Source organism: Lycium barbarum, chromosome 6 (assembly GCF_019175385.1).
Source record: "Lycium barbarum isolate Lr01 chromosome 6, ASM1917538v2, whole genome shotgun sequence".
Classification (NCBI taxonomy): domain Eukaryota; kingdom Viridiplantae; phylum Streptophyta; class Magnoliopsida; order Solanales; family Solanaceae; genus Lycium; species Lycium barbarum.
The window spans coordinates 122,644,687-122,716,775 of record NC_083342.1 but is presented as its reverse complement, the minus strand read 5'-3'; the positions used below and the strand labels follow the sequence as shown (position 1 = coordinate 122,716,775).

At 36.8% G+C, this 72,089-nt stretch overlaps 2 protein-coding genes and 1 non-coding gene across 3 annotated transcripts; 2 read left to right on the top strand and 1 right to left on the bottom strand.

Annotated features, from left to right (window-relative positions):
- The first annotated feature begins 20,949 nt into the window (after nt 1-20,949).
- LOC132644566 (uncharacterized protein At1g43920, Chloroplastic-like) lies at nt 20,950-21,427 on the top strand. Its single transcript, XM_060361157.1, has 2 exons — nt 20,950-21,075; nt 21,173-21,427. The coding sequence occupies exons 1-2, from the start codon at nt 20,950-20,952 to the stop codon at nt 21,425-21,427; spliced, it is 381 nt and encodes a 126-aa protein (XP_060217140.1).
- Nucleotides 21,428-31,075: 9,648 nt separating this feature from the next.
- On the bottom strand, nt 31,076-31,182 carry LOC132600942 (small nucleolar RNA R71). The gene has a single exon (XR_009567397.1). It is a non-coding gene; the product is annotated as a small nucleolar RNA R71 (small nucleolar RNA).
- A 29,701-nt stretch (nt 31,183-60,883) lies between these two features.
- Nucleotides 60,884-71,072, top strand: LOC132598501 (pleiotropic drug resistance protein 3). The gene is made up of 24 exons (XM_060311418.1): nt 60,884-62,512; nt 62,711-62,834; nt 63,298-63,383; nt 63,541-63,625; nt 64,117-64,276; nt 64,363-64,439; nt 64,627-64,680; nt 64,769-64,859; nt 64,953-65,254; nt 65,335-65,616; nt 65,764-66,077; nt 66,231-66,391; nt 66,482-66,585; nt 67,217-67,370; nt 67,456-67,596; nt 67,724-67,797; nt 67,906-68,238; nt 68,339-68,629; nt 68,784-68,867; nt 68,967-69,100; nt 69,230-69,457; nt 69,946-70,117; nt 70,223-70,477; nt 70,599-71,072. Exons 1-24 carry the CDS (start codon nt 62,127-62,129, stop codon nt 70,863-70,865), a joined length of 4,359 nt encoding a protein of 1,452 aa, XP_060167401.1. The 5' UTR covers nt 60,884-62,126; the 3' UTR covers nt 70,866-71,072.
- Nucleotides 71,073-72,089: the final 1,017 nt, after the last annotated feature.

Sequence of the window (72,089 nt, the reverse complement as noted above, 5' to 3'; positions counted from 1 at the left end):
CTAGGTGTTGAAATTCCATTGGAAAATTTTCTTTATAAGCTTCCCATAAAGCTTTGGCTGATTCTCCTAAAAATGTTTCTAAATATTTATACATTGTTTCTGCGTCTGTTTCACTATATGTTTTTATATAGTCTGCTACTACTATTCCTTTCCAAAGATCTATCACTGAATTCCATCTTTGCGGGTCATGTGCTGCTATATTTAATATTTTACCTTTATTACCTCCTTCTTGAAGAATAATGGGTTCTTCTATAGGCATTCTTTTTCCTGATGGTTTGACATTATTTAAAGGTTCTCCTCCTGTTCTAAAAACTCTTCTTCTAGGTACATTTCCTGTGCTAGTATCTATAGTATATTGTTCTCCTGTTGTTCTTTGAAATGGACTAGAACTAGATGCACTAGATTCCATTAATTCTTTTTGGCTTATTATAGAGTCTATTTCTAGTTCGTCACCACTGTTTTGCATGTCTTCTAATATTTTATCAAAATCGTCTGATTTTCTTTGGTTTATCTGTTCTACTCTATATCCCCAATTATCAGTTCGGGCTTCACATAATTTAAAGTGACTTATGGTTTCTTCTATTGTTAATTCTCCTAACTTACATCCTTTACATTTAAAAAGCATATTTTTGTTTTCTTTTTGAAGTCTTTTTGCTTTTTCTATAGCTTCGTCTACCGCAAACTCGTCTTGTATTAATTCTATATTCATAAAAGTTGTGTCTGTAATTTCATTTTCGTCTAGAGTACTTTCTTCTTCTATGTCGTTTTGTGGCATATAATTATAATTAGTAAAACGTACAGATGTCTCTCCCTTAGAATTAGTGTACATTAGGTGAGATTCTGGCTGTAAAATCTTTTTTGTATTAAAATCCTCTAGATTCCATTCCATCCCTGCATATTCTTCAGGGTTTATTTTTATAGGCTTTATTAGTCTTATTCCTTTATTTCCCATTATTTCTACTACATCTTCTACCTTAATTTTAAATTTTGTATTACTATTATTAGTCATTTTTCCTAGAAATCCTATGCATATTAATAAATTATTACCGTCACACATCTCTTCATATCCCTTGGTCTGTATTCCTATTTTTATGTGCTTTCCAAATTCTGCTAAATTCATTATAAAATCTGGGCTAATATAAAATATTCCTCCATTATTTGTCATGTCTACTTCCGTTAGTCCTATTATTGATTTTTTCATGTCTGACCATCTATCGTCATAAATTACTATTAAAGCTTTGGTTCCTAAGTTTTTTCTAGTTAGTCCTTTTAATCCTACTACTATTAATCCTATATGCATTAAACTTCTTCCAGTATTTTTTTATTTGTCTTACGGCTACTGGGTCTATTAAATTTATGGTAGTAATTTTAGTTCCTATGGCTGATATTTGTTCTTCTCTATAATGTCTATATAATTGAGCTGTACTTGAAAACTGTCTTATATTATATAGAGTTTTTGGATTTAACAGTTTCAATTGGTTTTGTTGGAAAATTTGTATATCTCTATCTACGTCTATTACCTCACTTAACTGTTGATTATTTTCTTCTGGAGTTCTTCTATTTAAAATTCTTGATAAGAAATTATTACTTATTCTATTATCTGAAAAATTTACTCTTTGTCTTTCTTGCCTTTCTGATCCTCCTTCGTTTCTTTGTCTAGTTGAAAGAAGGTCCATTTTTGTGGTTTTCTAAGTACTTTAACTTTATCTTTTTGAGGTGTTATTTCTACCTTTTTTAATTGGTCTATTAATTCGTCAACTTCTTTATTTTTAAACGTCTCTTTATTTTTTTCTCTTTGTTGTTCAGTTAACCACGAAATGCGTTCGTCTAATAATTCTAACCTTGGTACTATTTTTTCTATTTTCTTTATTATTTCTAATATTAATGAAATTGTAGTAGTATTTTGTTGTATTATTATTTGGTCCGATTTAGCGCTAGGTATATAATCTTTATAGTCTGCTGGTAAAGGTATAGATTTTTCTATTAATTTCGCGGCTTCTTCTTGATAACACCTCAAAAAGATAAAGGTAGAAATAACACCTCAAATTGGTGGAGCTGTCTTTAATCCAAATGGCATTACTAACCAAAAATCTTCTCGCTCTGATACCAAAAGGGGATAGGGGGTTATATTTTTTGTTTCAATAGATATATAAGTCCTAAATATATAAGTTTTAATTTTTGTAGAAAGAAAGATAGAAATATGGTATTGTGGTTTTTAGCTTATATGTTAAACAATCCTACTCGGTACTTCCTCACTCCTTGAATCTTCTTATCATGTAGGTGTTTTTCTTATTTTCTGCCTATTCTCCCAATTTTTATATTTTTATATTTTTCGTTTTTTCATTTTTTCGTTTTTTTTTTTTTTTTTTTTTTTTTTTTTTTTTTTTTTTTTTTTTTTTAAATAAGTCTGTTTAGTTATGAATCTTTATTACACTGTTCATCTCTTTCTCTTAATCTTGGTTCTTAATATCCGTCTTCTTTAACCACACCCCGGTTACCATGGCCAACATCGTCCTTTTATCATTTGGACATTAAAACGGCCTTTCAAACACCTAGGAATTTACAGGTTAATCCATCGAGTTCATTAAGAAATTAAGAGAATAACCATATACTAAGAGTAATAGATTCATAACAACAGGTAAGTAATTACTCAAACATAATATTTTAATTCAACATAATATTGAACATAAAATAATTTACATAGTAGGGAGATTAGTACAGAAAACATAGATAAAAACTTACATGTCTGAAGATGGAGAGAGGTTTCCCTTTCGGGGAACCCGAAAAACTACTTCACACTAAAAGAAAATTACTGGAAAGATTAAAACTATTTTACAGGGAAGTTATATTACAAAGGATTTTATTGGGAAAAGGAGTTGGGGCATTTTTGGAAGGGAAGAGGAATATGGAGTGGTTGGTGAGAGAATTTTTTGTTGAAGGCTTTTTTGGTGATTGTGTCTTGCTTCTTGATCGATGTTAATTTTCTGATGCCCTCCTTCTCTGCAAAACACTGCTATTTATAGGAGTCTGACGGACTTCAAATGCGGACTTCAAATTTGTGAAGAATCTTTTGAGTTCAGCCGGGTACTCTTAGGGCCCCATCGTCACATGAAACTTTTCAAAAGATACTTTATAATTTTGTCCGTTTGCTGAGCTGTCCCATTTCTAGATAAAACTACTACTTTATTACAGCTACTTTAATAAAATCTGGTCTTCTTTTTTCTGAACTGTCAACATTATTGCTCCAACGTGTCTTGAAAAATTACAAAGTCCAAAGTCAAAAGTCTTCTACCTCTATTATTGAGCTTGTCTCATCTCATTTTTCTAAAAGATGACTAATGTCCTTGTCTCTCTCTTTTCCATACCTTTGTCTTTAATTATTGATGCTTTTGTCATTTTTTTAATGTCCTTGTTTCTCTTTTCTATGTCTTTGTCCTCATGATCCACCGAACTAAATCTTCCAAGTCATGACTTTCTTTCTACTTCACTTTGTCTTTTCCTTTCATGACTTTTTCTCTACTTCACCTTTGTCTTTTTCTTTCATCTTTTCCTGAACCATGTCTTTTCAAATCTCTTTTTTTTTTTTTTTTTTTTTTTAACTGATCTAAGTGTCTAAATTGTGTAGGGCAATTGAGTCAAAACTCATGCCTGAATCTACATCATTTGGATCTTGCGAGTCTTGAAAATTAATATCTTCTCCTTCAAAATCTGAATGGACTGGTGACATCGCTTGTCTTGGAGATAATTCTGGACTAGGATCTTTGACTATATATTTATCTTTTTCTTTTGTCTGAAAAAATCTTTCTAGTGTCTCTTTTACTATATTTTCTATTTTTTCATTTTTCTTCTTTTTTGCAAGTGTGCTTTTCCTTGTAGAAGCCGCTCCCTGCGTAAGTGTCTTTGGTAGTCTCCGTCTGGTTTGGAGAGATGAACATCCCTCGTCTTCACTTTTTGGCAAAGTGACAGCCATTAACGGATTTGATAAGTCTTTACCGGCTACCGTTTGAACCGGACTAGCTGTATCTTTACCCGATACAGTGGGTCTAATTGCATTCATTGGGGAATGCACACCCGTCTCATCCATTTTTTTCTGAGATGGAGAACTCTGAGACTGCATCAATTCGAATTTTAATGCTTGTAGTCTTTGTTCTAATGTCTTCACCTGATCCAAGAGTTGCATTTTTTCTTGAACCAATGTCTCTTTTTGCTGGTTTAGTCTTTTGACTACATCAGTCATGGTAGAACAATGGTCGCAAAAGATTATTTTGTCTGTGTCTTTTTGTACATTGTACTGGGGAATTTTGTCTGGGTTTTGTCTGAGAGCTGGAGAAATATAATAATTTGGACCCAATGTGCCTCTAGCATAATCTAATGCTTCAGTAAAATTATTAAATCCCTTAAAAAGAGGTTTTCTTATGTCTTTAATAGAGTCTACAACTTCTATCCAAGTCTGAAAAATACCATTAGTTTTACCGTGAACTACAACATAAAATTTAAATTTTTTGTCTAAATTTCGGTCTGTAAAATATTGACAAAGTGCATTTATAGTGGCTACAAAATGTTTAGCTCCGTCTTTTTTATTACGCGAAATCCATAAATTATCCACTAAGCATCTTTGTTGTCTATCTATTACATATTCTGGTAATACTTTAAAAGTCCAATTTGATGGCTGATAGACTACTAAATTATTGGCTCCGAATTGTATTCTTTCTTCCATAGCATTTCTTTCTAATAAAGATGTAGGTCTAAAATGAAGGTTACCTAATACTGTCTGTCTGTATGTGTCTTGGGTTGAGGCTATGCCTTTCCCCTTGTCTGCTGTCTGAGAACTGGAAGGTCTCATGCTGTCCAAATAAAAAATTTAGTTAGCAGTAATATTTAATCTACTTAATTGATCTGCTAAATTATTATCTTTTCCTTTTATATGTTCAAATTTTAAATTATAAATTGAAATGGTATCTAAAAAATTTAGCCATCGTCTTCTACTACTATTTTTATCATTTATCTTTTGATAGAATTTAACTATAGCTTCACAGTCTGTTCTAACTAGTATTTCTGGTTTATAATAATTTGGACCCAGAAATACTAGTTAGAACAGACTGTGAAGCTATAGTTAAATTCTATCAAAAGATAAATGATAAAAATAGTAGTAGAAGACGATGGCTAAATTTTTTAGATACCATTTCAATTTATAATTTAAAATTTGAACATATAAAAGGAAAAGATAATAATTTAGCAGATCAATTAAGTAGATTAAATATTACTGCTAACTAAATTTTTTATTTGGACAGCATGAGACCTTCCAGTTCTCAGACAGCAGACAAGGGGAAAGGCATAGCCTCAACCCAAGACACATACAGACAGACAGTATTAGGTAACCTTCATTTTAGACCTACATCTTTATTAGAAAGAAATGCTATGGAAGAAAGAATACAATTCGGAGCCAATAATTTAGTAGTCTATCAGCCATCAAATTGGACTTTTAAAGTATTACCAGAATATGTAATAGATAGACAACAAAGATGCTTAGTGGATAATTTATGGATTTCGCGTAATAAAAAAGACGGAGCTAAACATTTTGTAGCCACTATAAATGCACTTTGTCAATATTTTACAGACCGAAATTTAGACAAAAAATTTAAATTTTATGTTGTAGTTCACGGTAAAACTAATGGTATTTTTCAGACTTGGATAGAAGTTGTAGACTCTATTAAAGACATAAGAAAACCTCTTTTTAAGGGATTTAATAATTTTACTGAAGCATTAGATTATGCTAGAGGGACATTGGGTCCAAATTATTATATTTCTCCAGCTCTCAGACAAAACCCAGACAAAATTCCCCAGTACAATGTACAAAAAGACACAGACAAAATAATCTTTTGCGACCATTGTTCTACCATGACTGATGTAGTCAAAAGACTAAACCAGCAAAAAGAGACATTGGTTCAAGAAAAAATGCAACTCTTGGATCAGGTGAAGACATTAGAACAAAGACTACAAGCATTAAAATTCGAATTGATGCAGTCTCAGAGTTCTCCATCTCAGAAAAAAATGGATGAGACGGGTGTGCATTCCCCAATGAATGCAATTAGACCCACTGTATCGGGTAAAGATACAGCTAGTCCGGTTCAAACGGTAGCCGGTAAAGACTTATCAAATCCGTTAATGGCTGTCACTTTGCCAAAAAGTGAAGACGAGGGATGTTCATCTCTCCAAACCAGACGGAGACTACCAAAGACACTTACGCAGGGAGCGGCTTCTACAAGGAAAAGCACACTTGCAAAAAAGAAGAAAAATGAAAAAATAGAAAATATAGTAAAAGAGACACTAGAAAGATTTTTTCAGACAAAAGAAAAAGATAAATATATAGTCAAAGATCCTAGTCCAGAATTATCTCCAAGACAAGCGATGTCACCAGTCCATTCAGATTTTGAAGGAGAAGATATTAATTTTCAAGACTCGCAAGATCCAAATGATGTAGATTCAGGCATGAGTTTTGACTCAATTGCCCTACACAATTTAGACACTTAGATCAGTTAAAAAAAAAAAAAAAAAAAGAGAGATTTGAAAAGACATGGTTAGACATGGTTCAGAAAAAGATGAAAGAAAAAGACAAAGGTGAAGTAGAGAAAAAGTCATGAAAGGAAAAGACAAAGTGAAGTAGAAAGAAAGTCATGACTTGGAAGATTTAGTTCGGTGGATCATGAGGACAAAGACATAGAAAAGAGAAACAAGGACATTAAAAAAATGACAAAAGCATCAATAATTAAAGACAAAGGTATGGAAAAGAGAGAGACAAGGACATTAGTCATCTTTTAGAAAAATGAGATGAGACAAGCTCAATAATAGAGGTAGAAGACTTTTGATTTTGGACTTTGTAATTTTTCAAGACACGTTGGAGCAATAATGTTGACAGTTCAGAAAAAAGAAGACCAGATTTTATTAAAGTAGCTGTAATAAAGTAGTAGTTTTATCTAGAAATGGGACAGCTCAGCAAACGGACAAAATTATAAAGTATCTTTTGAAAAGTTTCATGTGACGATGGGGCCCTAAGAGTACCCGGCTGAACTCAAAAGATTCTTCACAAATTTGAAGTCCGCATTTGAAGTCCGTCAGACTCCTATAAATAGCAGTGTTTTGCAGAGAAGGAGGGCATCAGAAAATTAACATCGATCAAGAAGCAAGACACAATCACCAAAAAAGCCTTCAACAAAAAATTCTCTCACCAACCACTCCATATTCCTCTTCCCTTCCAAAAATGCCCCAACTCCTTTTCCCAATAAAATCCTTTGTAATATAACTTCCCTGTAAAATAGTTTTAATCTTTCCAGTAATTTTCTTTTAGTGTGAAGTAGTTTTTCGGGTTCCCCGAAAGGGAAACCTCTCTCCATCTTCAGACATGTAAGTTTTTATCTATGTTTTCTGTACTAATCTCCCTACTATGTAAATTATTTTATGTTCAATATTATGTTGAATTAAAATATTATGTTTGAGTAATTACTTACCTGTTGTTATGAATCTATTACTCTTAGTATATGGTTATTCTCTTAATTTCTTAATGAACTCGATGGATTAACCTGTAAATTCCTAGGTGTTTGAAAGGCCGTTTTAATGTCCAAATGATAAAAGGACGATGTTGGCCATGGTAACCGGGGTGTGGTTAAAGAAGACGGATATTAAGAACCAAGATTAAGAGAAAGAGATGAACAGTGTAATAAAGATTCATAACTAAACAGACTTATTTAAAAAAAAAAAAAAAAAAAAAAAAAAAAAAAAAAAAAAAAAAAAAAAAAAAACGAAAAAATGAAAAAACGAAAAATATAAAAATATAAAAATTGGGAGAATAGGCAGAAAATAAGAAAAACACCTACATGATAAGAAGATTCAAGGAGTGAGGAAGTACCGAGTAGGATTGTTTAACATATAAGCTAAAAACCACAATACCATATTTCTATCTTTCTTTCTACAAAAATTAAAACTTATATATTTAGGACTTATATATCTATTGAAACAAAAAATATAACCCCCTATCCCCTTTTGGTATCAGAGCGAGAAGATTTTTGGTTAGTAATGCCATTTGGATTAAAGACAGCTCCACCAATTTGAGGTGTTATTTCTACCTTTATCTTTTTGAGGTGTTATCAAGAAGAAGCCGCGAAATTAATAGAAAAATCTATACCTTTACCAGCAGACTATAAAGATTATATACCTAGCGCTAAATCGGACCAAATAATAATACAACAAAATACTACTACAATTTCATTAATATTAGAAATAATAAAGAAAATAGAAAAAATAGTACCAAGGTTAGAATTATTAGACGAACGCATTTCGTGGTTAACTGAACAACAAAGAGAAAAAAATAAAGAGACGTTTAAAAATAAAGAAGTTGACGAATTAATAGACCAATTAAAAAAGGTAGAAATAACACCTCAAAAAGATAAAGTTAAAGTACTTAGAAAACCACAAAAATGGACCTTCTTTCAACTAGACAAAGAAACGAAGGAGGATCAGAAAGGCAAGAAAGACAAAGAGTAAATTTTTCAGATAATAGAATAAGTAATAATTTCTTATCAAGAATTTTAAATAGAAGAACTCCAGAAGAAAATAATCAACAGTTAAGTGAGGTAATAGACGTAGATAGAGATATACAAATTTTCCAACAAAACCAATTGAAACTGTTAAATCCAAAAACTCTATATAATATAAGACAATTTTCAAGTACAGCTCAATTATATAGACATTATAGAGAAGAACAAATATCAGCCATAGGAACTAAAATTACTACCATAAATTTAATAGACCCAGTAGCCGTAAGACAAATAAAAAAATACTGGAAGAAGTTTAATGCATATAGGATTAATAGTAGTAGGATTAAAAGGACTAACTAGAAAAAACTTAGGAACCAAAGCTTTAATAGTAATTTATGACGATAGATGGTCAGACATGAAAAAATCAATAATAGGACTAACGGAAGTAGACATGACAAATAATGGAGGAATATTTTATATTAGCCCAGATTTTATAATGAATTTAGCAGAATTTGGAAAGCACATAAAAATAGGAATACAGACCAAGGGATATGAAGAGATGTGTGACGGTAATAATTTATTAATATGCATAGGATTTCTAGGAAAAATGACTAATAATAGTAATACAAAATTTAAAATTAAGGTAGAAGATGTAGTAGAAATAATGGGAAATAATGGAATAAGACTAATAAAGCCTATAAAAATAAACCCTGAAGAATATGCAGGGATGGAATGGAATCTAGAGGATTTTAATACAAAAAAGATTTTACAGCCAGAATCTCACCTAATGTACACTAATTCTAAGGGAGAGACATCTGTACGTTTTACTAATTATAATTATATGCCACAAAACGACATAGAAGAAGAAAGTACTCTAGACGAAAATGAAATTACAGACACAACTTTTATGAATATAGAATTAATACAAGACGAGTTTGCGGTAGACGAAGCTATAGAAAAAGCAAAAAGACTTCAAAAAGAAAACAAAAATATGCTTTTTAAATGTAAAGGATGTAAGTTAGGAGAATTAACAATAGAAGAAACCATAAGTCACTTTAAATTATGTGAAGCCCGAACTGATAATTGGGGATATAGAGTAGAACAGATAAACCAAAGAAAATCAGACGATTTTGATAAAATATTAGAAGACATGCAAAACAGTGGTGACGAACTAGAAATAGACTCTATAATAAGCCAAAAAGAATTAATGGAATCTAGTGCATCTAGTTCTAGTCCATTTCAAAGAACAACAGGAGAACAATATACTATAGATACTAGCACAGGAAATGTACCTAGAAGAAGAGTTTTTAGAACAGGAGGAGAACCTTTAAATAATGTCAAACCATCAGGAAAAAGAATGCCTATAGAAGAACCCATTATTCTTCAAGAAGGAGGTAATAAAGGTAAAATATTAAATATAGCAGCACATGACCCGCAAAGATGGAATTCAGTGATAGATCTTTGGAAAGGAATAGTAGTAGCAGACTATATAAAAACATATAGTGAAACAGACGCAGAAACAATGTATAAATATTTAGAAACATTTTTAGGAGAATCAGCCAAAGCTTTATGGGAAGCTTATAAAGAAAATTTTCCAATGGAATTTCAACACCTAGTATCCATGGGAGCAAACCCATATAATTTTACTAATAAAATACATACTTTAATTACAGGGGAAGATCCAAATAGTGGATTATTAGTACTACAAAGAAATGCAGTAATAAAATTAGAACAACTAAGCATAAGTAGTTGGTTTCATATTAAGAAATTTTTAAATGATTATTTTTACTACTGTACTATTAGTGGAAATGCATTTGATCAAGAATTAGGTAAAAAATTATTTAATAAACTACCAGGAGCCTTAGGAAGAGAAATAGAAGATAGATGGAATAAAAGAGACGGAGTAATGCAGAATCCTAATTTAACGTGGTCCATAGGACATAGAATACAACATATAATGGATATACTACAAGAAAAATGTACTCATATACAAATACAAAAACAGTTAAAAGAAAATGAAATGAACTTTTGTAAAAGCGTAGTTTACACTACACAAAGTTATGATAAAGACAATTATAAAAAGAAAAAGCATAAAAAATACCGAACGCAGTATAATAGAAATTATCCTCAATATAATAGAAAGAAATATTATCTTAGAAAATCATCAGCTAGAAAACCTTATTTAGATAGAAATAGGCATGTAAGAAAATATCGAACAGAAAGAAATTATAGAAATAAATTAGAATGCTTCACTTGTGGAAGTGTAGAACACTTAGCAAATACATGTCCAAAAAGAATAAATAATAAGACAAGAAATTCCCAGCTAATTGAAGATTTTCAAGAAACATTAATAAATGTAGACGAATATATGTCAGATACAGAAAGCATATATTCTATAGTAAGTGTAGACACTGAAGAAAAAATCAAAACAGACTCATCAGATTCAGAAGCAGACGAATTAATTAATGAAATAGGATTAGAAAATCTAGACTTAGAAGCAATGGATAATTTAGCAAATATAGCCGAAGAGTGTAACCATGAGTTTGAACGAAATAAAGGATTGGATAGTAATGCATGTTTCTTTTGTAAATGGTATCCTAGTAGAGACAAAAGAGTTAAATGTAAAAATTGTTACATAGAAGGATGTACAATGTGTATAGAAAAAGAATTTAAAACAAAAATAAATAAAGAAACAACTCATAAGAAAATTGAAGACCCTACTATTAGTCTAAGAATAATAACATTAGAAACAAGAATAAATGAACTAGAAACCAGATTATGTAACCTAGAAAGAGGAAAACAAAGAGAAGTAGATAGTGAAGACGAAGAAATAAGATTATCAAATATACAACCAATAATGAAACCATTAACAATAATACCAGAAGAATCTCAAGCAGAATTAATGAGCATAGAAGACCATGAAGCATTAGTATGTAATGAAGATAAAAAATTAGGAACAATAAAAATACTTGCAAGAATTAAAATAGATGATTATGAGATAGAAACGTTAGCATTAGTAGATTCAGGGTGCACAAAGTGCATAATAAATAAAAGAATAGTTCCACCTAATTTAATAAAAATTCTAGAAAAACCAGTTGCGGCCATGCAAATGGATGGAACCCATAATATATATAGACATTATGTTCATAAAGCCTACATTAGCTTTATAAATACATGTTCAGAGTTTTACAAACCAAGTTATAAAATGGATAAGATATGGGTAAGAGACCTTAATATAAATGTAGACTTTGTCATAGGATTAGACTTCATGTTACATAATAATGGTAGCTGTATGATTACAAGAGATGGAGTAATTTTCTTAAAAAATATTACTCATACACCAGTACAAGTTCTTAAGACTGAAACAAGGATTCGTCATAAAAAGATCCCTACCACAGACCTGCAAAAGAAAAAAGATAGTTGTTGTAAAGAATGTGAAGAAAAGAATACATGTTGTAAAGAAAAACAAGAAATAAAAAATTTAACTTTAGAAGAAAAAGAAATTCTAGAAGAAGAGGAGTTGCTAGAAAAAGATTATACTTTAATAGATATAGAGACAGAGTTATATAATTTTAAAACAGGAATAGAAAAAATAGGAATAATAAAAAATCAAAAGGACCTAGATAATATAATAAAAATTCTAGATGAAATAGAAATTATTGGAGAAAAACCATTAAAACACTGGAAAAATAACAGGATTGTATGTAAATTAGATATAATAAATCCAGACTATATAATTAAAACAGCATCTATTGAAGCAACAAATCAAGATGTAGAAGATTTTAAAGTACAAATAAAAGAACTATTGGACTTAGGAGTAATACGGAGATCTACTTCTAAACATAGATCAGCAGCATTTATGGTAAGAAATCATAGTGAAATAGTAAGAGGAAAAGCAAGAATGGTAATAAATTATAAAAGACTTAATGATAACACTAGAACAGATGGATATAAGTTACCAGACAAAACAGAACTAATAAATAGAATACAAGGAAAGAAAATATTTAGCAAATTTGATTGTAAATCAGGATATTGGCAGGTACGAATGCATGAAGATAGTATAGAATGGACTGCATTCACCTGTCCTGAAGGACATTTCGAATGGTTAGTAATGCCATTTGGATTAAAGACAGCTCCACCAATTTTTCAAAGAAAAATGGATAGTATATTTGGAGAATATAAAAGGTTTGTATTAGTATATGTAGATGATATATTAGTATTTAGTAAAGATATTAAAGAACATTTAGGACACCTACAAACGGTATTTAGATTATTTGTAGAAAATGGGATAATAATTAGTAAAAAGAAAATGGAATTATGTAAAAATTATATAAACTTTTTTGGAGTAGTACTAGGAGAAGGTAAGATAAAATTACAACCTCATATAGCCAAAAAAGCTTTAGAAATGCCAGACAAGTTAGACAATGTTAAAGAATTACAAAAAATTTTTAGGAATAGTCAATTATGCTAGAAATTTTATAAAAGATTTAGGAAAAATAGCAGGACCATTATATTCAAAGACTGGATCAAATGGTCAAAAACACTTTAATACTGAAGACATTAAATTAGTACAAAAAATAAAAGAAAAAATAAAAAACATTCCAGATTTAAATATGCCACTAGAAACAGACTATTTAATTATAGAAACAGACGGTAGTTTTGAAGGATGGGGAGCAGTATTAAAAGCAAAACCTAGTAAGTATAGTAATAAAAATGAAGAAAAGATATGTGCTTATCAAAGTGGTAAGTATAAAGAAAAAGGAAATATGAGTAGTATAGATGCAGAAATCTTAGCCGTAATATATGGATTAAATAGTTTCAGACTATATATTTTAAATAAACCAGAAATACTAGTTAGAACAGACTGTGAAGCTATAGTTAAATTCTATCAAAAGATAAATGATAAAAATAGTAGTAGAAGACGATGACTAAATTTTTTAGATACCATTTCAATTTATAATTTAAAATTTGAACATATAAAAGGAAAAGATAATAATTTAGCAGATCAATTAAGTAGATTAAATATTACTGCTAACTAAATTTTTTATTTGGACAGCATGAGACCTTCCAGTTCTCAGACAGCAGACAAGGGGAAAGGCATAGCCTCAACCCAAGACACATACAGACAGACAGTATTAGGTAACCTTCATTTTAGACCTACATCTTTATTAGAAAGAAATGCTATGGAAGAAAGAATACAATTCGGAGCCAATAATTTAGTAGTCTATCAGCCATCAAATTGGACTTTTAAAGTATTACCAGAATATGTAATAGATAGACAACAAAGATGCTTAGTGGATAATTTATGGATTTCGCGTAATAAAAAAGACGGAGCTAAACATTTTGTAGCCACTATAAATGCACTTTGTCAATATTTTACAGACCGAAATTTAGACAAAAAATTTAAATTTTATGTTGTAGTTCACGGTAAAACTAATGGTATTTTTCAGACTTGGATAGAAGTTGTAGACTCTATTAAAGACATAAGAAAACCTCTTTTTAAGGGATTTAATAATTTTACTGAAGCATTAGATTATGCTAGAGGCACATTGGGTCCAAATTATTATATTTCTCCAGCTCTCAGACAAAACCCAGACAAAATTCCCCAGTACAATGTACAAAAAGACACAGACAAAATAATCTTTTGCGACCATTGTTCTACCATGACTGATGTAGTCAAAAGACTAAACCAGCAAAAAGAGACATTGGTTCAAGAAAAAATGCAACTCTTGGATCAGGTGAAGACATTAGAACAAAGACTACAAGCATTAAAATTCGAATTGATGCAGTCTCAGAGTTCTCCATCTCAGAAAAAAATGGATGAGACGGGTGTGCATTCCCCAATGAATGCAATTAGACCCACTGTATCGGGTAAAGATACAGCTAGTCCGGTTCAAACGGTAGCCGGTAAAGACTTATCAAATCCGTTAATGGCTGTCACTTTGCCAAAAAGTGAAGACGAGGGATGTTCATCTCTCCAAACCAGACGGAGACTACCAAAGACACTTACGCAGGGAGCGGCTTCTACAAGGAAAAGCACACTTGCAAAAAAGAAGAAAAATGAAAAAATAGAAAATATAGTAAAAGAGACACTAGAAAGATTTTTTCAGACAAAAGAAAAAGATAAATATATAGTCAAAGATCCTAGTCCAGAATTATCTCCAAGACAAGCGATGTCACCAGTCCATTCAGATTTTGAAGGAGAAGATATTAATTTTCAAGACTCGCAAGATCCAAATGATGTAGATTCAGGCATGAGTTTTGACTCAATTGCCCTACACAATTTAGACACTTAGATCAGTTAAAAAAAAAAAAAAAAAAAAAAGAGAGATTTGAAAAGACATGGTTAGACATGGTTCAGAAAAAGATGAAAGAAAAAGACAAAGGTGAAGTAGAGAAAAAGTCATGAAAGGAAAAGACAAAGTGAAGTAGAAAGAAAGTCATGACTTGGAAGATTTAGTTCGGTGGATCATGAGGACAAAGACATAGAAAAGAGAAACAAGGACATTAAAAAAATGACAAAAGCATCAATAATTAAAGACAAAGGTATGGAAAAGAGAGAGACAAGGACATTAGTCATCTTTTAGAAAAATGAGATGAGACAAGCTCAATAATAGAGGTAGAAGACTTTTGATTTTGGACTTTGTAATTTTTCAAGACACGTTGGAGCAATAATGTTGACAGTTCAGAAAAAAGAAGACCAGATTTTATTAAAGTAGCTGTAATAAAGTAGTAGTTTTATCTAGAAATGGGACAGCTCAGCAAACGGACAAAATTATAAAGTATCTTTTGAAAAGTTTCATGTGACGATGGGGCCCTAAGAGTACCCGGCTGAACTCAAAAGATTCTTCACAAATTTGAAGTCCGCATTTGAAGTCCGTCAGACTCCTATAAATAGCAGTGTTTTGCAGAGAAGGAGGGCATCAGAAAATTAACATCGATCAAGAAGCAAGACACAATCACCAAAAAAGCCTTCAACAAAAAATTCTCTCACCAACCACTCCATATTCCTCTTCCCTTCCAAAAATGCCCCAACTCCTTTTCCCAATAAAATCCTTTGTAATATAACTTCCCTGTAAAATAGTTTTAATCTTTCCAGTAATTTTCTTTTAGTGTGAAGTAGTTTTTCGGGTTCCCCGAAAGGGAAACCTCTCTCCATCTTCAGACATGTAAGTTTTTATCTATGTTTTCTGTACTAATCTCCCTACTATGTAAATTATTTTATGTTCAATATTATGTTGAATTAAAATATTATGTTTGAGTAATTACTTACCTGTTGTTATGAATCTATTACTCTTAGTATATGGTTATTCTCTTAATTTCTTAATGAACTCGATGGATTAACCTGTAAATTCCTAGGTGTTTGAAAGGCCGTTTTAATGTCCAAATGATAAAAGGACGATGTTGGCCATGGTAACCGGGGTGTGGTTAAAGAAGACGGATATTAAGAACCAAGATTAAGAGAAAGAGATGAACAGTGTAATAAAGATTCATAACTAAACAGACTTATTTAAAAAAAAAAAAAAAAAAAAAAAAAAAAAAAAAAAAAAAACGAAAAAATGAAAAAACGAAAAATATAAAAATATAAAAATTGGGAGAATAGGCAGAAAATAAGAAAAACACCTACATGATAAGAAGATTCAAGGAGTGAGGAAGTACCGAGTAGGATTGTTTAACATATAAGCTAAAAACCACAATACCATATTTCTATCTTTCTTTCTATACTATCTTCATGCATTCGTACCTGCCAATATCCTGATTTACAATCAAATTTGCTAAATATTTTCTTTCCTTGTATTCTATTTATTAGTTCTGTTTTGTCTGGTAACTTATATCCATCTGTTCTAGTGTTATCATTAAGTCTTTTATAATTTATTACCATTCTTGCTTTTCCTCTTACTATTTCACTATGATTTCTTACCATAAATGCTGCTGATCTATGTTTAGAAGTAGATCTCCGTATTACTCCTAAGTCCAATAGTTCTTTTATTTGTACTTTAAAATCTTCTACATCTTGATTTGTTGCTTCAATAGATGCTGTTTTAATTATATAGTCTGGATTTATTATATCTAATTTACATACAATCCTGTTATTTTTCCAGTGTTTTAATGGTTTTTCTCCAATAATTTCTATTTCATCTAGAATTTTTATTATATTATCTAGGTCCTTTTGATTTTTTATTATTCCTATTTTTTCTATTCCTGTTTTAAAATTATATAACTCTGTCTCTATATCTATTAAAGTATAATCTTTTTCTAGCAACTCCTCTTCTTCTAGAATTTCTTTTTCTTCTAAAGTTAAATTTTTTATTTCTTGTTTTTCTTTACAACATGTATTCTTTTCTTCACATTCTTTACAACAACTATCTTTTTTCTTTTGCAGGTCTGTGGTAGGGATCTTTTTATGACGAATCCTTGTTTCAGTCTTAAGAACTTGTACTGGTGTATGAGTAATATTTTTTAAGAAAATTACTCCATCTCTTGTAATCATACAGCTACCATTATTATGTAACATGAAGTCTAATCCTATGACAAAGTCTACATTTATATTAAGGTCTCTTACCCATATCTTATCCATTTTATAACTTGGTTTGTAAAACTCTGAACATGTATTTATAAAGCTAATGTAGGCTTTATGAACATAATGTCTATATATATTATGGGTTCCATCCATTTGCATGGCCGCAACTGGTTTTTCTAGAATTTTTATTAAATTAGGTGGAACTATTCTTTTATTTATTATGCACTTTGTGCACCCTGAATCTACTAATGCTAACGTTTCTATCTCATAATCATCTATTTTAATTCTTGCAAGTATTTTTATTGTTCCTAATTTTTTATCTTCATTACATACTAATGCTTCATGGTCTTCTATGCTCATTAATTCTGCTTGAGATTCTTCTGGTATTATTGTTAATGGTTTCATTATTGGTTGTATATTTGATAATCTTATTTCTTCGTCTTCACTATCTACTTCTCTTTGTTTTCCTCTTTCTAGGTTACATAATCTGGTTTCTAGTTCATTTATTCTTGTTTCTAATGTTATTATTCTTAGACTAATAGTAGGGTCTTCAATTTTCTTATGAGTTGTTTCTTTATTTATTTTTGTTTTAAATTCTTTTTCTATACACATTGTACATCCTTCTATGTAACAATTTTTACATTTAACTCTTTTGTCTCTACTAGGATACCATTTACAAAAGAAACATGCATTACTATCCAATCCTTTATTTCGTTCAAACTCATGGTTACACTCTTCGGCTATATTTGCTAAATTATCCATTGCTTCTAAGTCTAGATTTTCTAATCCTATTTCATTAATTAATTCGTCTGCTTCTGAATCTGATGAGTCTGTTTTGATTTTTTCTTCAGTGTCTACACTTACTATAGAATATATGCTTTCTGTATCTGACATATATTCGTCTACATTTATTAATGTTTCTTGAAAATCTTCAATTAGCTGGGAATTTCTTGTCTTATTATTTATTCTTTTTGGACATGTATTTGCTAAGTGTTCTACACTTCCACAAGTGAAGCATTCTAATTTATTTCTATAATTTCTTTCTGTTCGATATTTTCTTACATGCCTATTTCTATCTAAATAAGGTTTTCTAGCTGATGATTTTCTAAGATAATATTTCTTTCTATTATATTGAGGATAATTTCTATTATACTGCGTTCGGTATTTTTTATGCTTTTTCTTTTTATAATTGTCTTTATCATAACTTTGTGTAGTGTAAACTACGCTTTTACAAAAGTTCATTTCATTTTCTTTTAACTGTTTTTGTATTTGTATATGAGTACATTTTTCTTGTAGTATATCCATTATATGTTGTATTCTATGTCCTATGGACCACGTTAAATTAGGATTCTGCATTACTCCGTCTCTTTTATTCCATCTATCTTCTATTTCTCTTCCTAAGGCTCCTGGTAGTTTATTAAATAATTTTTTACCTAATTCTTGATCAAATGCATTTCCACTAATAGTACAGTAGTAAAAATAATCATTTAAAAATTTCTTAATATGAAACCAACTACTTATGCTTAGTTGTTCTAATTTTATTACTGCATTTCTTTGTAGTACTAATAATCCACTATTTGGATCTTCCCCTGTAATTAAAGTATGTATTTTATTAGTAAAATTATATGGGTTTGCTCCCATGGATACTAGGTGTTGAAATTCCATTGGAAAATTTTCTTTATAAGCTTCCCATAAAGCTTTGGCTGATTCTCCTAAAAATGTTTCTAAATATTTATACATTGTTTCTGCGTCTGTTTCACTATATGTTTTTATATAGTCTGCTACTACTATTCCTTTCCAAAGATCTATCACTGAATTCCATCTTTGCGGGTCATGTGCTGCTATATTTAATATTTTACCTTTATTACCTCCTTCTTGAAGAATAATGGGTTCTTCTATAGGCATTCTTTTTCCTGATGGTTTGACATTATTTAAAGGTTCTCCTCCTGTTCTAAAAACTCTTCTTCTAGGTACATTTCCTGTGCTAGTATCTATAGTATATTGTTCTCCTGTTGTTCTTTGAAATGGACTAGAACTAGATGCACTAGATTCCATTAATTCTTTTTGGCTTATTATAGAGTCTATTTCTAGTTCGTCACCACTGTTTTGCATGTCTTCTAATATTTTATCAAAATCGTCTGATTTTCTTTGGTTTATCTGTTCTACTCTATATCCCCAATTATCAGTTCGGGCTTCACATAATTTAAAGTGACTTATGGTTTCTTCTATTGTTAATTCTCCTAACTTACATCCTTTACATTTAAAAAGCATATTTTTGTTTTCTTTTTGAAGTCTTTTTGCTTTTTCTATAGCTTCGTCTACCGCAAACTCGTCTTGTATTAATTCTATATTCATAAAAGTTGTGTCTGTAATTTCATTTTCGTCTAGAGTACTTTCTTCTTCTATGTCGTTTTGTGGCATATAATTATAATTAGTAAAACGTACAGATGTCTCTCCCTTAGAATTAGTGTACATTAGGTGAGATTCTGGCTGTAAAATCTTTTTTGTATTAAAATCCTCTAGATTCCATTCCATCCCTGCATATTCTTCAGGGTTTATTTTTATAGGCTTTATTAGTCTTATTCCTTTATTTCCCATTATTTCTACTACATCTTCTACCTTAATTTTAAATTTTGTATTACTATTATTAGTCATTTTTCCTAGAAATCCTATGCATATTAATAAATTATTACCGTCACACATCTCTTCATATCCCTTGGTCTGTATTCCTATTTTTATGTGCTTTCCAAATTCTGCTAAATTCATTATAAAATCTGGGCTAATATAAAATATTCCTCCATTATTTGTCATGTCTACTTCCGTTAGTCCTATTATTGATTTTTTCATGTCTGACCATCTATCGTCATAAATTACTATTAAAGCTTTGGTTCCTAAGTTTTTTCTAGTTAGTCCTTTTAATCCTACTACTATTAATCCTATATGCATTAAACTTCTTCCAGTATTTTTTATTTGTCTTACGGCTACTGGGTCTATTAAATTTATGGTAGTAATTTTAGTTCCTATGGCTGATATTTGTTCTTCTCTATAATGTCTATATAATTGAGCTGTACTTGAAAACTGTCTTATATTATATAGAGTTTTTGGATTTAACAGTTTCAATTGGTTTTGTTGGAAAATTTGTATATCTCTATCTACGTCTATTACCTCACTTAACTGTTGATTATTTTCTTCTGGAGTTCTTTATATATATATATATATATATATATATATATATATATATATATATATATATATTGGGTAACTAAACATAATAACATATTAATTATAGCACGTTATTTTCACATTTTTATAGTTACAAACTAATGTTTGTTATAGAATTTTTCTTATAATTAGTTTTAAAATGACTTGATTGTATAAATACTTTTTACATCGTAAGTTCACGAGTTCTTTAGTTTATATGAATAGTGCATCTTATTATAGATACTTTTTATGTGTTGAAAAAAAAATAGGCAAAAGTCATAGATAGCCCCCTAAACTTTACCACATTTTCCTCATGGCTACCTAAACTGGGGGTTGTACCTATTGACTACCTAAACTACCCTGAATTTATACCACATAAGCACCTTTTGCCTACATGGCAGCTCGTGTGTGCTGCACGCAAAATGGGCGCGTGAAGGGTTGTGTTGTTGCTTATATGGCAACTCCAACGTACCCTTTTTTTTAATAACCCCAAATTTAAAACCCCAATTCCAAAAATTCTAAAATCTCTCCTTTCACCTCCTTTCTCAGCCGTTTCTCTCTCCCCTTTCTCCTCCTTTCTCCCCCATTTCTCTCTCTTGTTTCAGTTCAATTTTTTTCGTCCTTGTCTCTCGATTTATAGTTGTTGCTGATTGTATTGTCTCTTATTTCTGTCTTGGTTCTCTCTTCTTCATAGCAATGTCACAAAATTCAGGGATTATAGATGAAAATGTTATTTGTAATTGTGGTAATTCTTGTAATGTAAGAACTTCGAGAACAGTTAACAACCCAGGTCGTAGATTCTTTGGTTGCAAGATGCCAAAAGTGAGTACCTAATTTAAAATTTTGATTTTTGAAAATTTGATTTTCGGCCATTTTTTCGGATTTGTTGTGTTCATAATTTTCTTTTACTTTTGTGTAGGATAAGGGTGGATGTGACTATTTTAAATGGATTGATCCATCTTCAGAGGTTGAGCTTTTGAAGGAGAAGCTTAAAGAGGTTGAAGAAGAGAGGGATACATTGAAATATAAAATGAAGGAACTTGGAGGCAAGTATGATTCATTGAAACAAAAATTGAAGGAAATTAAGGAAGAGAGGGACTGTGCAAAAGCCAAATTCAATAGGCTTGTCGTTGTTGTTCTATGTTTTTTACTTGCAAAAGTTATCTTTGGGTAGTCTAATTGTTTCCTAGTTACTGTTTGTAATATTCCTACAAAGATTTTCTTCTATGTTTGTAGTAATGTTTTGGTTATTAGATTTTGTGAATTATTTGGCTTGTGTTTGGCGTTGTGAATTAGTCGCAAATATGACATGAATATAAATCAGCAAAGAAACATAGCAATTGTTCATTAAAATGCTAGCATCATACATAGAAAAGAAAATAGAGACCTAGTCAACAACTATGACCTCTTCCTCTTCCTTCTTTTGAACATCGAATCCTATGCCCTCCCGGCACTTACACTCGCAGACCCAAATATAGAGTGTATCTCCCTCCATCAATTGCTCGGATTCCAGAAAGTCTTTCCACTCGAGACAGAGGCGTGCGTGTTTTTCAATTTTGTAGGTCATAGTGTAACGTTTTTCTCTATAAGCAACAACGGCATGAGTTATTTTGGTTGGTAGAACATCAAGAATATTAGTAGGAAGCACCTGCAAAAAAAAAACATGAAAAATTACTAAACTATTGCAATAAAAATAGCAAGTGAAACATGGATGCTAAATTAAACGTAAGAAATCATCACTTTCTACGTATGACCGTGTTAATTTCTTCTAGAAATATGCCAACATTTTTTAGGTTGAATGAACTTGTTTTAACAAGTGAATGGGATAATTTGAATGGGATGAAGAGAATGGGGATGAAGTTAGTGGCTTTTATAGATAGTTGAAATGGAAGATTAAGTGGATTGGATGAAGTTGGATGGGGTGAATTCAATGAAGTGAATTGAATTCACCCGATGTGGTGTTTGATTTATGGGCTAATCGGTTGTATTTGACTCCAACCGTCCCATTTATTTGGTTGTTGAGTATTTTGAGGAAATTTATTGTCTTGAAATGGCACAACTGCCACGGCTGCCTATATTCCAATCCTATTGATCTGCCCCGTGCATGTTTGACTCAGTGGCATAAATTGAAGAGTAGTATTGGCACAAATTTGATTAGCACAAATCGAAAAGTACCATTGCTAATTTCATTGGCACAACAGTAATGCATAATAATAAGTCTAGCTAGACAGCACTGCTGCAATTTACATATACTAAAGACATTGTTTCAAATACCCTAAATGTGACAAATTTCCTACATTAACTACTTGTTGGAGCTTCCTTCTGCTGAAGATCTGGTTGCTTTTGATGCAGCCTTTTGGTTTCTCTTGTCGGCTCTCAATCGGGATAGTTGTGATGTGGTCATTGCATCTTTTCCTTGCTATTTCAGTCCACGAGTTTTATAACCAATATCAATATTTGTTGGTGAAGCACTCTTCAAGTTTGTTGCACCATGTAGAACCCTCTCACTTGTTGTACCAGGCTTCAATTAAAATGTGAAACATTAGTAAATTGTGTTGAACAAAGATAAAGGCAAATCATAAAGTGAACTTACATTAAAGACTTGTGCTCCAGTAACAGAACTTGTGTCACTACAAACAGAGCTGGATTGAGTTGGTGGAGTTGGTTGAGATTGACTTCCTTGCCTTTCAGTTGAGGGTGTTGGTTGAGAAGGACCACCCATTCCATGCTACCAAACAAAAACAATGGGATGAAAATTAGAGACTTATATGTAACAAACTAAAGTTAAGAATATGACAAATTCAATTGTACTTACTCTTCTTCCACAGGCAGTCTTGTTATGGCCAACTTGTTTGCACAATGAACAAGTCATCTTCACATCCTTCTTTGACAGCTTTCCATATTTCTTTGGCTCATCTTTATCCTTCATTCTTTTCTTCTTTGGTCTCCTAGGCATTTTTCTTGGCACCGGAGGCTCTATTGATGGGTTTGTAGTCTTAGGCCACATCCTCATATTGGTAATAGGTTGGATGAAGTGACTGTAAGCCTTAAGAAATGTTTCCTTCCTATACCAATGCTCTACATGTGCATCAGGATCTTGATTCAAGTAATAATAAGCACAAACAGCATGAGGGCAAGGAACACCCCTTAACATCCACAGCCTACAGTCACAATATTTCTTATCCAAGTGGACAACAAATGTGAACCCACCATCCCTAATTTCAAAACCATGAACCCCATGCCATTGAACATGACACCTATTAGACAACTCCTTGTTCTCTTCCAATATTCTTCTTGCCATAGGGGCAATATCATCAATCCAAGTTTCAGCAAATTTGATCATGTCTACATGCCTATTCATCATTTTATGCCTAATTTCCTCTAACATAGTGATAATAGATTTATGTCTAGCAGCTAAGATCCAAGAATTAAAAGTCTCACACATGTTATTTTCCACAACGTCACACTTGGAATGAAACTTGAAATATGCCTTACAAAAAGTAAAAGGCTCATAATGCATAAAATCCTCCATTATCTTGGGCTTACCCAATTTGGCCATTTTATCCATCTCCTCTTTAAACTTGACTTCAAAGCTAGCCTTAGAGCATCTCCAAAACTGTTTCCTTCTTTCTTCTCCTCTCCACTCTTTGTGCCAATTACTCCAAACATGTCTAGCACATCTCTTTGTCTCAGCATTTGGTAGCAGCTCCAATAAGATAGGAATAAGTCCCTTCCAAAAGTGTGCAAAGTACCAAAAAAAATAAAAAATAGTTAAACATACTGAAATGTCCTCTACTAAACTGAAATTTTAATTAAATGGAACAGAAATGGTACCTTTTGCATGTCTGACATTACAGTCAACCCTTCACCATTTCCCAAATTCAGATCAGCAATCAAGTACTTTATGAACCAATTCCAGCTATTTTTAGTCTCTGTATCCACCACTGCCCAGGCAATAGGATACATTTGGTTGTTCCCATTCTTGCCCACAGCTAGCTCACCCTTACAAACTCCTTTCAGAAAACAACCATCGAATCCTATTATTTTTCTGCACCCATTCAACCAGCCTTGCTTAAATGCCTGGAAGCACACATAGAAGTACACAAAAAAGTTTTTCCCAGGTTCAGTCTCCTTATCAATTTTAACCCAACAACTACTTCCTGGATTGGTTTGCTTGATCATGTCAGCATAGTCACATAATCTGGAAAATTCCAGATTCCAGTCACCCATATTTTCTATCATAACCTTCTGTTTTGCCCTGTGGCAAACAATCCTACCAACATAAAGACCAAGCTTGTCCCTTACCAATTCATGAATTTCCTATATCCTTATGTAAGGTTGAGAAACAATTCTGTCCTTGAACTTCCTTGCTATTAGCTTAGAAGTGCACATCTTGTTTTTGTTCAAAGGAATACACTTGTGAATGAGATGATAGGTAATCACCTTAAAATCACCTGTGTCCCTATCAAGCTTAGCTGCCAACACCCACTTACACTTGGTATTTTTACACTTAACCCTCACCCTATGGCTATCATTTGGTCTTACCTTCAACTGCCTCCTATATTCTACAACATAGTCTGCTAGAGCCTTTCTAAATTGTGTTACACCATTAAAGACCATTCCAAGCTCAAAAACAGCCACCTCACAATCTTCATCATACCTAACTTTTTTGCTTTTCCTTCTAAAAGGTAAATCTACCCCTCTTACAGCATCTACATCAAGCTGTTCTTCACTATCTTCACTCCAACAGTCAGAGCTATCAATATATTCCTCATCTCCACCCAATTTCCCAGCATATTTGTTAGACTTATTTTTCCTAATATCCTCAAACCCTCTATCTATACCACCAGCCTCTCCAACTGGAATTTCTTGAGTTGCAGCAGCCTTTTTTTTCTTTATTTGTTTACTTCTTCTTTCTTGTCTAATAGGTCTCAACTCCTCATCTATATCTGACCTATCTTCTGGTGGTATTTCTCCTAGATCTGAATCACTACTCACACAATCAGATATATTAGATGCTTCTTTCACTTAACTTGTCACTAGCAACCCCATAAGCAAACTCAGGAGTAACCCCAACACCCTCCTGATCTAGGCTATCATAAGCAGACCAAACACCCTCGTGATCTAGGTTATCAGCAACAGCCCCAACACCCTCTTTATCTAAGTTATCAGCAGCCCCAACCCTTTTTGATGACCTAGTTGAACTAGAAGAAACTTCTGGGCCTTTTAAGAGACCAACATGCCCATCAGTTTCAGCCAAGGTAGTATCCAATGAATGAAGGACATATACATGAAAGGGGTCCTCATTTTTTAGGTCTTTTATTAGGTCCAGTAGATGTATGTCAGACTCAATAACTTTGAATTCTCTAGTATTTGCATCTTGGTAAAAAAAACCATCAACTGATAAATAGCCTAATTCTCTAGTATAATAAAGCAATTCCATTAGGGAAAAATAGTCTTTCTCGATATACCTGATGATTGGCACTAAAAAGGAATGGTAATTAGGGTCAGGATTTTCTACAAAGGTCCCACCGTAGTGAATGTGTGTAAATATGACCTCCTCCATGGTCAATTAGTAAGGTAAACCTGAAAAAAAAAATCACAAAATGATTTAATTTCAGCAAAATTACCAAAAGGGCACACTTTTAAGGCATATTTTACAGAAATGGAGCAGGGAATATTCTCAAACACATAACCCCAAATCTGGAAATTAAAAACCTAACTTTCTACAAATATAGTAACGGAAAGGGACGGAATATACTAACTGTTTAATCCCACTTACCACCAAGAAACGACTACTACACTACAAATATAGTAACGGAAAGGGACAAAATATTAAAAAAACACCAAAAAAACTAAACTAATCTCAAAAAGTAAAACCCTAGCAAGCTTAAACAACCATTATGAACACGATTAACAACTAATCTAGAGAGATACAAAGGTTTAAGATACTTACACGTAAGATATTATCCTCAAAACACCTTTAATCGACGGTGATGCTCACCGTCGATGATGTCGCGGTGAGAGAGAGACGGGTTGGGGAGAGAGAAAAGAGCAAAAATGGGAATTAGGTTAGTGGTAGGCCCATTTACATTAGGAACCCATTTTTTTTTAAAAAAAAACCACGTGGATTTTATTTTCCACGTGGGAGGCGTTAAATGGAGCTAAAGTACACGTCATCGGGGCGTATATACACGCGCCCAAGTGTAATTAAAAAAAGGCCAAAAGGTGCTTATGTGGTATAAATTCAGGGTAGTTTAGGTAGTCAATAGGTACAACCCCCCGGTTTTGGTAGCCATGAGGAAAATGTGGTAAAGTTTAGGGGGCTATATATGACTTTTGCCAAAAAAATAAAACATGACCAATTGACTCAAAATATACGTCTAACCCCTACTATGTCCAATTGAATTTTAAATCACACGGAATTTATAGACTAAGAACCAAATGACATATGTCAAGAAGAAGAGGCGGAGCTAAAATTTAAAGTTTTATGAGTTCTGGACTTGCTACCAAACTCATAATTCATTGTCATAATTAAATAAATATTTTTACATATTTAATAAATTTTCTCATACAAATTCAGAATCTTAGCAAAACCTATCGAATTAATCCGAACTTATACCTAATATTGTAGCACCTTCCACGATGTCAAGAAGTAGGATTGTTACACCCCTCGTCTTCGTAATGGTAGAACTTATGATTTCGTAGTTGGGTATGCCTTGGGAATTGAGACCCGAGCCTGAGTTTTGGAGATAGGAAGTGTCCTACCCCGTGTGCAATGGTACTAGCAAGTATTCCTGGTGATTTACAGGATTTGAAGTTGAACGAATTGAATCGACGCGACCTGAACCGAATTAGAAAAGTCTACAGACACCAGTCAAGATCGACGGGCCGTCGAACCTGTCGTGGGCCGTCGTTGTGCGGCGTCGATAGGGTTCTGCAGCCCTGCATTCTGCAGGCACAGGTCGACGGGTCGTCGACCAACTCGTCGAACCGGACCATTGAAGCATTTAATTCTCTGAGTATAAATACATGGTCCACGACTTTATGTCTTATTTCTCTCTTTCCCAGATCAGAAAACCCTAATATTTTGCTCTCCCAACATTTATGGCATAGTAATGAAGATTTGATAAGACCCGGACCCCGTAAACCCGAGCTTGTGAAGAAGAAGGTTGTTTCTAGGGTTTCTCCAAGAATGGGAAGCTTAGGGAGTTGAAGTTAAGGTGATTCTTGGGATTCTTGACCCATGATTCCTACCTTTGTATTTGAGTTGCTATCAAGAGCTTTAGTGATTTTAGGTAAAGAAAGGGTATTTGTGGAAGTGATAGATTGATGAAGGGTAAAGTAGTGGCATGAGACTATTTTAAAGAAATGATTAGGGATGGATTTACGTGTATTTGGATATATATAGGCGCTATCATTGTAAGCTTATAAAGGAGATGGTCATCTATGATTCGTTAAGCTTTATACGTGCTTGAGGATGATTAGTAAGCAAAGCAAGTAGCCTAATTAAGGCTTATGTTATCTTAATTGTAGATTTACAAGTTCAAGAAGTAGAAGTTGGGAAATTTGATATACGGCAAGGTATGTTAAGGTTATTCCTTTTTTTTTGGCATGATCCTATGATATGAACCAATAAACGAGTAAGAGAGTTTCCATATTACTCTATTCTTATAAGTTCTAAGAAAAATACAGTTTTGATGTTCCCGTACCCCGGCTATGGTATTTTCCCCATATACAGATCTTATGATTCCCTATCCTAGTAGTATGAGTTCAGTAAGGCCCATGAGAGGCAAACTATCACTTTACTGTTTGAGAATCCTATCGTTCAGTTTTACTTGTATTACGCATTTACTTCCAATTCTCAAGGGTATGTGTGAAAGGCGCACTTGACAGGGGGTGAAGGTGTGACCTATGATATTACGTACTATATGTGCGAGGCACACTTGACAGGGGGTGAAGGTGTGGCCTATGAGTGGTCCATGAGTGGCATGTGATGTTGGAGTATATATGTGAGAAAGACACGCTTGACGGGGGTGAAGGTGTGGCCTGTGATGTGACGATGAGGTGTATACCTACTAGATATATACATATATATATATATATATATATATATACATGTCCATGCTTCCCGACATACAGATTCAGTCAGATGCAGACAGATACTAATTCATACAAATTTATGCAGATAGTCATTTCAGCTATGAGTTCAAATCTTATTCATGATTTCTATACATATATACATATTGTCTTTATGCCTTACATATTCAGTATATTATCCGTACTGACTCCCCGTTGCTCGGGGGGCTGCGTTCATGCCCGCAGGTACAGGTAGACAGGGAGGTGGTCCGGCTTAGTAGACCCTTATCCAGCAGCAATTAGTCCACTCCATTCGATCCGGAGTTGCAGTCTATTTTGGTAGGTCATTCTTTTGAGATGTATATAGATGGGTACGACAGGGCCCTGTCCCGTCCTTTCTACAACTTTATTGCAGTAGAGGTATGTAGACAGTTGTGTGCAGTAGTCAGACGATGTAGCCTTGTCGGCTTATATTCTTTTGTGTACAGTATATATGGCAGCCTAGCTGGCTTGCACTGTTCTTCCGCATGTTATGTTTATATGTATATGCAGATTGTACAGAGTTCGGATGTTTCCTCTTTATGAGATTAGTTTGTGCCATTTATGGGCTATTGATGTTCAGTATTGATGTGCCGTGAATTTTAGCACATTTTATGCCTTTGTAACTAGACATGTTGCTTGATTTTAAGTGTTTTTACATTGTTTCTTATGTTATTTTTGTGTTTTATAGGGTTGATTAACTAAGGATTGGAAATGAGAAGTAATGCTAAAAAAAAGGGACAAATTGGAGCTAAGCGACGCTCCGTAACTCATGTTACGGACCGTAACTCATGTTACGGACCGTAACAGGGTCCGTAACTCATGTTACGGTCCGTACCTTTGAACCGTAACAGGGCCTGAATTTCCAGAAAGTTTCATTGAAACCATCAGTGTTACGGTGGAGTGTTACGGTCCGTAACTCATGTTACGGTCCGTAACATGTCACCGTAACATGAGCTAAATTTCCAGAGAGTTTCAATAAAACCTTCAGTGTTACGGTTTAGTGTTACGGTCCGTAACGCATGTTACGGTCCGTAACCCTTCACCGTAACATCATCCAAAATTCTAGAGAGTGCCAAGTAATTGTCACCACTTACGCTTCAGAAGGACGGACCGTAACACAGGGTACGGTTCGTTGCATGGTGGCCGTAACGTCAAAGTGGTCAAATGACGAAATGAAGGACGGACCGTAACCTGAGTTACGGTCCGTAACAATGCGGCGTAAGGGCATTTTTGTCCAGAAACTTGGCGCGATTTTTGGCTCTATAAATACATAATGTAGGGTTTTAATTCAACATTCAGATTTTATTTTAGAGGCATAAACCCTAGGTTTTTAATCTTGAAGTGATTGGAGCATTTAAGGCAACAACTTCACTCTCATTCCATCTTGTATTAGTATTGTAAGTGTATTATGTTAATCTTTAAGCTTTTTCTATCAAGAAACATTATGAGTAGCTAATTTCAGTTCTAAGGTTGTGAATCCCATGATGGGTATTATGTGAATGGGTTTCTATTATTGATATATGCATAATGGTTGTTGTTATTTATTCTATCTTTGAGTTGTAACGTTGGGTAATGATTGCAAGCATTAGCCGAAGCCATTATATTGACTTTTCTTGGGAAAGAGAGTCAATATTGGTAAGATTGAATATCAATGACTCGAGGCGTTAACCCTCGTTTAATAGATTAACTTAGGAATAAGAATAAGTCTAAATTGGCATCATTGGTCGCTCTTCGATTGTAACTCTTTTATATTCGGAAGAATCATAAAGAGGAAATACTGCTTAACTGTTGGGAAACATTAAGAAGTCTTTAAGAGACCACGTGCATATTCATAGAACAACCATTAGAAGTATATCACTTTGAAACCTGAAGCATAATATCTAATCAAATTGGGGAACACAACCTTAGTCTCTCTCTCTCACATTAATTACATTCTAAGTCAAAGTATTAAATTACATTATTCAACAATCAATTCAAACTATCCGGAATAGGATTAAAGCATCTAAAGATCGGTATCGCATACGATTAGTAATCTTTTCTCTCCATATTCCCTGTGGGATTCGACCCCAACTTTGTTGGGTTACTATATTTGACAACGTCCGCTTTACGCCATTAATAGGTGTAATTTGAGCGTATCAAATTTTGGCGCTGCTGCCGGGGACTACGGTTCAGAAATTACTAATTGTTGTGTACTATTCTTTAAAACTTTTTCTATTCCATCACACCTCGTTTGCTGTTTTAGTGAACCAGGTGAACATGGCTGGAAGACCCCTATCGCAATCAAGGTAACCAAGGGGGGATCCAAGTGAACCATCCTGCACCAGAAGAAGAGGAGGATGAGAATGTATTTGCAGAATTCATCGACGAAGCTGATTATGCTTCTGCTGTAGTTCCCCCGAGAACAGGAAATGCTAATTTCAAAATTGATAGTTCTATCTATCAGCTATTGAAACTTGAAGGCTATTTCCGAAATTCTTCGGAGGACTGTCCACTTCGACACCTAAAGAATTTCGTGCATGTATGTTCCCAACAATCTCAAGGTGCTGTTCCTGCTGATGCACTGCGACTGCGGGTTTTCAAATATTCATTAGCTGGCCAAGCTAGGGAATGGTATGAAAAGCTCCCGAGCAATACTATTCATACCTGGAATGAGCTGGCCAATATCTTTCTAAAAAAATGGTTCCCACCCAGCAAAAAGGCTGAGCTTCGGGATAAGATTTTTGGGTTTAAACAACTTCCAGGGGAACAACTATATGCTGCATGGGAGAGGTTCAAATATTATCTAGCTCAATCTCCGAATCATGGATTTCCAGATGCAATTCTCACAGAGAAGTTCTACAAGGGGCTAGATACAATGAATCAAATAGCTGTCAACACTGCAGCTGGGGGATGCTTTATGGACAAAACCTTTGTCAACATCACCCGGTTGCTCGACAAGCTTACTACCCATAATCAAGCCTGGCATTCGACTGATAGCGAATTCCTATCATATGGTAGTCCCTCTGTGGCCGCGGTGGCCAAAGAAAATCATGAGCGAGATCATGCGTTCGCTCAACTGCAAACCACCGTGGATTTATTATCCAAAAGGCTTATGGAGAAAGAGGCCAAATGTGTAAACGTTATCGATGAGATGCCACCTCATGCTCCCGGAATGTATCAAGTTTCTGACGAAACTTATCTTGAGGGGCAGCCACAATATGAGGATGCGAATTATGTCAATAACTCGCAAGGGGGTTATCAACGGCAAAACTACCAAGGTTCCGGTAATCACCCATGGCAAAGGCCTCAACAAAATTACCAAGGACAGAATTATGGAAGAACTGATCAGGGTAATCCCAATCAAGGGAATTACAATAACAATAATTATGGCAACAAGAGCTCTAACCCCTACATTCCACCTAGGGGGCAAGCATCCAATTCCCAGCCATGGAAAGATAATTCAGCTACTAACTCTGCTGGTAACACGTCTAATGATTCTGCAGAACTGAAGAGTATGATGCAGAAAATGCTGATGAATCAAGACAGAACAGAGAGCACAATCAAGGGAATGTCCCAGGTCCAACTATCGCATTCAGCTTCCATTCAGAAGCTTGAAGCGCAATTCAGAGACCTTTCCCGAGAAGTGCATACTCCTCAACGGGGACAATTACCGAGTGATACAGTTCCTAATCCAAAAGGTAGTGGAGTGAACTCTGTGGAGAATGTACTTGCCATTAGCACCAGAAGTGGAAAAATACTTCAGGGTGACAATAAAAAGCCAATTGATCAGGAACATATTGTTGAAAAAGAGGCGCAGCCTAGTGTATTGGATGATATTGTCGAGGAAGAAGCAGGGGAGGAATTCCCCATTGTAGTTGAAGAAGAGCTGAATCTTAATAAACCAAAGGAACCGGTGGAAAACCAGGAAAAGGGGAAGGCAAAACTTTCCGGTGCTCTTCGCCCTTTGAGCCAATTGTTCAAATCTTCACCACCTTTTCCTCAAAGGCTGGTGAGAAAAACAGAAGATAAGAAGTGCTTGCGATTTTATAATCAACTCAAGCAGTTAACGATGAATTTTCCGTTCATGGATGCTGTCCAAGAAATGCCTGGCTTTGCTAAGTATTTGAAGGACCTTTTAACAAAGAAGAAAAAAACATTGAAACATGACACTGTAGGCATCACTCACCGCGTTAGTGCCATTCTTTCCAAGACCACAGTGCAAAAGAGGGAAGATCCTGGAGCATTCACAATTCCATGCACCATAGGGAAGCAAAATTTTGCTAGGGCTTTATGTGATAACGGGGCTAGCATAAATCTTATGCCCCTGGAAATTTTTATGAGATCAGGGTTAGCAATGCCGAGGCCAACTACCATGAGATTGCAGATGGCTGACAGATCGATAAAAAGGCCAGTGGGGGTAGTTGATGATGTACTGGTTCAAATCGGGAAATTCCTTCTGCCGGCAGATTTCGTGATTCTTGATTGTGCTATTGATCAAGAAATTCCTATTATTCTGGGAAGACCTTTCCTTGCCACGGGGAGAGCTCTTATGGATTCCGAGAAGCACGAAATAAAGTTCCGGGTGAACGATGAGGAGGTGACTTTCCACGCAAGCAGAGGTATGAAATTACCTAGTCCTTATCAAAGTATTTCAGTCATAAATTCTGTTGATGAGGTGGATGATGCTGTGGAATTCAAAATGGAGGAAGAATGTTTGAGTGAAGCACTATCGGCCATCTTGGTAAATTTTGATGCTGAACAAATGGAGGAATATACTGAGACAATAAATGCACTCATCGGTCTGGGGTCTTATTCTTATGAGCCCAAGAAACTATCTCTTGATTTAGAGAAGCGAACAACTCCTCCCGCAAAACCCTCAATTATTGAGCCACCGAAGTTGGATCTCAAGCAACTTCCAGCTCATCTTAAATATGTGTTTCTTGAAACGAATGCCTCCCTCCCAGTTATTGTGTCATCACTTCTGAATGAGGGCCAAATCCAAAGACTCATCGAAGTATTGAGAAAGCATTTAAGAGCTTTGGGATGGACTATTGCAGACATCCGGGGGATTCCCGCCGGAATTTGTGAGCACCGAATACAGTTGGAGGAGGAAAGTTCGCCGAGTGTTGAGCATCAGCGAAGATTAAATCCACCGATGCAAGAGGTGGTGAAGAAGGAAATAATTAAGTGGTTAGATGCTGGGGTGGTCTACCCGATAGCCAACAGTCCATGGGTAAGCCCAGTTCAGTGTGTGCCAAAGAAAGGGGGCATCACTGTTGTTCCTAACTCTAAAAATGAGTTGATTCCGACAAGGACTGTCACCGGTTGGAGAGTGTGTATGGACTATCGGAAGCTGAATACCGCATCTTGCAAGGACCATTTCCCTATGCCTTTTATTGATCAAATGCTTGATCGGCTAGCCGGAAGATCTTATTACTGTTTCTTGGATGGGTACTCAGGATACAACCAGATCAACATTGCGTTGGAAGACCAAGAAAAGACTACTTTCACTTGTCCCTATGGGACATTCGCTTTCAGCCGGATGCCATTTGGTCTTTGCAATGCACCAGCTACCTTCCAAAGATGCATGATGTCCATATTCTCTGATATGGTTGAAAACTTTCTTGAAGTTTTCATGGATGATTTCTCGGTGGTGGGAGATTCATTCGATGAATGTTTGGGTCATCTTGATCGGGTGCTGCAACGGTGTGAGGAAACCAACCTCGTGCTCAACTGGGAGAAGTGTCATTTTATGGTCAAGGAGGGCATTGTCCTTGGCCATAAGATTTCAGAAAAAGGGATTGAGGTTGATCAAGCTAAAATCGATGTGATTTCACAACTCCCTCCGCCCGTTTCAGTAAAAGGAGTTCGGAGTTTCTTGGGGCACGCCGGATTCTATAGAAGGTTTATCAAAGACTTCTCAAAAATTGCAAATCCCATGTGCAAACTCTTAGAAAAAGAATCCAAATTCAATTTTGATGAAAAGTGCATCAAGGCGTTTGACGAGTTGAAGCTGAAATTAACCTCCGCACCGATTGTGGTGTCCCCAGATTGGTCACTTCCCTTTGAATTAATGTGTGACGCCAGTGGTCTTGCAATTGGTGCTGTTCTTGGTCAGCAGCTAAACAAAATCCTACACCCAATTTATTATGCCAGCAAAACATTGAATGGAGCCCAGCTGAACTATACAGTAACGGAGCAAGAATTACTTGCTATTGTTTATGCTTTTGAAAAGTTCTGGGCTTATTTGTTGGGTGCCAAGGTAGTGGTTCACACTGACCATGCTGCATTGCGCTATTTGATGGCGAAAAAGGATGCTAAGCCTCGGTTGATAAGATGGGTGTTGTTGCTACAAGAATTTGACTTTGAAGTCAGAGACCGGAAAGGGTCAGAAAATCAAGTAGCTGACCATCTTTCCAGACTGGAAGCACCAGGGAGACCGAGTGATGTGCTAGATATTGATGACACTTTCCCGGATGAAAGAGTTTTGGTCATTGCCAATGATGTGGCACCATGGTATGCCGATATTGCCAATTATTTGGTAACTGGCATCGTTCCTGAAGAGTTGAAGACATATCAAAAGAAGAAGTTCTTGAGAGACTGCCGACAGTATTGTTGGGATGAGCCTTACTTATTCAGAACGTGTGCTGACAATATGATCCGGAGATGTGTGGCGGAATCTGAGGTGATGGACATTTTGAAAGCTTGCCATGATTCTCCAGTTGGTGGACATCACAGTGGAAATCGAACAGCAGCCAAGGTGCTAGAGTGTGGCTACTACTGGCCAGCCATTTATCGTGATGCAAATATGTTGGCACGCTCTTGTGATAAATGCCAACGCCAGGGCACAATAGGTCGGAGGCATGAAACTCCGATGAACTTTGTTCTTGAGGTGGAGCTATTTGATGTATGGGGAATTGATTTTATGGGGCCCTTCGTGAGCTCCTACGACCTGAAATACATTCTTGTCGCAGTGGATTATGTCTCCAAATGGGTGGAGGCGGTGGCCTTGCCTAACAATGATGGTAGGAGAGTCAATGCGTTTCTCAAAAAGAACATCTTTACTAGATTTGGCACTCCTAGAGCTATTATTAGCGATGGTGGATCTCATTTCTGCAATAAACCATTTGCTGATCTTCTTGAAAAATATGGCGTGCATCACAGGGTTGCCACTCCATATCATCCTCAGACGAGTGGTCAGGTTGAGGTCTCAAACAGAGAAATAAAAAGCATCTTGGCAAAGACGGTCAATGTGAATCGCACTGACTGGTCTAAAAAGTTGGATGATGCTTTATGGGCATATCGCACGGCATTCAAAACGCCTATAGGGACTTCACCGTATAAGTTGGTATTTGGGAAAGCATGTCATTTGCCTATTGAGCTTGAGCATAAAGCCCTTTGGGCATTGAAAAAGCTGAATATGGATTGGCATGAAGCAACCAAGCTGCGGTTGTTTCAAATCAACGAGATGGATGAATTTAGGAACAATGCCTATGAAAGTGCAACACTGTACAAGGAAAAGATGAAATACTATCATGACTTGAAGATCCTAAAAAGGGATTTTCAGCCAAAAGACTTGGTCTTGTTATACAATTCACGCCTGAAGTTCTTTCCAGGCAAGTTAAAGTCCCGTTGGTCTGGCCCTTTTGAAATTGTGAGTGTATCCCCAAATGGAAGCGTCATTGAGGTGAAATCCGAGGATGGCACTCCGACGTTTAAGGTGAATGCACAAAGAGTGAAGCATTACCATTGGTGTATTGATGATGGTAAGGTTGTGGATAGGTATCGTTTGAAATATGGCTCCTGAACTCGAAAATGAGGTACCACGTCGAGCTGTGACGTTAAACCAAGCGCTGTGTGGGAGGCAACCCACATTTACCGCTTTGTAAGTAGTTTAAAGTTTGTATTGTCCTTGTATTCTTTTGTGTTGTTGATGTGCTAATGTGATGGGATTTTGAGAACTGAAGGGACGAAATAACTGCTGAATGATTCAAGGCGAGACGCTCCATGTTACGGCCCGTAACTCATGTTACGGTCCGTATCATGAAGCGTAACAGGCAAAAAGAAAAAAATAAAAAAATCACTGAAGGGTGAGGAAGAGTGTTACGGTACAAGTTACGGTCCGTCGTACGTATTACGGACCGTAACCCTGGGTCGTAACGTTGATACAAAATCTGGGCTTCACTGGAAATTTTCAACATGTTACGCCAGGTGATACAGACCGTAACACGAGTTACGGTCCGTCGATTGGACTGCCAGGTCATTAATGAATAAGTGAAACGGGGTCGTTTGATGGACCGTAACACAAGATACGGTCCGTATCTCAGGATACGGTCCGTAACAGGTAACGTAATTGTCGGAAATGTTTAAATACATTACCGACGGTTCCCATTTCAAATTAAAAGGATTCTTAAAACGTTTTTCAACTGCTTCTCCCTCATAAATCCTCTCTTCTCTTCTTCACATCCTCCTCTCTTCATCTTCCATTCTCCCCCATATTTCTCTAAAAAATCTCTTTACTATCTTCTTATCACAATCCCTGTTGTAATTTTGAGTTTCACCCTTACAATCGCCAACGATCAGGTATTACATGTCTTTGCTCTTTTCTTTTAGCTATCAATGCGAGTTCTATGATGCTCATGAATAATTTCGTATAATATGCGTTGAAATTCGTGTTTTGGGCTGTGTTGGTTGAGTTTGAATTTCAATTGATAAGTTATGGGGGATTTGACAATGGTTGAGGGTTGGGATTAGTATTGGTGCTGTTTAAAAGATTCTTGGGCACGAGCAATTGCTTCCCACTGAATTGGAGGGCAAATCCGGTTAAAGGTTTCATTTTTGAAATTACTAAATCGGTTTGCCACCCAACTGTTCGATAAAAGTCCCCAATAAAAACTTTAATAAAACCGGGTGAAGTCTGAGTAACCCGAGGCATGTGAGGGGATATAATATTGTTTTACAACATACCCATGGGACATTAAGTCCAAAAATCTTGGCCTCGTGCTTAAAACGAGAAAATTTGGCCAAGTCATTTGTTTGCTAATCCGTTGCCCGTCATTATGTGTTACGGACCGTAACGTACGGTCTGTATCCTATGTTACGGACCGTAATACCACACCGTAACATCGATGGATTCCATGAAAACCTTCTGGAATTTTGACAGACGTTACGGTGAGGTGTTACGGACCGTAACACGAGTGACGGACCGTAACATCATACCGTAACACCTCTCAAATTTCCAGTAACTTTTCTAAAAATTTTGATCATGTTATGGTGAGACGTTACGAACCGTATCCTACGATACGGACCGTCGACTGTGTTACGGTCCCTTTGCTTAATTGAACCATTTCAGTTACGGATGAAGATACGGCCCGTAACACCATCGACAGTCCGTCGACTGTGTTACGGTACCTGACCTAATTAAAGTCTTTGGCTTAAATTCATAAGGTGTAAAATTTTTACAACTTCTCGTACATCATATCTAACTTTTCCTTCCACAGGTATGGGTAAACCACGACAATCAAAGAAGGCTTCAGCTAAGGTCGCGCAAAAAGGAAAAGGTCGTGCTGCAAGCAAGGTAACCTCACGGCTGCGCGACGACGATCTGATCAAGGACGCCAGGCCTAAAAAGAGGCCGGTCGCACCCAGCAAGCCACCCCCACCAGTTGCCCCCAGCCAACCAGACCCACAATCAGAAAGTTCCTCCTCGACTGAGGAGTTAAGAGAGTCGAGCTCGTCGAGTTCGTCGAGCCAAAGTGAACCCCAGCGGGCTATCACACCAACACACCGACCTCAACCACCCATTAGACAGTCTACTGCGGAGGAGCGCGAAAAAGAGCGCGAACAGGAAAGAAGGAAACTTGACATTCGGCTACAAACTATGACTGAGAAGATCCTCCGGTTTAATGTGGAGGGATCTGAAGATTTGTATAACAAGGGGTGTGAGCGGGTAAAAGGTGAGGGAATGGACCCAAGGCGGAGTATTTTCGAGGAACGGAATGTCATCTTCGATGGAATCGAAGGATATCCCGGCATTAGTGATACTATCCGATTCCACAAGTTGGAGTTTTTGAAAAACCCCGTTGGGTCCTACATATCGGTTTTTGTTAGGGAATTCTACGCTTCATATGGGGCAGCTGTATTCAAAGTAGTGAAGAAAGGGCAGCGAGCAACTCAAGTACCGACAATGAATGAGGTTGTATTCCGGACAAAGAAGATAGATGTCTCTCCATCGGCTATAAATAAAACACTATTCGGGGAAGATTATATAGAGCCTACAGCAGCGGAAGAAGGGGAGTTTGCCTACAAAATTGAACAGAAGGATACAATCCCCGTCCGAAAATGGGTAGCTTCTGTTATTGCACGGACAACAGATCCTGAATGGGCCATAGTGCCAAAGTTGACAGCCACCACGCGGATTTGGAAAAACACCCTAACGCCAGAGGCAAAGTTTTGGTGGCAAATTATTCTGTTCCGAATCCGTCCTACCCAATCAGATAATTATTTGACTCCAGACAGGGCTGTTCTTGTGGCTTCCATAATGTCGCGATATAAGATCAACTTCGGGCGACTGATAGCCGAAGACCTCCAAGAGAGAGCCACCCAGCCGGCCACTTCCCTCATTCATCCATGCCTGCTTACGCTACTATGCTTGCGTGCAGAACCAGAACCCCTACCCCATATCGATCACAGTGTGATTGCCAGCCATATTTATGACATCACAAAAGGGAAAGATGAGGTGTTCAGCCAGGGTTCGTTGCCCTCTGCATCGGTTTCTGAGGTGCCGGAGGGGCCTACGGGATCAGATGTTATACCCTTGGCTATCATGGGTGAAGAGGGAGCTGCTGCGGATCAGCACACAGATTCTGAGGCTCCACCGGCTGATCATGCTACACAGCCTATGCCACCTCCAGCCGCACCTACTTCGGGTGGTCCTACCTCTTCCACTGGAGCAAGCCCAGCACCACCGCAGGCAACACCAGGAGTCCCACCCGAGCTTGCGAAAAAAATGATGTTCAACCGGGACAATTTTGGGGCAGTGGTCCTGCAAGCGGATCGCACAGATAGGCAGGTCAAGCAGATCATGACTGAGCTAAAATTATTCACAAAAAGGGCTATTGATGCAGCGTTGCGACCGATAAAAGAACAAATGGCTGCGGACCACCTACAAATCCACTCCCGAATAGATGGTATTGAGGGCAGGATGACTGAGCTGACTAGGACACACCCTACATTGGAATTGGGCGCTATTCGGAGTGAGTTGCGGTCTGTCAAGGATGATGTGCAGAAATTGAAGGCCCAGGAAGTGGCTGTGGCGACAGACCAGGTTCCTAAAGTACACACGGAGTTGGTACAGAGCCTATACCAGCCGGTTCAGAGCCTACTAGGGGATGATGACAACGAAGACACGGTTGAGGAACAGCACGACGAAGAGTTGGAGGAGGATATCCCCTCTGTGGACAAAGGGAAACGAAGCAGAGCATCGCCAGATCTCGAGCCCATTCTCCAAAGTCTTGATCCATATGCTGAGTTGCGCCCACAGAATGAGGAAGAGGAGCGGCGTACTTTGAAAAGAATCCGCCAAGAGTCCCGGTTAAGTTCCGACACCGCAGGAGCTACTTCTAGCTCAGCTCAGCCCAATGAGACGGCTCACCGTATTTCTCCCCCACCCACTGCTCCACCCCATGATGCTGCGACAGATCCGAGTGCCTAGTGCGCTCCAGGGAGGCCCTCCATTTTTTTTAATGCGTTATATTGATGCTTTGAGGGCAATGCATGCTTTTAAGTTGGGGGTGTAGTATTTACTGATTGGTTGTTGGGATTGCTGTTTTAGTATACTGGAGATTGTTTTTAGTATTTTTGTTTTGATGGGTATTTTATCCCAAAATTGTGATAATAAGCATGTGTTTAAGACAATTGTTATTGTTTTGTTTTGTTGGTATTATTTTTATTAGCAAGTATGTGTTAGGACGTTCTTCGGTTTGTCTTTGCTATGTGTTTCTATTCCCGAAGAATGCTATGTGTATGTTAAACCTAGCATGTTTAGGATGTTTAATATAGAAGTAAAGTAATGATGACTTAAGTGGTAGTGGTCCGTGTTTCTAGCATAGATATAAATGGTTTTTACAAGTTCAATGATATCCCTCCGAAAAATAATTTGTGATATACATCAAAAATGAGTTGTTGATATTGACATGTATGGTTCTTTTAATGACATTGCAAAGAAAGGGTGTTTATGCATATGAAATCTTCAAACGGAAATGAAGTCGGAATATTTAAACAATCCTTATACCATTGTGTGGTGAGTTTTTAGCTTCTATTTGCATATGATGCTTGCAATCTAGAACTTGCCCGGTTGGTCGTGCGTGAATTCAAAAGAGAATTTGATTGTGAAGTGATCTTAGACTTTCTTTGTATTAACCCCCAAGTATCTTAAATGAGCCTGGCCCGTACAGAAAATGATCCCTAGTCTCCCATTTTTGAGCCTATAGACTTTTTCTTTGATTAACCATGAACTAACCTATTTCCCTTTTGTGAATAATCCCATTTGGCACCAAGTCCCTCCTTGACACGGAAGAATGACAAATGAGGCTAAAAGCCTAAGTTGGGGGTGATAAGTCAAGATGCGAAAAATGAGGCCAAAGGCCTGTTGGGGGTGTTCACGAATATAAAGGGACATAATTCAATGTGAATTTTTTTTTTTTTTTTTTTTTTAGATATATAGGTATGTAAGTTCTAAAGAAATCCGCGCTAAAGATGGAGGGTCGGAAATGATAGGAAGAATGATGAATGAAGTCAAAAAGAAGTGTCGAGGAGAGTGAGTCACCGATACCCAAATATTCATCCTACCCGTCCCTAAGCCAACGTTACAAGCCCAAAAAGTCCTAATGTGATCACGATCAAATTGTTCAGAGTTGAATGCATGGAAAATAAAGGCAAGCCTATGGTTTGTGCACGCATGGTATGCAAATTTCTTTGTGAGTGTGAGTGTTCTTCTGTCTCTTTAGTCTTCTGTCCCATTTATATCGTAAATGTGTGTTGGGACATACTTTGGTCTATGTGAGGGCATAAGGATTGTAGGTTTCAAAGTAACTGGCTTTCTGGAAGTTGAAATTCATGTGCATAGAGACCCCCGTACTATGATTGTGTCATTAATTGAGGTTGCATGGTTAATTGAAATTTTTCTGAAATGTGCATTTTGTGTCACAAACAGGAGATGGATAAGAGCCTAAATATTTTTCTTGGATCGAAGAGTCCGTGCTAACAACACATGCCAAACCCACCGTAGTCATTCTTATTTTGCTAAGATGTCGTGTGTTAGTAGCGAGTATTGTTGTAGTTGCTTGAGGACAAACAAAAGCTTAAGTTGGGGGTGTTGATGTGCCGTGAATTTTAGCACATTTTATGCCTTTGTAACTAGACATGTTGCTTGATTTTAAGTGTTTTTACATTGTTTCTTATGTTATTTTTGTGTTTTATAGGGTTGATTAACTAAGGATTGGAAATGAGAAGTAATGCTAAAAAAAAGGGACAAATTGGAGCTAAGCGACGCTCCGTAACTCATGTTACGGACCGTAACAGGGTCCGTAACTCATGTTACGGTCCGTACCTTTGAACCGTAACAGGGCCTGAATTTCCAGAAAGTTTCATTGAAACCATCAGTGTTACGGTGGAGTGTTACGGTCCGTAACTCATGTTACGGTCCGTAACATGTCACCGTAACATGAGCTAAATTTCCAGAGAGTTTCAATAAAACCTTCAGTGTTACGGTTTAGTGTTACGGTCCGTAACGCATGTTACGGTCCGTAACCCTTCACCGTAACATCATCCAAAATTCTAGAGAGTGCCAAGTAATTGTCACCACTTACGCTTCAGAAGGACGGACCGTAACACAGGGTACGGTCCGTCGCATGGTGGCCGTAACGTCAAAGTGGTCAAATGACGAAATGAAGGACGGACCGTAACCTGAGTTACGGTCCGTAACAATGCGGCGTAAGGGCATTTTTGTCCAGAAACTTGGCGCGATTTTTGGCTCTATAAATACATAATGTAGGGTTTTAATTCAACATTCAGATTTTATTTTAGAGGCATAAACCCTAGGTTTTTAATCTTGAAGTGATTGGAGCATTTAAGGCAACAACTTCACTCTCATTCCATCTTGTATTAGTATTGTAAGTGTATTATGTTAATATTTAAGCTTTTTCTATCAAGAAACATTATGAGTAGCTAATTTCAGTTCTAAGGTTGTGAATCCCATGATGGGTATTATGTGAATGGGTTTCTATTATTGATATATGCATAATGGTTGTTGTTATTTATTCTATCTTTGAGTTGTAACGTTGGGTAATGATTGCAAGCATTAGCCGAAGCCATTATATTGACTTTTCTTGGGAAAGAGAGTCAATATTTGTAAGATTGAATATCAATGACTCGAGGCGTTAACCCTCGTTTAATAGATTAACTTAGGAATAAGAATAAGTCTAAATTGGCATCATTGGTCGCTCTTCGATTGTAACTCTTTTATATTCGGAAGAATCATAAAGAGGAAATACTGCTTAACTGTTGGGAAACATTAAGAAGTCTTTAAAAGACCAAGTGCATATTCATAGAACAACCATTAGAAGTATATCACTTTGAAACCTGAAGCATAATATCTAATCAAATTGGGGAACACAACCTTAGTCTCTCTCTCTCACATTAATTACATTCTAAGTCAAAGTATTAAATTACATTATTCAACAATCAATTCAAACTATCCGGAATAGGATTAAAGCATCTAAAGATCGGTATCGCATACGATTAGTAATCTTTTCTCTCCATATTCCCTGTGGGATTCGACCCCAACCTTGTTGGGTTACTATATTTGACAACGTCCGCTTTACGCCATTAATAGGTGTAATTTGAGCGTATCAAGTATGTTTCAAATAAGTGTTTAGGGGTGTTTGATCGCTAGAGGTCAGACTCCCGTCACGGCTTATCGGTTTGGGTCGTGACAGAAGTGGTATCAGAGCAGTTCCGTCCTAGGGTTGTCTACAGACCGTGTCTAGTAGAGTCTTGTTTATGGGCGTGTTGTGCACCACACTTATAAACAGGAGACTACAAGACATTTAGGATGATGTCATTCTTTCTCTCCTAGATTGTGCGATAGAGCCATGTGTTAGGTGTTCGCTTTCTGATGAATTGCTATGATTTCAGCAATGCCTCCCAAGAAAGCTACAGCTGCCCAGAAAGGCAAGAAAGCCACAGGAGAGGCCACTAGCCATACTCGGCAGGCCACTAGGGCTCAGGATGAGGCTCAGAGTGAGAGCCCATCTGAGACATCACATACACCGTCTTAAGCAACCGCCCTAGTTCCTCAGCCAGATGCACCAGGCCAGGATGTGCGGGATGCTGTTCAGTTATTGACCAGATTAGTAGCCGCTCAGGCTCAGCGGCAAGGAGCTGGTAGTTCGAGGGTTAAGACCTTCCTTGAGTTAGATCCTCCAGAATTTTCAGTGATAAAGTAGAATATGGATCCCCAAGATTTCATTGATGGTATGATGAGGACTTTGAGGGTTATGCATGCAAGTGAGGTTGAGTCGGTGGAGTTAACTTCATATAGACTTCGCGACATTGCAGTACAGTGGCATCAGACTTGGGAGTTGTCTAGAGGAGAGAATGCTCCTCAACCTATTTGGTGAGAGTTCGCAGATGCTTTTATCCGCCATTATTTGCCTCCTGAGGTCAGGCGAGCCCGAGCAGACAAATTTCTACGTATTGAGCAGGGCAACATGAGTGTTCAAGAATATTGTGTGTATTTCGATTCTATGGCTAGATATGCCCTAGCCATGGTGGTTGAGATGGAGGACAGAGTTCATCGTTTTGTGGCTGGTTTAGGGCGACATTTGATAGATGCTTGTACGACTGCTGCATTGCAGCCATGCATGGATATCTCCCTATACAGGCATATGCACAGAATCTGGAAGATCGCGAGCGTCAGAGGGGGACAGAGCGTGACCGTGACCGAGGCCATGGTAAGAGGGCTAGATCTCTCGACATTGGAAGTGAGCCAGGGGAGGACAGAGGCGGCAACATTCCCAGTATTCATATCATTCGGTAGGGAGTGCACCTCCGCGGTTTTCAGGCTCGAGGTTTGATCGGTCTTCTTATTCCGGAGCGGCCCAAAGTTCTAGAGCATCAGGCTCCCAGTACAGACCGGATTCAGGACAGATGAGACCACTCTTACCACGGTGTGCCTAGAGTGGTAGGTTACATGTTGGGCAGTGCCGATTGGGATCGAATACCTGTTACTCTTGTGGCCGACCAGGTCATGTGATGAGGAATTGTCTGTTAGGAGGTGGCATGGGCACTGTTTAGCCTACAAGGTCTATGTCTGGTTCTTCTTCTTCTGTAGTGCGCCCTTCAGGCCAAGTTTTTCAAACGCCAGCAGGGCGAGGTAGAGGGAGGAGTGGAGCGTCCAACTCGAGCGGTACTCAGCACCACGTGTATGCATTGGCTGGTAGACAGGACCGCGAGATGTCTCCTGATGTTGTTACAGGTATATTATCCTTTTCCTCCTATGATGTGTATGCATTGATCGATCCAGGATCTACTTTATCATATGTTACTCCATTTGTTGCTGGTAAGTTTGGGGTAGAACCTGAGTCTATTAAACCATTCGAGGTGTCTACGCCAGTTGGCGATCCGGTCATAGCTAGACGAGTATATCGGGATTGTGTTGTTATAGTTTCTGACCGCCACTTTGTAGCAGATTTGATTGATTTCGACGTTATTATGGGAATGGATTGGTTGGCTTCCTGTTATGCTAATGTTGATTGCAGAACAAAGATAGTCCGATTTCAGTTTCCCGGCGAGCCAGTCCTAGAGTGGAAGGGTAATGTTGTTTCGCCTAGAGGTAGGTTTATTTCCTACCTTAAGGCAGAGAAGATGATCAGAAAAGGGTGTGTTTTTCACCTAATTCGAGTTCAAGATGTGCAAGCAGAGTCGCCGACTCTTCAATCTGTCCTTGTGGTTAATGAGTTCCTAGAAGTGTTTCCAGATGAGCTTCCAGGCATTCCCCGAGAGAGGGAGATCGATTTTGCTATTGACCTATTCCCAGGCACTCAGCCAATATCTATTCCTCCTTATAAGATGGCACCTGCAGAGTTGAAGGAACAGTTGAAAGATTTGCTCGAGAAGGGCTTTATCAGGCCTAGTACGTCACCATGGGAGCCCCAGTGTTATTTGTGAGAAAGAAGGATGGATCTTTGCGAATGTGTATTGATTATAGGCAATTGAATAAAGTGACTGTAAAGAATAAGTATCTGCTCCCGAAGATTGATGATTTATTTGATCAGTTGCAAGGCGCCAAGTATTTCTCGAAGATAGACTTAAGGTCAGGATACCTCCAGGTTAGAGTGAAGGAAGAATACATTCCGAAGACGGCATTCTGGACTAGATATGGCCACAATGAGTTCCGTGTTATGTCGTTCGGGCTAACTAATGCCCCGGCTGTATTCATGGATTTGATGAATCGTGTATTCAGGCCCTTTCTGGATTTGTTCGTGATTGTGTTCATAGATGATTTTCTGGTTTATTCGCCGTCAGAGGCCGATCATGCAGAACATTTGCGGGCAGTGCTTGGGATTCTTCGAGGTAAAGAGTAGTATGCTAAGTTTTCTAAGTGTGAGTTCTGGTTGAACTCTGTGGCTTTTCTGGGTCACATTATTTCAGAAGAAGGTGTTAGAGTGGATGCTCAGAAGATTGAGGCTGTGAAGAATTGGCTAAGGCCCACGGTACCAACGGAGATACGTAGTTTCTAGGGCTTGGCAAGTTATTATAGAAGGTTTGTAGAAGGATTTTCCTCTCTTTCAGCCCCATTGACCAAATTGACTCAGAAATCAGTTAAGTTCCAATGGACAGACGCTTGTGAGCAGAGTTTTCAGACGTTGAAGGATAAGCTAACTTCCGCACCAGTTTTGACTCTTCCAGAAGGAGCAGATGGCTATGTGGTATATTGTGATGCTTCAGGTGTTGGATTGGTTGTGTATTGATACAACACGGTGTTGACACCCAATTTTGTCCCGTCTCTCTGCCAAATACCTATTTTAAGCTTCTAATATTTTGAAAAAAATAAAAAATATATATTATGTTTACTATAATTATTAGCCTCTTATCAATACCGCCATTGTATCATTCTATCAATTATTATTATTTATCGTATTTTATTATTATTATTATTATTATTATTATTATTATTATTCACAATTTTTTATCATTTCAGTATTTTACCAGCTTACGCACACACATCGCATTTTATCTTTGCATAATTAAATAATAATATTTATCTTACTGTGGATTTTCGGAATATTATTGCACGGCTATTACGCCATTTTTTATCTGAACATTAATGTTTGCATATTTTATGTCGATCAATATTTTAACACAAGTTATTTAAATAGGTCTCTTATTCAAATTTAGAAACCAAATTATTTCTTGCACTCGGTCCGTATTTTGACTTACCGGGCTCCAAATCAAATCCCGATTGACTCCTAATATTTTTTTGGACTAGTCCATATCTCTTATCTCAATTTTTAGAATAATTCGTGTTTTAATTTATTAGCCTATTGTTTTAATACCCAGTCTAAAATTGACCCGGTCCACTCGTGGACCGGGTCCGATCCATTTTGTCATTCGAATAAGGGAACCCTTTTAGGGTTCCCCTTCATTTTCCCCACTTTCTTCCGCCGCTCCCTTCTCACCTCCTCTCCTTTCCCTCTCTCCTTCTCCGCCTCTCCACCTCCCCATCGCCGCCTCCTCATCCAGCCAAACACTCCATCGCCCCACTCCTCTTCCTCCCCTTTACCCCTAAACCCTAGCTGCCACCCCATCCTCTTTTGTTCCCACGTTACCCCCACTACTTTTCCGACATCATCACACCCATATCCATCATCTCCACTCACGCCCGACATCTCCACTCCTCACTGCCATTCCACTTCATCGTGTCGCTCCTCTGCCATCCCTCTGTTCCACTCCATCCTCACCACGTGACCCCCATCCCGCACCCATACCTCTGACACCACGTGACCATCATCTCCACCACACCCATACCCCCACGTGCTCTGACATCACCACGTTACTTCTCTCTCTGTTCCTTTCGTCATTTTTGTCTTGAACCCAAAACCCTATAAAATGGGGTTGATTCATCGATAAAAGGGGGGATTTTTTTGGATTCAGCAGATTCCCAAATAGCCGATTTTCTTTCAGTTCAAGAAATCCTCTGCGAAATATTTTGTTTAGTTGTCACAATATCGCAAAAATATCGAATCAAAATACTCAAACGATTTTTCGTCTGTTCTGTGTTTGTTGCGAATCCGAGTTTCGCAACCTCGAATTTGAAGTGTTTCGAGTGTGAATCGAAGACCCGCACCCACTTCGCTGCACCCGAAGAAGGTAATCCTATTCTCTTTAAGTTATTTTTAGTATTGCTTGCTTATTTTCTGCCTATACATTAAATTGTTAGTATAGTCATGTTAATCATTAAGTTAAGATTGTTTTTTTTTTTTTGATAATTGATATTCGTGGCTTAGTTACGCCATCTGTTAGTTAAGCACGTTTACATGAGTTCGATTCCTGTCTAAACATGTTCATATGAGTTAGTTCTTAATTTGGTCCCGATTAGTTAGGTTCAGGGATCAGTATGCAAGAGTTAGATAAGTAGATGCCTATTTTAAATCATGCCCAGTTTGTATGGGTTAATTACTGATCCTGAAATCCCGCTTAGTTACTTTTACTGGTAATCCAGTCCCTGTTGTGTTTGTTGTGACTAGCTGAAGATATTCTTGGTATTCGAAAATGTTGAAGGAGGTTCAAAATGCAATCTATACTTTCGATATTGGCTTAATGCTGTTTGGTAAAATGGAACAAAATATATGACTATGTTTCAGTTAGCCTTAATCTTGATATTTGTTCATGTTCGTATTATCTGAAGATTACCTTAGTATGAATCTACATCTGTATATTGGCTTGTTTAATCAAATAGTATGATTGATAATCCTTAATTAACATACAGTAATCTCTACCTTAAAACTTTAACAAATATGTCCCCTGTTTGGTTCAATTTCTTTTTTAGTAGTTACTTTCATGATTTGGTTCAGTTTAATATCTTTGGTTTGGTTGCATTTTGTTGTTCAGTAGATTTAAGACATTTAGTCTGTTTAGCATGACTAGTTGTTAGCCTGGTCCATTTCAAGTATGTCTTTGGGAATTATATGAATATGATTTGTCTAGTTTAATGCGTGTCCTGTGTTAAGCCAGGGTAGAAGTAGTTAGTCGATTGTTACGTAATAGGGCCTAAGCATGATTGGATTCAGGTTGGCTATGCATAATAGCGTAATCAGCCTGCCTTTATTTCGCTGCTTATTTGAATAAATGGACTGAAGGACATAAAAAATAAATCTTTTTCCAGCTTGGATGTGGAGTCTGCTAATGTGAGAATTTGGTGTATGTGTATGAGTTATCCTAAATATAGTAAAATGAGCTGGTCCTCTGTATTTGAACTTCTGTGGGAGAAATGCTGTTTTCATTTTTTTGTTTGAGTTTTAGTAGAATAAAGAAGCAGAATTGGTGGATGCATCTTCTCCATTCAAAGGTTGTTATTACTGTTGATAAGCCATGCATGAAACTAGACATTGTGAATGTACAATAGTTGAAAATCACTACTAGTAGTGTAAATTAACCCAACCTTGTATTCATTTTCATTTTATTTGCATACTCGGATGTGTTAATGAATCAGGAAGATTCATTTAGTCTTGGTATTCGAAAATGTGACAACTGCTTCCCTTCCTCAGTTCAGTTTCATTTCAATTTAATTATGTTCATCTCCGAATTCATATGGATTAGTTCTGTTGCAAGGTTATTTCTGCTCCCGCGTATGATCCTTTTATCCTTGCTATTTATTTTCTTCATTCTCTTCACCCCTGAGTCAAACAAAGTTCAATGGGTTGAGGACGTATTGGTCTGGTTGAGTGGTCTGTTCCTTCAGGTTTAGATAGGAAATAGGAGTATAATCAGTGTGTTTGTTATATGCAGTAGTTGTTTCTTATATAAGAAGTATACACATGAGATATGCTCAAATATACCTATTATATACATTTTTTTTACTAGTTCATTTATTTACATTTCATGTATTTAGCCTTATTTATCGATTATGCACTAACTCCTTTCTTCCGTTTTATGCATGAACACCGCATACGAATCCGAGGGACTCGTTCTTCTTCCATATTCGGTGTTGGACTAAAATCCCAACGTAATCTCTCTCCCGCGTCAATCCATCCATAGCAAAAAATAAAAAGGGAATTTCTGGGCTAAGCCCAATAGCAACAGCAACAACAGTCCGATTGCAGTAGCTCTCTTTAAAATGGGCTGAGCCCATTTAAATTATCTACTCCTCTATTTATTTTGTGCATTTAATTTGTATTATGTAACTAACTCTTTGTTTGTTTTGTTTTTGTTAGTTTCGATAAATCATAATTAATCAGTAGGTTTAGTTCTAGTAATGGGTAGTTAGTTTAAGGAAGACTAACATTTAATCACATAAGATAAGATTATTCTCCTCTTTTCTGATTTCATTTCTTTGATTTGCAAAAATGGCATGATTTTATATTTCGAGTTAAGAGAAGTGTATTTTATTCTTACTATTCGAGAAATTTCAAAACATCATTAATATGCAAACATAAATTCAAACACATTTTTTATAACTCTTCAAGTTTTTGAGTCAATCACACATATTCTTCATTAAGCATAGTTGATAAAGATAATATAAAAATGGATAAAGGAAATCTATTAGCTATTTCATATTTTTATTCACACTTCTAAAGCTCAAAGTCAATTAATATCTCATTGCTTAGTTTTGTTAAATATTTATTGAAACATTGCATAAATTCGCATCTTCTTCTATTTATATGTAAGTTATCATACTTTGTAAACTTCATTTTTATTATGCTACTTCCTTTAAATCTATTAGCAACTATTATAAATTTTATTCAAATAGTATTTTAAAGTTTTTCTTTTATACAAAGTATTAGTCTTATTTTAATAACCTTCTTATTTAAAGCCTTAGCAATATGTATAAGTCTTATTTTAAGCAGTTCATATTTTTCTTTGAAACATTAGCAACATTACAAGCCCACTTCTTGAAATTAAAAATGCTACATCTTTAATTTCAATTAATTAACCTAAGTTTGGTCGGATAACCGTGAGTTAACGGATTCTAAAGGATGCCTAACCCCTTCCCTTTAGGATAATATAGAGCCCTTACCTAGAATCATACTGGTTAAGCAGATTATTAATTGAGGTTTAGTTTTAACTTTACCTTAGTTAACATTTAGGTGTCCTAATTCACCGTTAAATTAATTAGGTGGCGACTCCTTAAATAAAATAAACAGGAATCACCAATATGTCATACTCCTAAATCAACCCGGGTTAAAATGGGGTGTGACACACGGTAAGGTTGTCGCTTACGCTTCTAGACAGTTGAAGAAGCACGAGAAGAATTATCCAACCCACGATCTTGAGTTGGCAGCAGTGATTCATGCCTTAAAGATATGGAGGCACTACTTGTACGGTGTCCATGTTGATATCTATACTGATCATAAAATCCTCCAGTACATCTTTACACAGAAGGATTTGAACTTGCGTCAGAGGCGATGGTTAGAGAGTTTAAAAGATTATGATGTGGACATTCTGTATCATCTCGGGAAGGCTAATGTGGTAGCCGATGCCCTCAGTCGCAAATCTATGGGTAGCTTGTCTCACGTATCGCCAGAGAGAAGAGAAATGGTCCGTAAAGGTTCATCGATTGGCTAGCCTCGGAGTTCGATTGTTAGATTCAGGTGATGCAAGAGTTACTGTTCAAGACACAGCGGTATCATCCTTGGTAGTTGAGATAAATGAGTGTCAGTATGAGGATCCTGTTCTAGTTCATTACCGAGATACAACACCTCAGAAAGAAAAGACACCCTTTGTGATCACAGGTGATGGGGTACTCAGATATCGAGGTAGATTGTGTGTCCCTAGTATTGCAGGACTCCGTTAGCAGATTATGGGAGAGGCACAATACTCCCGCTATTCTATTCATCCAGGCTCGACAAAGATGTACCATGATCTCAAGGAAGTTTATTGGTGGGATGGTATGAAAAGAGATATAGCAGAATTTGTCGCTCAGTGTTTAAATTGTCAGCAAGTTAAAATAGAGCACCAGAAGCCTGGAGGTCTATTGCAGGCTATGGAGGTTCCGACATGGAAGTGAGAGGTAATTAATATGGACTTTATTACAGGGTTGCCCCGTACTCAGCGGAAGTGTAATTCGATATGGGTCATAAATGATAGGCTCACAAAGTCAGCTCACTTTCTGCCTGTTAGAACTACTTATGCAGCCGAGGATTATGCGAGGCTTTACCTTAAGGATATTGTACGACTCCATGGTGTTCCTTCAGCCATTATTTCAGATAGGGGAGCACAGTTCACAGCCAGATTCTGGAAGTCTTTCCAGCAGGGATTGGGGACTCAGGTGAGTCTTAGCACCGCATTCCACCCGCAGACGGACGGGCAAGCAGAGCATACTGTACAAACCCTTGAGGATATTCTTAGAGCTTGTGTGCTTGACTTTTCGAGCAATTGGGAGGATCATTTTCCTCTTATCGAGTTCGCATATAACAACAGTTATCATTCCAGTATTCAGATGGCTCCTTATGAGGCCTTATATGGGCGGAGGTGTAGATCGCCCATAGGATGGTTTGATATTGGGGAGGATCAGTTACTAGGCCCAGACTTAATACAGCAAACGGTTGAATAGGTGAAGGTAATTAGAGAGAGGTTGCTAACAGTCTAGAGCCGACAGAAATCCTATGCGGATAATTGGCGACGTAAGCTAGAGTTCAAGATGGGCGACTGGGTGTTCCTGAAAGTTTCACCTATGAAGGGAGTGATGACGTTTGTGTCATGCCCCGAACCATGGCCTGGGCGAAACATGACACTCGGTGCCATGCTGCATGTGACCGAGCGAAACACATGGCTTGCTGAATCATCATGAGGCATACATGAGTGGAAATATAGCATGAACGTGATGAGCTTTTATAAAACATGAGATGTCATAATAATTTAATGAAAAATACTTGTTTAAATCATAAATGCGGAAATAACATGAGTTGAGCCAAAGATGGCTAAATACCTTGCATGTCTAACATAACTAAACTGACTAGTCTATGAAATCTCTAATCGTGAATCTTGACTGGAAAACGTACTTGCTGGGACAAGGCCCCCCAGCATACCTTTAAATGCATGACTAGTAAAATAAAGATAACTGACTAAACCCCGAATGAGATGGGGCTCACCAATGAGCTAATACGAGCAAATCCTACTGAGCCGATGCGACGTCCTATAAATACATACCTGCATCGTGAAATGCAGGTCCCCGGGCAATAAAAGGGGACGTCAGCACATTGAATGTACTGGTATGTAAAGCAACTGAAAGAAATAACATGGGACATGGAATAACATGATAAGAACTGAAATTGAAAACCTGGACATGAACATGAACATGAGCATGAGCATGAGCATGAGCATGAGCATGAGCATGAGCATGAGCATGAGCATGGGTACATATATATATAACATAAGTAAAACATGATAAGTAGGGAGAACATTTCATAAACCGACAACATGATATCACCACGTGGATACGTGGATTCTGGTACCTCGCCGGACCAGCAGAGCCCCCATACCTTGCCAGGGTATAAGGTGGTAACGTGCCTGATGGATCCATTCAGTGTAAAATTAAGGTATCGTCCTAACTGGGCGGAGCGATCCTTATCCTACGGTGGCTACGTAGTTTCAGGCTATCTGAGCCTTCTCGGTAATTCGTGCAACTCCCAAAAACATGAACATAATATAGTTGGCTAAGAAGCCCATGATTTTCGTGAAATAACTTGTAATCATGATTTCACGAAGTAACTTGTAACATAGCTTGTATCATGGTTTCATGAGATAACTTGTAGCATGGTTTCATGAAATAACTTGTATTTAGCATGTATATTTCTTGTATCATGACATGAAAGTAATTATATGATTTAGGCAAAATACATCAAAACACCTCTAAACTATACCCAAAATGTCGATATCACACTTAAACTATGCAGACGACCCATTACACACCTAATATATGAAAAAGTGGAACTAATAACAACTCCTGAGCTGATGTGGCATAAAGTGTAAAATTAATTAAAAAATAGGCGCGTTTCGATTAAAATTAATTCATTTTTTCTTTTTCTTTTTTAATTGCAAAATTAATATTTTTGTAATCCCACCCCATTCTTCTTTCATTCTTGTAATCTCACTTCCACCCCCATTTCTTCTTCATTTTTCCGCCATTGATGGAGCTCCATCCGCCACAAATTATCTCGCCACCACATCTCACCGGAAAACACCATAGCCACCACCACCACCGCCATCAATTTCACCCATTTCTTTTCCTTTCTTGAAAAAAATATCAAAATACTACAAGAAAAAGGTTCAGATTTTGGAGCCATTAAAAGTTGGAATTTTGTAGCCATGAAACCTAGGTTACTACTAAATCTCTGCAAACTCTATTGGATTGTGGATTTTTTTTTAATAATGAAATTAGAAAGTAACAATTAATTGCCCGATTAAACAATGTGATGAGAAAAATGGAGGAAAGGGGCAGGGGACGTGAAGATAGGGGAGCAGGGGGAGAAATGGCGGGGGAAAGGTAGCAGTGGGGGTGGGGATGAGATTAAAAAAATATGAATTTGGAGGATGGGAATGAAGAAGAAATGGGGTGGTAGTGAAATGTGAATATGAGTTGGTGGATGCCAAGTTTGCTAACTTGAATTGGTAGTGGTGAAAGCGGGCTGGTACTACTACTGCTGATGTAATAGCAGCAGTAGTAGTAAAATTACTAATACTCCCTCTGTTCAAATTCATTTGTCCATAATTATTGGAGGATTTGTTGTGGTGAAATTGGTGGCGGATTGGTGGTGGTGAAATTGATGGCGATGGTGGTAGCGCATTGGTGATTCTAGTGAAATGAGGTGGTGGTGATGAAGAAGATATAATTATTGGAGGATTTTAATGGTTAATTAGGGATTAATTAGTGTAAATATAATTAATAAAAAATTAAATGAATAAAGAAAAGGAAATAAATATAAAATTAAAATTTAGGAAATTTCCAAGGTGGCGCTAACGTGGTGATGAGAGTGGGTTACACTTCCCATTGTGCAAGTGGTCATCAGTTTGCAGGGGGTAAATAAATTCACTTCTGAAATGTTCAGGTGTGTAATGGGTCGTCTGTATAGTTTAAGTGTGATATCGACATTTTGGGTATAGTTTAGGGGTGTTTTGGTGTATTTTTCCTATGATTTAATTGCATGAAAACTTGTAGACATATAGGATATTCATGAAATAATCATTCTTAGTCAAAAACATGCATCCAAGAACCCATAGAATACAAAATATGAGTTTTCATGGATTACAGACAGATTCTCAATAATCATAATGAGTATCAAGAACACAATGATAGAATAATAGCAATTCAAACATAATATAGTCACAGACATGGACCCAGAGTTATCATGAGAATAGTATAGAATAGAAACCCTAGTTTTGTAAAGTTTCATACTTTATGGATTAGGAGGCGTGGGGAAGAACAATGATGTTCTCACACGTAGATAATAACTCTACATACCTGGTAATGCTCCAAAACTTGAATTAAAGAGTTGAACTTTGAAGAAGATTTCCAAAATCTTAAATTCTTGAACTTTGAGGTGGGTTTTCTTGAAAAGCTTAGTTTAGGAATGATGATTTCTTGTTTAGATTACAAGGATATGTATTAGAATTGACTTGGAATAATTAGAGTAGGCTTACCTTGGTGTTCTTGATGATGCAAAAGGGTAGGAGGTCGTTCTAGGGCTTGAAGGAATGAAAAATAATGATTTGAACTGATATGGACGAATATATACTGTTCTGAAAAATTGAGGTTTACGCCCAGTGCCGTATTTTGAAAGACTGGCCGTATTTTGAAATACGGTCCGTATTCCGTATGGACTGCACTGCGTCTCTTCAGTAAAATGGTCATAACTCTTTGCACAGATGTCCGTTTGACCCTCATAATATACCGTTGGAAAGGTATTTCAAAGATCTACAACTTTCATCAAGGACATTTTCCCAAATTCCAAATAAGTTTTGAAATACGGGCCGTATTTTGAAATACGATCCGTATTTAACAATGTAACATCCAAATGCCAAATTCCAGAATGTTCAGAAATCTTTGGTACCAGTTTACGACTTGAAATACGGGCCGTATACTGAAATACAATCACTGTTCATGGGTGTAAACTACCATCTTACAACTGAAGAGGAAATTTCCAATTCCCATATTCTTTATCGGGTTTTCTAAGTCTAGGATCATGGCTAAAGCTTAGGTTAAAGGTACGGGGTGTTACAGTTTGGCAAGAAGGGTAAGTTGAGCCCTCGATATATTGGGCCATATAAGATCATTCGTGTAGTGGGTACAATGGCATATGAGCTAGAATTGCCTTTGGAGTTAGAGTCGGTGCATCCAGTATTTCATGTATCTATGCTTCGTAAGTGTATCGGAGATCCTTCAAGAGTTATACCAGTGAATGATATCCAGGTGACCGAACAATTATCATACGAAGAGACTTCAGTGACTATATTGGACAGACAGGTCCGTCGGTTGCGAACAAAGGATGTAGCCTCCGTTAAAGTCTTGTGGAGGAATAAGAATGTTGAAGAAATGACTTGGGAAGCGGAAGAAGCGATGAATATTAAGTACCCGCATTTGTTCCCAGCAGTACAGGAGGTGCAGTCAGAGGCATCACTTTTCTCAGGTATTATTTCATTTCAGTTATCGTGATTGGTCGTGTGGGGCCATAGTATTGTATGTTATAGTATGTGTCCCTGTGAGGCATTATTTTGAGTTGTTGCGTACAGGACGGATTGATATAAGTACAGGGGAAACTATGCCAAAATTTCTATAACCCAGGATTGCTCGAACATTCGAGGACGAATGTTCCTAAGGGGGAAAGAATGTTACACCCCTCGTCTTCGTAGTGGTAGAACTTATGATTTCCTAGTTGGGTATGCCTTGGGAATTGACCCGAGCCCGAGTTTTGGAGATAGGAAGTGTCCTACCCCATGTGCAATGGTACCAGCAGGTATTCCTGGTGATTTACAGGATTTGAAGTTGAACGAATTGAATCGATGCGACCTGAACCGAATTAGAAAAGTTTACAGACACCAGTCAAGATCGATGGGTCGTCGAACCTGTCGACGGGCCGTCGTTGTGCGACGTTGATAGGATTCCGCAGCTCTGCATTCTGCAGGCGCACGTCGACGGGTCGTCGACCCGCTCATCGAACTGGACCACTGAAGCATTTAATTCTCCGAGTATAAATACATGGTCCACGACTTTCTGTCTTATTTCTCTCTTTCCCAGATCAGAAAACCCTAATATTTTGCTCTCCCAACATTTATGGCATAGTAGTGAAGATTTGACAAGACCCGGACCTCGTAACCCCGAGCTTGTGAAGAAGAAGGTTGTTTCTAGGGTTTCTCCAAGAATGGGAAGCTTAGGGAGTTAAAGTTAAGGTGATTCTTGGGATTCTTGACCCCTCAAGGTATGTAAATGATTCCTACCCTTGTATTTGAGTTGCTATCAAGAGCTTTAGTGATTTTAGGTAAAGAAAAGGTATTTGTGGAAGTGATAGATTGATGAAAAAGAAATGATTAGGGATGGATTTACGCGTATTTGGATATATATAGGCACTATCTGTGAGGACCCAACCCCATGGGCCATGACTAGTGCCCGAACTGGACACTCGTATACGTACCTGCTAAATATAGTCAAACCGAATCTATGAAACAATATGGAAACTTGCATAAGAACTCCAAAGGTTCATAACGTCATCATATATATACATACTCGGATAACGTGTCTCCTGAGGAGTCACAACTAATCAAACCATAATATGATACGCAAGCCGATAAGGCTGCCAGTACATATCAATATCATACGCAAGCCGACAAGGCTGCCACTACATAACAATATCCATAGCACATCGTATAGACACAACTGAACAAACTTATACACAACCCACACATATGTCTACACACCTCTAAGAGTATCGATAGTGAAATATGACGGGACAGGGCCCCGCCGTACCCCTGGATAAACATATATATACATCATAAGATCTGTACCAAAAGTCTAGGCTCCAGAACAGTGGAGCTCTCCAAGACAGCTGAGTAGAAGTCCTAAGCTGGAGGGTCACCAAACCAACTATTTGTACCTGCGGGCATGAAACGCAGCCCCCGAAGAAAGGGGGCCAGTACGGAATATGTACTGAGTATATAAAGCACGTGATACAGTAAAGAGGATCATAACTGAAATAGAGGTCACAGGAGACAAGTATGACATTCAAAATACCAATACATTTGCCTTATGAAATGTAAATCATGCATATCAATATCATATATCATACCCGGCCCATTATGGGACTCGGTGAATAAAGTCATCCTTGGCGCCATAATCACATCATCACATCATCATCATCATCATATATATATATATATATACCGTACCCGACCCTCTAGTGAGGGACTCGGTGAACAATGCAGTGAAACTGTGCACGAAAACATACCCGGCCCGGGACTCGGTGAAAGACATATTGAGGCATGCACGAGCAGAGTAGTGAGCAACCATATGCAAACTAAATCATATCTGAGACTCAATAGAATAATCAAAATGAACCATCATTTGAAAATCAAGGCAATAGTCATATCAAGCACCCTTCGAATGTCACTATGGATTATATCAAAATAGGACGGCTGGAATCATAGACATGTATCAAGACATAATGAAATAGGTTCTGGAAATCAAGAACATTAGCCATTCTAGTATCTCTAAGAATAGGAGCTTCTTTGGAGTTAAACATTTGTCGTCTGTTTGTTTCATATGGATCATGCCAAAAAGAAAGAAGGGTTAACTTTACATACCTTTAACGCTTATTTAAATGTCCAACGTCTACTTCTCGAGCTCGTAGGTCTAAAATTAAGATAACATAAGCCACAGTTGGATCATCCACTTCACTTACTAACCAATCCAAGTACGAATGAAACTTAACGAAATTCGGGCAGCATTTCCCTTGAAAACTTAACAATCCTCGAGATTCCAATCTAGCCAAACATCAATCAAAATACCAACAACAACAACAATTTCATATTAAACTAGAATTAAATCCATTCTTAAATCACTTCCAAAACAGCTCAATATACATTCGTATACCAATGCTTGTATACACTTCTTTATTTTCGTATATCTATAGTATAACAACAAACACAACAACAACAACAACTAAAGCCAATCCCACGATATTCCAGCCCACAAAATAATTCATATCAACCACCAAACAGCCCCAAAATATTGTCACAAAACAACCACGAAAATCATATAAAAACAACCCGGTATACGCTTTGTATATGATATCTTCATACACTTTATTCTCCCAAATTCAAGAACAACAACTTGTCAACAACATCAACAATTATTATACATCATAAATCAGCTAATTCCATCCATTTAATCCAACTAAAACAGCCCCCGATCCATAAATCTCAACAAAACAACAAACGAATTTATAACGCTATTTTCTTCGTTCTAATCCGTTAAAACTTTAAATAAACTTATTAACAATGAAAAAGGGACCTTAATCTTACCATAAGTATGCAACAACCACGTCAACACTCTTCTTCTTGGCTGATTTTTAGCTCAAATTGAAGGCAACGCAACGTACAACACTTTTCTCTTCATGAGCTTCGGGATTCGGGGCTCAGATTGTGATCAAAATTTGGTTTCTCTCTCTAAAAGCTCTCTTCCCTCTCTCTAGAATTTTCTAGATTTTTTTGGTATGAAGATGAGGAAGATAAGCTGAAAATTACCCTTAAATAGCAAGGGAAATGGGCCTGACCCGACTTGGAATCGGGTTGGGCCCATTTCACTGCCCAACTTGACCTTTCTGCCTTAAAACGTCCATAAAGCTTTATCCCAATGTCACATACAGGCCCACGACCTATGGTTGGAAAGGTATTTCAATTATCTACAACTTTAATTTTTGGAGTTTTCCCAAATTCCCAAATAATGATGGGGTTATGGCCTTCCGAAGTCAGATCACCCGAAAACGTAGCTTAAAAACATCTTTTTGGAGGGCTTACACTTGGATTTGGCTCAAGGGTCCTTCTTGAGTTGTGTTTAACTTCACATATATTGTCCATATAACTTATCATATGTCCTTTATAAAAATCTCATCATGTGGGCCCCACCTCAGCTTACGGTTACGAGGGCTATATATCTTTTAACGTATTATTCTAATTATATTGTACGAATTCCAAATATCATACTCATGCTACAGAAGGAAAAAAGAATACAATTTACTCAAGAAATTACAGAAGGAAAAAAGGAAAAGGAATAGCAAAAGAAATTAAAACGCGACGTGAAAATGGACCACCTAGTTATGCAATGTAGATAAACTACTGACAGGTGGTCATTGGAATCTTGACAAAACTTGAAAGCTAAATCAGTGGGGGATATTCTACTCCATTGGGTTTTAATATTAATTACATGATCTAGACCAACCTGAAAACATCTTTTTTTATTTTTAAAGAGGTTAACTGTTGGCCATCAAATAGATTTCTAGCGTTTTTGTAAAGACATTCTGATCATGATAGGTCTTCAAATAGATTTCTTTACCATTTTATTTTTTTTCCTTTCAAATCTTGAATTGTGATAAGTGTTATTCTTGTGTCTTTCTTAGTTTGATTTGGAAAAAATTGTTAAATCCGAAAACCTAACTCAAAGTAAGAGATTAAACAATTTAACCTGCCTAATATAACTAAGTTATTCAAATTGGCAAAGAAAGAATTGAGTGCGACACGTTACAACTTACAAGACTGTCCAAGACTATGGCTTTTACCAATAAGCTAAGTGTTTTTGCCTTAGTTTCTTTTTTCTTCCAATTATCTTCTACCATTTTTCCTTACCTTTCTTTGTTGTATAATGTTCTTTTATTTATGTTTCATATATTAAACGAACCCACCTGAAGAATGCGTTCAGGGTAGATATTACGTTTCGCTATTTATTAGGAGGTGGATGGGGGCGGGTTGCGTGTTAAAATGAGGGAGTGAGTAATTTTAGTAAAATCAGGTTATTTGAGGATTACGTCTGATTGGGGTATTTTTATAAACTTTGCTAACGGGAGGGTAGAAATAACCCAACTTGTAACGGGGTAAAACTAGCTAATAAATAAAAGTATTTTTTCCATTTCATAATAAGTGGTTTTTTAGTTTTTTTTTTTTTTTAAATAAGTGATGCTTTTTAGGATTTCAAGAAACTTTAGGCGGATTCTTCCAAAATTACCCTTATTTAAATAGTCAACATTCATTAACTATTTTTTCTTTTTCTAAAAAATAGTAAAACTTATTTAGGGTTAAATTAGTAAAAATACTCCTAATTTTCTATGAGTGAGCAACTTCTCAAGAATTGTGCATGAGCCTAAAAAACCACTTACTATGAAACGGAGGGAGTATAGGGGTAGTTTGGACCCTTTTCCCTTTTTCTTTTTGCTGTAGACCTGTATGTTGATGAATAATTATAATATTTTGGTAGTTTAGACACCCATAAATTGAGTTAAAAGACATATTTAGTATTGGAATGAATGGAAAAAATATCGGATAATTCTATCCACCAAAACTTGGATAAATGGGTAAAAATCGCCTAATATTTTTGGCCTCCGCTAGAATTTAATTATGAGACTTCACCATCTTCAGCTCAGTTCATTGACCACTGGGACACAATCTTGGATAGTTGATTATGCTGTCACTGATAATGTTCTTTTGATTGGTACTAGTAATTAATATGGTTTAGTTGTATTTTCAATTAAAATTTTTAATATTACAATTCATAGAACTGTAAAATTCATCTTCCTGGAGACCTCCTATTTAGCTGGAGTGTCTCACGCCTTTACATGAGTGCACATACAGCACTCACCCACCTCCCTCCAACTACAAAGAATATTCATATATATATATTTGTGTGTGTGTGCGGGCCGGTGCGTGGGTGGGGGTGTTTGTTGTGTGTGCGCGCGCGGGGAGTTGTGTGTGTGTGATAAACAATAGTATGAGGAATTTTCAAATTGTTTCTTGTCATTTGTGCCAGCAAAGCAATAATGAGTATGGAACTTGGCGATAGATAAAGGAAGAATCTTCTGTTTAAGTCTTTGAACTTTGGAATTTATGCACTTGTATGTCAGAGCCTTACAATAATCAATTCCTTATTCTCCTCCTACAAAAGTCAACTGAATCTGTGCCTTGAGGAGTTAGAGAAATGTGCAGCACTCTTTTGTTTATTCAAAGATTTCTCCTTTTTTAATTCCTTCAATAAGCCTTATTTATTATCAGTTGTAAACTTCTGATTACTCTCTCTGTATGTCTCTTTCATTTACGTTATCTATATAAAGAAACCAAGAATGCCTTCATTCATAAAAAAATGTTGAATGATGTATTTCCTTACCTCATCTATCTTACGGTAAATTTAGCTGTTCAAGCAAGGAATGAATATTTTATGTTAGACATACATGGTGCACCCCTTTTTTGTCTTCTCCCTATAAAATGCAGGTTTGGAGCTGAAAATATTTACACCAAAAATGGCTCAGCTTGTTGGTTCGGATGATATTGAGTCATTTAGAATGGATCTCTCAGAGATTGGAAGAAGCTTGAGATCATCATTCAGGCGCCGGCCTTCGAGTTTCAGGAGCAATTCAGCCTTGAGCGCTGCTGAAAAGGACGATGTTGTAGACGAGGAGAACATGTTGGCCTGGGCTGCAATTGAGAGACTGCCAACGTTTGACAGATTGAGATCATCTGTCTTTGAGGAAATCAATGGCAATGAGGCCAATGTTAAGACAAAAAGGGTAACTGATGTTACCAAGCTCAGAGCTGTAGAAAGACATGTTTTCATTGAAAAGATGATTAAGCACATCGAACACGACAACCTTCAATTGTTGCAAAAAATCAGAAAGAGAATCAACAAGTAAGAGTTTTTTTCCATAACTCGCCAGTAAAAATTAAATTATAGACATTGAGAGGTCATTCCTCTTGCATTTGACAATGCTAATTGCTAATTTATGATCATCATTATCTGCATACCTCACAGTTTGTCTTTCATTTTATCAAAAATTTATCTGTTAGACGTAATTCAATGAACTGAGGCTACGGTTGACTCTTGTAGAGTTGGTGTAGAATTGCCTACAGTGGAAGTGAGATATAAAAATTTAACCATTGAAGCAGAATGTGAGCTAGTTCATGGAAAGCCTCTCCCTACTCTTTGGAATTCTCTCAAAAGCATAATGATGGTAAGTTTTTTCCATTTGATTGAACACCCTTTATATTGTCATCAATCTGATCTCTTACATTAATGCTAGTTCAAACCAAAGTAGCAGCTGTTTAATGTTGGATGTAAAAATTGATCATCAGGAGGCATTTATTAGGCCTTCAAGTAGGAGGACGTTATTAATTGAACCATTTTGAACTGGGAATAATTGAATCTTTCTTGTGCTAATATTTCCAGTTCAATACTTTGGCTTGTCTAACTTTAATAGTAGGTAACAACAATAAGTTAATTTTTTTGATGCATCGGAACCAATCCTGCTAGAAAAAGTAAGAGAGACTTGATGAGCATATTCAAAGTGATCCTGGTTTCAGAGCTCAAATGTTAAATGTATAGCAGAAAGTGCAAGCTCCAGCATTAGGTTGTTCTATTTTGCTACTTGTGATTTCGACAGTTCTTTTAATCTAGTGATTCAAATTGTTCAACAGAACCTTGCCAGGCTTCCAGGTCTGCAGTCAGAAGTGGCCAAGATTAAAATCATTAATGATATCAGTGGTGTAATAAAACCCGGACGGTATGTCATCGAAGCTTTTCCCTGCCGTATGCTCAATTTAAATAGTTATGCCAATGCAATTCACAATAAGTACACCAACACATTGTGAAATCGTTTTAAAATGTGAGATCTTGAACCTGTCATTTTGAATTACTCAAGTTCTTTGCTATTCTTACAGAATGACTCTACTGCTTGGACCTCCTGGATGTGGAAAAACAACACTACTGAAAGCACTTTCAGGAAACCTGGACAAATCTCTTAAGGTCTCAAGTTGTTTCTCTTTTAATGTCAACAAAAAGAAAGTTGTTTTTGTTTTAATGTCAGCAAGAGAAAAATATAGGAACACTCTTAAAAAAACCCTTAAGCTGATATAAAGCAAATAGTTTGATCTAGAACATACTGGAATGCGAATTAAAAGTTATCCATTTCAGTAAAATGAACTTTTACAGGCCTTCATTTGTCGGATTTGTTTTACTAGTTATTTCTCTGGTTCCTCTTAGTCACTTTAGTTCCTCCATATCTTTAAGATCTCAGCTAGGGAACACTTAATTGCCATCTTTCTCCCATTTCACCAAGAGAAAAATCTTTATTAACCTTACCACGCCACCTCCAAGAAAAAACTAGTGAACAGTTGCACTGATTTTTGCACCTTCACTTGAACAAGAATGATGTAGAATTCAAGGTTTGGATAGAGTTCATCACATATGGAGCTGATGTCGATATTACTGTGTCTGCTTCTGGCCATGTCTAACAGGTTTCTGGGGAGATTTCTTACAATGGTTATAAATTGGAAGAGTTTGTACCACAGAAAACTTCTGCATATATAAGCCAAAATGACCTACACATCCCTGAAATGACTGTTAGAGAAACACTAGATTATTCATCTCGTTTTCAAGGCGTTGGAAGCAGAGCAGGTATGTTTTTCGGCTCATGAAAGATAAACTGTAGTGATGAATACATTTCTGCACTGGCTTCTAAAGCAATACCTTTCCTTTTGAAGAGATTATGATTGACCTAAGCAGAAGGGAAAAAGAAGCAGGAATTGTTCCTGATCCAGATATAGATACTTACATGAAGGTAGTTTAACATCAAGTTGTTCCCGTTTCATCTTTGTTGAGCTATAAGTTGCTTGATATATTTATTGGACAAGACTATATCGAAATTTATAAGTTACTTGTAACATGCCTGGAGAAACATGTTTGTATTCCTCTGCAGTCAATGCTGTTATAGATTTTAACATTCTAAATCAATTTTAATCATACAGGCGATTTCTGTTGAAGGACAAAGGACAAACCTTCAGACAGATTATATTCTGAAGGTAACTTTATTGAAGTACTCTCTTTGACAATTATTTGTTAGAGCTCGGAGTAGAAGTTGGTGATTGCTACATTCTTGTGTGTGTTCAGATTCTTGGACTTGATATTTGTGCTGACACATTGGTTGGTGATGCCATGAGAAGAGGTATCTCGGGTGGTCAAAAGAAAAGACTGACAACAGGTAATTTTAGACCACGATCATGCTTCGTAACAAAGGTGTTAGTTGTACATTTGTAAGACAAGTATAAAGGAACCAATTATTTGTGTAACACAGGAGAGCTGATTGTTGGCCCCACAAAAGCATTGTTTATGGATGAAATATCAAATGGCTTAGATAGCTCGACTACATACCAGATCGTTGCTTGCCTTCAGCAGCTGGCACATATTACAGATGCCACTATACTTGTCTCGCTTCTTCAACCAGCGCCAGAGACCTTTGATCTATTTGATGATATAATCCTGATGGCTGAGGGAAAAATTCTTTACCATGGACCAAGAAATTCTGCTTTAGAATTTTTTGAAAGCTGTGGGTTCAAATGTCCTGAAAGGAAAGGGGTGGCTGACTTCCTCCAGGAGGCAAGTCGGTAGTAGTTAAATGGTCCTTACATTTCTTTCTGTCAATTAGAAGCTCATCAAATCGGTTCTTTTTTTTTCAGGTCACATCGAAAAAAGATCAAGCACAGTATTGGCATGGAACTAAAGAAACGTATAAATTTGTGTCAGTTGATATGTTATCAAGAAAATTTAAGGAATCTCCTTACAGGAAAAAGCTGAATGAAGAACTTTCTGTTCCATATGATAACTCCAGAAGTCATAAAAATTCTATAACCTTTCATGACTATTCACTTCCTAAGTGGGAGCTCTTTCGAGCTTGTATGTCAAGAGAATTCCTTCTGATGAAAAGGAATTCTTTTATCTACATATTCAAAACTGTTCAGGTCAGTGATCAGTCTTTTCTTTTTATTATGTTAGTTCAAGGTACTAAATGTTCTATACTTTTCACATTATCCAAACAAAGATAGCTGTCACATTTTCCTATTTGAGATTTCTCACAACTTATTGCAATTTATGCTTCAACCATGCAGCTTGTCATCATTGCATCCATAAGTATGACTGTATTTTTGAGAACTCGGATGGATACTGATCTTGTACATGCAAATTATTATTTGGGAGCTCTATTTTATGCTCTCATCATTCTTCTAGTGGATGGATTCCCTGAGCTGTCCATGACAATAACAAGACTTGCAGTTTTCTATAAACAGAATGACCTGTGCTTTTACCCAGCATGGGCATATGCAATTCCTGCTACAATTCTCAAGATTCCTCTTTCTCTATTAGAATCTGTCATTTGGACAGGTCTGACCTATTATGTCATTGGTTTCAGCCCTGAGGCTGGAAGGTGAGTGCTACATCTAAATATCTTCTACTTTGTTGCTGCTGTATCTCCAATAGGCTTCCATCAGCAGCTTGCAGTTCTCCAGTTGCTGTTATGTTTGAGGATGGATTTGAATAAATGTCATGCATTTTCGTGACAAAATTGTGTCACTTACAGGTTCTTCCGGCAATTACTTCTATTATTTGCTGTGCACATGACATCAATCTCCATGTTCCGTTTCTTGGCATCTGTCTGCCGGACTATTGTTGCTTCTACAGCTGCTGGTAGTTTATCGATCTTATTCGTCTTCTCATTCAGCGGATTCATAATACCAAGGCGTAAGAATTCCTACTTCTTTGTTCTTCATTTTGATATGATGCTCATGTGAGGGTGAGTAGCAGAACTAAATTACCGGTATTTGACTACAGCCTCGATGCCGATTTGGCTGAAATGGGCATTTTGGATTTCTCCGCTGTCATATGGTGAGATAGGTCTTGCTGTAAATGAATTTCTTGCCCCGAGATGGCAAAAGGTGAGGGCCAATAACAGCTCAAATACTTCTCTTCTTTCAGTTTTCTTCCCATCTTCTGTTATGAAATTACTGGAAAAAAAAAAAAAGAGATCATCCGTGTAAGAAAATGATAAAGTGTTGTTGTCTGTCTGTTCCTTTTTTGTTATCTGAAACTGTCTAGGGAAGGTTCTTGAAGTTCAATGACAGGTATCCATGTCAATGGTAGTGACTTAGGTCAAATTTGTAACATGCAAAGCGTAAATTGTCTCTTCGATTCCCAGAAACCTGAATATGCAATGTCCTTAATCATATACACAACATATCACCTTTTGGAAAGCATAGTACTTTTTTCCTTAATCTAAAGGCTACCTTGGACGCATGTGCTTGACGATTTGTATTCCTATTGAACTGTCCATTCAAGTACTTCATAGGCACTCAGTTTTGATAGTTATAGTAACCTCAAAAATGTGCCATAAAATTCTGCATGATGAGAATAACTCCAACTTGATGGCTTAGCAGCCTCATTAAATGTTTTACCTCCTTGATATATACATATCTGTAACTTAAACCAATATCTTTATCTGTCTTATAGCAGATTTTTTAATTTATTATCTATTCAATACTCGTATCACATGCTTCATTTTAAACACAGACGCTCTCGACAAACACAACTATCGGGAATGAAGTCCTTGATACCCGTGGGTTAAACTTTGATGGATATTCGTATTGGGTATCAGTTTGTGCCTTGTTTGGCCTTACAATACTGTTTAACATCGGTTTCACCTTGGCCTTAACTTTCTTAAAAGGTATGTTCATCTTTTTTGTACTTTAATGAATCTGCGTAGCAGGTTTTGTAATTTACTTGCTGGTTTTCTTGAAAACGCGATGTAGCTCCGGGTTCTCGTGCCATTTTGTCAACGGATAAGTACTCCCAAATAGAAGGAAGTAGCGATTCTCTTGATAAAGCTGATGCAGAAGAAAATTCCAAGACCACAATTCCTAGCACCACAATGGATTCTCATGAAGGAGCAGGTTACCCTCTTATTTCTATTGCACAAATAATTGGCTGAGAAACTTTGTTTTTGTTACTATCTTTCTCATCTCTCTTTATAGTTGCTTCCTTGCTCTTTAAAATATGGTTTCTTCTGTTGTTTTCCAGGAAGAATGGTTCTACCTTTCGAACCCCTATCTCTTGTGTTTCAAGATGTTCAGTACTATGTTGACACTCCTGCGGTAGTCTTATAAACCTATCTCATTTAGTATTTGGCTAATTTTGGATAACTAAAATCAGTTGAAACCAAAATTTCAGTGGCTGAGGTTGTGGTTTTATGTCCATTTCAGGCAATGAAGGAGCTCGGTTTCACACAAAATAGGCTCCAACTTCTTTCGGATATTACTGGCGCACTTAGACCTGGTGTCCTTACAGCCCTTATGGGTGTCAGTGGGGCTGGAAAGACGACTCTCCTTGATGTCCTTGCCGGTAGAAAAACAAGTGGTTATGTTGAAGGAGAAATAAAAGTTGGTGGGTACCCTAAAGTTCAAGAGACATTTGCTAGAGTTTCAGGATACTGTGAGCAGACAGACATACATTCTCCTCAGATAACTGTAGAAGAATCAGTTATATTTTCTGCTTGGCTACGACTTCATCCTCAGATTGACTCCAAAACAAAATATGTACGAGCTTAATAACTTAAAGCTTGAACTAATGTTTCTTTCGTGACCACCATTCCTTCTGGCGATATCTATATTTGAAACTGATGCGGCACATATGCAGGAGTTTGTGAAAGAAGTCCTTGAGACCATTGAGCTAGATGGTATAAAAGACATGTTGGTTGGCATGCCGGGTGTTAGTGGGCTTTCAACTGAACAACGTAAACGGCTGACAATTTCTGTGGAGCTTGTTGCAAATCCCTCAATTATCTTCATGGATGAGCCTACAACGGGGTTGGATGCAAGGTCAGCTGCAATTGTCATGCGGGCTGTGAAAAATGTTGCTGAAACAGGAAGAACAATAGTTTGCACCATCCACCAACCGAGCATTGACATATTTGAAGCATTTGACGAGGTAAGATGTATGTGAGGAGCAATTACTTAGTTATGCAGAACTCCTGAAGTAAAAACAAAGACGTCTACTTAGAAATATCTTTCAGTTTGTGTAAGTATGCGTCATTCATGGATATAATCAAAAAGTTATTCGTCTGAAATGAGCTATTTTGCAGCTGGCTCTATTGAAAACTGGTGGGCGCATGATATATTGGGGACCACTCGGACGAAATTCTTGTAAAATGATTGAATATTTTGAGGTGCACTAATTTCCCTTTTTATCAGTATTGCAGCAAGCCAGTAATAATAGCTTCTTTGCATAGTAGCTGAGACTGCTGTTTGTTTTTCTCATTTAACAGGGTATCTCTGGTGTGCCAAATATAAAGAACAACTACAATCCAGCAACATGGATGTTAGAGGTTACATCAACATCTAGCGAAGCTGAGATTAGCATAGACTTCGCTGAAGTATATAAGAATTCTGCTCTACACAAGTTAGTCATAGCTATTCACCTCATCTAGTTTTGCATTAAGTTTAAAATGTATCTTGGACTTTATATCACTTATAAGCACAATTTTCATATAACTAATGCATGATTCCTCTTGGTTTACACTTATTGTAGAAATAACGAGGAGCTTGTGAAGAAGCTGAGTTTCCCACCAGCTGGTTCAAAAGATTTGCATTTCCCAACCCAGTTTTCACAGAATGGCTGGGGGCAATTCAAGACTTGCTTCTGGAAGCAATACTGGTCCTATTGGAGGAGTCCTTCATACAATTTGATGCGCTCTCTGCACATGCTCTTTGCTTCCATTGTTTTTGGATTGCTCTTTTGGGATAAGGGGAAGAAACTGTAAGGCGATAAAATACTATTTAACTAAAGCTTCAATTAACTTATTGACAACATGCTTCACTATACCGTGGCAATTAGAAATTTATACGTCCTCATGGAGATTCCTTGGCCGCTTCTGATTTACATGTTTATCCCAAAAGTGATGCCTAATTAAGTGGTTGTCATGATATAGTTAAAAAAGGAATTAGGTTGTCTTATCCTATATTTTCTGCTCAGATATTCCTGATTGGTTTGTTGACATTCAATAATTTGGCTTTGTTATATCTTTGTTGACATCACCCACACAGCTAAAACAGAACTCCGGAGTTCCACTTTTAGTGTGTGAAAGTTTATGCAGAACTAAAGTTCTGTTTCATTGATGTGACTATCTATCTCAAATGACAATGCACTTGGTTATATCAACTAAAATAGAGTCGCTCTATATATATATATATTTTTTTTTTTGTATCTTAGACTGTCTTTTTGTTTTTTCTTCTTCCTTTTTGCAGAGATGACCAGCAGAGCGTCTTCAGTATATTTGGGGCTATGTTCACTGCAGTAATCTTCTGTGGCATAAATAATTCATCTTCAGTTTTACCATATGTGACCACGGAGCGGTCGGTCCTATACCGGGAAAGATTTGCTGGGATGTATGCTTCATGGGCTTATGCATTAGCACAGGTATATATAAGACTTAACAAAGTTGGCATGTTGACTTGTTGAGATTACAGGGGATTACACTTGTCTTCAACGGTTCAATGCTTCATATTTGAGTTGATTTTGTAGGTGGCAATTGAAATTCCATATCTTTTAGTGCAAGCACTTGCATTTACTGTCATCACATATCCAATGATTGGATATTATTGGTCGGCCCACAAGGTTTTCTGGTACTTCTATTCGATGTTCTGCACATTGTTGTACTTCACATACTTGGGAATGATGCTTGTTTCAATGACACCAAACTTCCCAGTAGCTGCAATTCTTCAGTCATCCTTTTACACAATGTTCAACCTTTTTGCTGGATTCTTGATGCCAAAAGCCGTAAGTGGTTCATAATTTAAGCCACTTCGGATGTAGAAATCAATGCATAGTTTGTAATTACCTCTGTCTGTGTGTGTATTTACATTTCAATATATTTTTTTTTCTTTTCCCTTCATTGCAGCAAATTCCGAAATGGTGGATCTGGTTCTACTATCTAATACCTACATCGTGGACGTTGAATGGGATGCTTACTTCACAATACGGAGATGTAGAAACGGAGATTACTGTCTTTGGAGAAAAGAAAACAGTAGCAGCCTTTGTTAGGGACTACTTTGGATTTCACCACAATCAATTACCTCTTGTAGCTGTTGTTTTGATTGCATACCCCCTTGTTTTTGCCAGTCTGTTTGCATTTTTCATTGGGAAGCTGAATTTCCAGAGAAGGTGATGTCGTAGCTTATTCATTTGTATGTAGAAACTTAATACTGTAGATGATCCAAATTAAATAGTTTCCCTGCTCCTTCTGTACATTAGACTGGTGAAAAATAAGGCTGTGGTATATTCATAATACGAGGGAGAGAAGTTACGTGGTTTGATACGGTACATGAGTTTTCTAATCTGTTTTTTTTTTTAAGAATAGATGAGAGTATAAAGTTTATTATACAAGAACTACAAATAAGCAATATAATTCCATCTTAAATTTGATATTGTAAAAGATTGATTGCAAACCCTTTACTGTGTTTAATTTCTTGTTTTGGTCAATGGACACATACTTAGAATCCTGATTTTTATATAGGCAAAAATGTAGGAAATATTTTCCTTGAATCCTTTCATTACTTGAATTGGTTTATATACAAAAATATTCTAACCTAAAATAGGAGATTACACAATATACAAAATATTCTAACCTAAAATAGTAGACTACAAAATATTCTAACTAATATTTACATAATCTATCACACCCCCGCAGTCGAAACGGGAGGTTTACGAACGCTGAGACTGTCCCGAAAATCTTCAAATAAGACCTGTGGTAGTCCCTTGGTGAAAATATCGGCAATCTGATAGCGGGATGGAACATGAAGGACACGAACCTGTCCGCGCGCAACCTTCTCACGAACAAAGTGAATGTCCATTTCAATGTGTTTGGTGCGCTGATGTTGCACCGGATTTCCCGAAAGATAAATGGCACTCACATTGTCACAATATACCATAGTAGCCTTATGAATAGGACAATGTAATTCTAATAGAAGATTGCGAAGCCAGCAGGACTCGGAGACAACATTAGCAATCCCCCTATACTCCGCCTCAGCACTTGAACGAGAGAGGGTAGGTTGGCGTTTCAAAGACCATGATATCAAGTTATCTCCAAGGAAGACACAATAACCAGACGTTGACCGACGTGTATCAGGGCAGCCCCCCTAATCCGCATCAGTGTAGGAAAGAAGGTCCATCACTGACGACGGATAAAGATGCAAATCATAGTCAAGTGTACCCTGAATGTAACGAATGATACGCTTAAGTGCATGCACATGAACCTGTCGCAGTGCATGCATGTGTAAGCATACCTGTTGAACAGCATAAGAGATATCCGGCCTCGTGAAAGTAAGATACTGAAGGGCACCTGCGAGACTGCGATAGTGAGTCGGGTCATCATATGGAGCACCCGATGTGC

Excerpts from the sequence above, each read along its gene's own strand:
- LOC132644566 (XM_060361157.1), top strand. The coding sequence starts at position 20,950 with ATGTCACAAAATTCAGGGATTATAGATGAAAATGTTATTTGTAATTGT. Across the intron at positions 21,076-21,172 it reads TTGGTTGCAAGATGCCAAAA|GATAAGGGTGGATGTGACTA; the intron begins GTGAGTACCTAA and ends ACTTTTGTGTAG.
- LOC132598501 (XM_060311418.1), top strand. The coding sequence starts at position 62,127 with ATGGCTCAGCTTGTTGGTTCGGATGATATTGAGTCATTTAGAATGGAT. Across the intron at positions 64,277-64,362 it reads AGGCGTTGGAAGCAGAGCAG|AGATTATGATTGACCTAAGC; the intron begins GTATGTTTTTCG and ends TTCCTTTTGAAG. Across the intron at positions 65,255-65,334 it reads TGGCTGACTTCCTCCAGGAG|GTCACATCGAAAAAAGATCA; the intron begins GCAAGTCGGTAG and ends TTTTTTTTTCAG.